A 72,089-nucleotide genomic window follows, 5' to 3' on the forward strand; every position below is an offset into this window, starting at 1 on the left:
TTGCATAATCATGTTTATACGACGATTGGACACTTTTACTATAGTGCTGCCAAAATGTCTTGATCCGTGGCAAAAATGCGAACTAAAGCTCACACTCTCGACACACCCACGCGTTGAGCCAATAAGGGTTCAGATGTAGCTAAGCGAGAGAGCCTTGCAGCAGTCTCATTTAGCCAATAGCAACACTTGGAACGGAAGACTAGGTATCAAGTCAATGTGTTATATTTGTAGTAAGAGCTTAAAACTCTTCTAACAAATTTAATACTATAACTTACATTTTAAGTTAGTACTAAGTTTTTTTTTTTTTTTTTAAATCTTCGTTTGTTGATTTATATAACCCATAAAAATGAGATCATTCAATTTAACGTCCTACGATTATGCCCTTTAGGTTAAGGGAAACCGATGATTGAGGCAAGTGGATGATGATGGAAAAACTGATGGAATGAAAATGTGGAAGGAAACGGGAGATACCCCGAGAAAACCCACGGACACGATGCTGTCCACCACAAACTTACGTGGACAAGAATCGAACCAGAGACCCCACATCCAAGAGGAATGCGCTTTACCACTGAACCACCATGCCCTCATCATATAACCCGTAACATAATTTTACTTTACAATAAAATAAACAAATAATTAACTTCTTATCCTGTAAATAGGCACAATGTTTGAAATGGAACGAATCGAATATACAGGGTGTAATAAAAAGGCACGATAAAATCTCATGGATGGATTCCTTATAAGTAGACAAGTAAAAAAGTTCACATGACTATATGTCGAGAAATGCATCTTTACAAAGTTATAGTGTGAAATACTCACATTCTGGACGCCTCTGTTTTCCTACTTACAAGCAAAGAGCCATAAGTGATACATCAGTGGAAAAAGTATGGAACGCGCTTCCAAGTTTCAGGGATGTTCCATATTCTCTAGCTAGCTGCGTCAATACGAATACGGAGTGTTTCTTCAGTATCCATTTACAGTATTGTAGCACTTTAAAATTAAGGAAACTGAACATCCCAATGTTTTGATCACGATTTTTTAGTCTTCTTTTGCTGATTCTTTTACCACTCAGAGCGCAATGAGCACACTTGAGCTCGTTGGAACCTGTATTCCATACTGTTTCCGCTAAAGTATCACTCCTGGCTCTCTGCTTACAAGTAGAGAAATAGGGGCGTCCAGAATGTGACTATTTCACACCGTAACTCTGTAACGATGCATTTCTTGACATGTGGTCATATTAACTTTTTTATTTGTCTACTCATAAGGAAACCACCCCTGAAATTTTGCCTGCCTTTTTGTTACACTCTGTATATATTGTTTCGATAAGTTACAACGTAAAAAGTTTGTTCCCATGTAATAAAGCTAAATATATACTATATTGTATACGTGATACCTCTGCTTGGTATCATGTGACTTTGTTTTTATCTACTTTTACTTCAGATTGGATACAGTTTAGAATTAGATTCACTAATTCTAAACAACAGGACCTATACAATATGACTTGTATTTCATATAACGGTAATCTTTGGTATTTTGTTTACGAAAAGAAAAATCTTTTACACATACAAACTTACATTATTTTACAAAGTGATATAACACGCATGACAGACATATACATATATATATATTTATATACTTTAGCATTATGTTAAAATAAAGTAAATATTTTATCTTTACATACAATATTTACACTACTTTACAAAGACACTCAACCTCACATTCAGAAATATGAATTAACATGCAGTCTTTGCTACACAGGTACAACTAGTTAATATCACATCTCTATTTTTTCTCTCTTTATGTTAACAACATTGGTAGAAACAGGAGTTATAAGCTTAATTAATACATAAATTAAAAAAAAAACAACATATTAGCAACACCACAGAGGATCTACCTATTTTTTTTTATTACTTTTTCCACCCTGTTGATCTGTAATTAACACAATATTTGAAAAATTATTATTATTTCTTTTTTCTTTTGAGATGTAAGCTCGTCTGTAGATCGATAGTAACAATTTGTACAATAACATTCGACGCTGGCTTTCCTCTTATACGTTCATTTTTTTCATTACTTTTAAACAAATGGTTTAACTTCGCTATATATATATTATAATAATGTACGAAAAGCAATTTTATCAAACACTCAAAAAGTATTCACTTTGCTGTTATCACAAGACAAACTCCATTACCTTTTTTTATTATTTTGTAAGTGATTTACATTTTTGTAAATTATTATTAGACGTTTGATTTTATTAAACATATATATAATGTAAATGCTATTTTACGAAGTCAAAAAGTAAAGGGACTTAGGCAATTTTTCGCACCAGGGATTGGTAACACAACTAGTATCCAGCAGTGAATTAGTGTCGTCTGCAACACTTCTCTGCAACGAGTCACTCTTATTCCCGTGTTAGTCATTGCAGTGTAGCAGACCGTTGAATATGGCAGCTCCATTGTCGATCTGCACCAAGGAGGAAATGAGGGCAGTGATTCGCTTTGTGTTTGCGGAAGGTGTTAAACCTGCAGAAATTATTCGTCGAATGCAAGCGCAGTATGGTGACAGCTGTTTATCGCGAAGCAAGATCTACGAATGGATAGTGTGTTTCCAACAGGGGAGAAGTTCTTTATGTGACGAGGAAAGACCGGGCAGGCCATCGACGTCATCGACTGAGGACAATTTGAAAGTCGCTGAATGGTGATGGAAAAGAGACGCGTCACAGTGGACGAAATCGCTAATACTTTACATATCAGTAATGGTTCAGCAATGCACAAGTCATTGATGCGGTGCAAAATTGGTTACAGGTGCAACCGGAAAACTTTTTTTTTTTTTTTTGATGAAATAAATAAAAAAAAAAAAAAAACTTGTGAAACTTTGTGGAAAATGCGTTGAAGTGTAGGGAGATTATGTAGAAAAATAATGTATGTTTCAGTTTTCCATCATTAGAATAAATGTACCTTTTCACAAGAAGTCCCTTTACTTTCTGACTTCTCGTATATCTCATTTTCTGTCTACATTACAGTTTCCATCATACAAATAAACCGAAATCAAATCACGGTTATCAATATTATAAACTGATTTTTTTTTTCTTCACAAAAGTGATACAAGTAAATATTGGAATAATAACAAAGCAATGCTTTCAAGTGACACTCTAGTCATTTCCCAGTTGTAAGTTTTAGGTAAGCTTTAACATTTTCTTGTCAGACATGATCTCTTAGAATTCAAAATTCAACAAAATCTTTCAGTTTAACGTCCCACGGTTATGTCCATAAGGCTAAAGGAGACGGATGAGTAAGGAGAGTGAATAATGATGGAAGAATTGATGGAATGAGAATGTAAGGGGATACGGGACTACCCTGACAAAAACCCACGGACATCTACCCAGAAAATCCATAACAAACTTACTTGGTCGGGGATCAAATCGAGAATCCTACGCACCACAGGTAAACGCTCTACCACTGAGCCACCGTGCCCAATCCGAATTCAAAATTCAATTGAGCGTGGAAAAGTTTCTCTCAACTGAGGTAGATGATGATAATTCATCTGATTTGAAGCGAGTGCTGACCATAAAACCGTTAAACTTCACACACTGTGATGTTATTTTAATTGTATTTGGGTCCTGTTTCTCCCAGAATTGCAGTTATATTCTGAATTCTTAAGTTTGAAACTTCAATATAGACATCCAAGACTTGAACTGTCAGTTTCAATTATGGTTGAAATAAAATAATAAATTTAACTTTTGGTTATAACAGTTAGACTAGCACAGGTTTTCTCAACGTTATTTCATACCATGACCCTCTTTTATCACATCCTCTTGCCAGTGACCCCGTAAGAAACTTCAGATTCGTAATAAGCTTTTGAATTATCGCTTTTCACCGCTTACAGTTGTATATGTGTATTAAGCCTAACACACACATATACTACTTTGCAAAGACTATGAAAAGATCCTTAAAGAAATCTTTTGACAAACGCGTTAAGCTCTAAATGCTATTATCCATCCGAGCACTTAGCAGTTGACGAAGCTATTGTTTTGTTCAAAGACAGATTTATCTTCAAGCAATACATCCCTAAGAAGCATAAGAGATTTGGTATAAAGATATCCAAGCCTGTGATTCTTTCGGATATACATACGACAAGTTGGTATACGTTGGAAAGGACAAAAAGAGACAGACTTCTACCATTAGTTGACTCATGGACTGGTTTTAGAGTTGACGAGGAAGGTGCAAGACGTTGGTCATATGCTGTTGATGGACAAGTAGAATGACGAAGTTTGCCTTACGTTTTTGATAATTTGGAGAAACAACTCAAGGGAATGGAAACAGATTAAATGTAGCATAAAAAAGTAAAAGCTAAAGATTTTACAGACACTATTCGCTTTTCTATTGTCACTATTACATTCAAACGCGATCGCAGAAAGGATTTTTGCCATTATCACTGATGTGAAGAAGCTGAAAAGAAACATGATTGGAAATGACTCTTTGAATGCCGTTGCTGCCGTGAAATCTTATTATTTGTAGAGCAAAAATATTGACTGTCCAAAGCTCACTTGCAGCTTTACAATTCTAACAATCTGTATCTTGATTCAGACGATGAATCTGACGATTAATAATAAAAGACTATCGCTTGCAGTTTTCTCATATAACTAACTCTAGTGTTTCTATAAAAAAACATAGTAAGTGACAGATCGTGTTGTGCTGTAATTCTGTTGTAGTGTTTATGTAAAACTATATACTGACAATTCCATTTATACTTACGTTAAAAAAGACAGGATAATGACATAATCTCACTGAGTGCCATAACATTATAAACTAGATTTTGCAGAAAGAATCCACGGTTTCACGATTAGTGATTGGAAGAGCAAGAAAATTTCAACATTTAGGGTGAGTTATCATTTCCAGATTTGAATGGAACATTTTTAAATATTCTTCATAAGTAATATTCTTGTGCATTAAGCCATCAATGTACTTTTTAAGGACAACGTTATTTAATGAAACTTTACTTACAATTGTAGAGAAGTGTATATTCTTACCAATATGCATCAGACACTAGTTGAGAGAAATTTCACGGATAAATCCAACGCTCTCAAACCAAGCATTGTATGTGAATACGATACTCACATGGGTTACGTTGACTTGTCAGATCACATGGCGAATTCCTACAACTATGACCGTAAGATCATGAAATGGACAGTAAAACTTTTCTTCTATCTACTCTCCCAGTGTGTCCTCAATGCCTACCTACTTTGCAAGAAATTTCATCCCAAGGATAACCATCTTGAATTTCGCGAAAAGATTTGGGCCTCGTCGAGCAGTTCAAGGAGTCATTAGCAATACTAGAAGTTCGGCGGTAAGGTACGAGGTTCGTGGAACGAAATACTTCCCTGATCGTGAAGACAAACAGAGAAGATGTGCATTGTGCGAACCTACTCAAAAAAGACGTTTCTCATACTGATGTATGGCCTGTAAAGTACCTCTTTGTGTGACTCGAGAACAACCAGCTTTTGCGCATTGAAAGGAAACGGCTTGGAGCGAAGATACGTAAAACATTTCACTGTAGCAATTCTTTTCTAATCAGTGGCTTATATTCATTCAGGAGAGAGGACGTTGTAATTACGTTGTGTGTACTCTATAGTGATACTACTACTACATTTTGTTGCCAACATAACAGAAATTTCCCATGCATATTTTGCTTGCATCATCAACTTGTAGTGCGGAGAGGGAAGCCGGAGCTCAAAATTTTTATTAGAAAAATTGTAAAAATCCTATTTTCGCCCACCCCTAATCCTTGATTACAGTGAACGTAAGCCATACTAATTATGAAACTTTCATGTACTCTTCGTAAAATGTTTCAGCTTTCTTGAGTCTACTACTATTAGAGCCTGAGATACGATCATTTGAAAATAACTGCATTCTGTCCTTTCTTTCCTAATCAGTGATGTCGACACATTATAATTTTGAGGAATTTCCTAATTACGCTGTGTGTATCCTATAGTAACACTGCTGTTATATTTTTATTGAGAACATCCCAAAGAACATTTTAATGTACATTGTATGCGCATTTTCAAGTCGCAAAATGGAAGGCGAAACCCAAACTTTCTATTAGAAAAATTGTAAAAATGATATTTTCCCCCATCCCCTAATCCTTGATTACAGTGTTCGAGCGTAAACAGAGGCCACCAGAAGAATGTACACACTCTTTGTCATTCTGTATCAGGATTCTGGCATTGACAATTGTTCTGAAATTTAAGTTTGTTGTAGTATGGTTTTTCGCCCAACAGATGTCAACACTGTCAGCACGGTTATTGAGATAAGAAAATGGCAGGTGCACGCTTGACGTTGGAGCAGCGAAAGCACGTTTTGAAGTGTTTTATCAGGTTTGGGAATGTCATCGAAGTGCAGCGTCAGTGAAGACGGGAGTTTGATACTAAACCACCAACCCGCCTCACAATCAAACGCATAACAATCGAAAAAATAAATGCTGATCACTATTTTAAAAACATTAAATCTCACGTATACTTTAAAAAAATCATGTTGAGTTTAGTAATTTGGTCTATATACGCTCTTTCTATCTCAAATACAACAAGAAATTAATAGAAGTAACAAATAAAAATTATAAGAAAATATACTTTTAACAACGAAGATCATGTAAACGAATGTATGGAATACATTACAGAAAATTCCAAACACTGTACACAGCATTAATTGAATAGATACATTATTGTTTATATATATAATCACTTATTTCACATTTAGTTGCTTTCTGATTGACAGCAATGAAGAATGAAATATATTAATCACAGAGGTATTGCACTACAGTTAACAGGTAAAACAAATAATTGATGTTCAAAATACAATACTTATTTCTTAGCTTATCATCTTATAACTCATTATCTGATACACAAATGAAGATTATTCTTCAATAATGAAATATTATCAAGCATGTAGTAACATACATAACACTTTTAGCTATTAGTAAATGCTCTAGAATACATATTTAACGCAAAATGAACATACTTTGCACTCGCTGTTATTGCGTTTCATTGAAGAAATCGTATCTTCCATATTCAAGCCCGTGCTATGGCTTTGCTCACGATAAATCTATCCATAAACCAAAAGACACTAATTAAACATTTTTTTTCCCCTCCTGTAACAAGCATTTTGAAGAGCACTAAGGTATATGTTGACACTTGAAGGCTGAAATCATGTCCACTCACTCTTAAGAAATTAAGGTAATCTCAATAGGATGATATGTTGTTTTTACGTAACAAAATTACTTCCCACATAATAAGAACGGACAACATCAAATTAATCTCACATGCAGTGTAAAGTGTTTAGCAGTAGGTGATTTTGTTACGTACCAAGAACAAATCATCTTACTGAAATTATCTTAATTTCGTTAAGAGTGAATGGACATACATTAGTGTTAAAGCAAACAATAAAGAATGTTTGGTTACTGGCTTCTGGATTACAGGTGGATTTATCGTGAGCAAAGACCCACAGCAGCCTGAAATATCCAAGATGTAATTTCTTAAATGAAACGCAATAGCAACGGGCACAAGATGAATTCTTTTTGTATACATAATGATTACTTTTTCTTCATTCATGAATTGTTTCATTTAATTTGTGGTTTAAAAGCAGCTGCTTTCATCCTCGTTGATTTTGAAACGCGAAGAATTAAAATGAATTGTGCATGGAAAACCAAAAGTACCAGATCTTACATCATAAATACAGGAACACTTTGTATAATGTGGTTGATTGGTTCCAAAAAGATGACCATGCTATGCAAAATCACGTTGTTCAAGACCTACTTATAATGGGTTTAAACTAAATCTGTTCACCTTAAAAAATTGAGATAATAAACAATACTAAAATAATTCAGAAAATCTTTCTAAATCAAAGGATTTACTTAACTTGTAATGCCTTCATAAAAATGTGATTTTGTCAAGGAAAAGTCGTTTTCGATCGAGTTATATTTCAAAAATTGAAAGGTAGGTTTTCGGTCTACTTTTCCACATTTGCCTAATCATTTTATTCGTGAACAGAAAAAAAAATAATTAAGAATTAAACTTATCTTTAACGTTAATATTTTAATTATTTTAAAATTGTATGTACAGCGTGCATCATTTTATATTTCCAGCAAATTAAATTAAACATAATAAAATTCACCTTAAAATGTGTATATTTTTTTTTTAGCTTGCACTTCCTTTTCCTGCAATATTTTTTTTCAAATGTGCAGTACAGTACATAACAAGCATTTATAAAATACTGGCCTGTACCACGCATGTATGCAGAAATTTATTTCGGGGAGTGGGAGGCCAAATTCATTATGAGGAAAAGTTATAAATAATACAATTGGTAAAATCACTCCTAAAATTAGACTTAATTTTAAAAAAAACGTCAGGATTTCGGGGAGGGTGGTTCCCCATGATCATTCTTTGCTTATGTCCCTGATACTACGAGATCAGAAAGTATGAGTAAGAGCGAGTTCTTGTATATATATATATATATATATATATATAAAAAAAAAAAGTTTTTAGTGGTGTGGGCAAGAAGTAAATATTATAGAACTCGCGCCCATCCGTCTTCTTTAGTTATCCGGCCTGCTCTTTCGTCACATTAAGCCGAATAGTCGTGAATCTACTGTGTATACATAACATCTTCAACCGTAAATGAAAAATTAAATTTTTCAGTTTTACGTCCTACGATTATGCCCTGTAGGTTAAAGGAGACAAGATTGTTATGATTGGAACTGATGGAGTGAGAATATCGTAGGAGACGAAACAACCTCTAGAATGACCTTGGACAGGATGCTGTGCACCACAAACTTTGAAATCGAACCAGGAACTTTTCTCGCACCAGAGATGAGCTGCTCTACAACCTCTGAGCCACCATGTCCCACTCTTCAATTGTAGATAAAATCTTCATATCACAAGCCAATACTTGATTAGAATTTCACACTAGTCCCATGTACCCATGCGAACGTACTGCTTACTGCTTCTATTTGGTTATTTTAAAAAAAGAATTGGCAAACCTATTACCGATTCGTAAATATGCGTAATAATGAATAACCGAATTCTTCAAAACCGCATCGTGTGATTTGTGGTGGACAAACACCGTGTGTGTGGGCTTTCTCGGGGTTCTCCCGTTTCCTCCCACTTTCTTAATTCAACCATTTCATTCATTTCTTATCATCACCGTCTCCTTTAGCCTAGCCTCATGTGGTTCGGATTCCACGTTATCAGCAGGTCCACGTCTCATATAGCCTCGCTGCTGAACTGAATGTTAAAATCAACTCATTTCCTTTAGCCTAGCTGGCATAAGCGTGGGATGTAAAACTTACAGATTTCATTTCATTTTCAAAACAGCAATATGAAAGCTATTCCTGTATCTTTGCAGAAACTATCTTGAACATATAAGAAAAGTCTGTTTTACAATTTTCATTACAATGTTTGGAACGTGATTGTACTCGAAAGCAAAAGCTTCGTAAAGACTGGTCGAAATGAGATGACAAAACGTTTCTTAATGAGATACGAAATGCAAAAGCTATTGGCTTTAGAGAAAGCCACGTCAAATACTGGGAGTTGTAAGAACGGTATCTGAAAGAACCACCTTTATTGATTTGTATATATATATATAATTTGCTTTCTTGTACAACAAAGCTGAAATAAAACTTCAAGCCTCTGGCACCATTTTGGAAAAAATGATTCGTCACAATTACAAGCTCGTTAATTTAGTTTTCATTATAAATCAAAGCTTATTGGAGATTATATCTGCAGTATATGTTACCAGGAAAGTAGGAATTTCTGGGAAATTACCCTATTCCACAGTAACTATAGTCAAAGCGTCTTATTTCATCTTTCATTTGATTTTTTCCTGGAAAATTAGTAACCAGGACACAATATATCGTACAAGCTCAACCAAACTCACTCGATTTGGATCCAACTTGGCATGGTGGTTGATCTTCACCTGCTATGCAAATTTGTGAAATATTGTGGTGTGCAGAGCTCTGGTTCCTAACTTATCGCAAAATATAATAAAAGATGTTGTTTTACGACTATGTGTAAATTTTAATTAGCCAATTTGAAATTTAAAACAGAAATGGATCAATAGTTTTAATAGAATCTCGCAGAAAATTGACTGCTGGTCCCCCGCACTAAAAGCACACGAAAACCAATTAGCTACGACGGAATTTTGTGCTAAGCATTATGCAAATACTTACACTTCCTATTTTGCCGGTAACACATATATTACTATAAGAACATCTGCTACCCAAGACACAATTAACAGCCCTGAATACCTGTGTAATACCTTGAACAATATTATACAGCAATAAAATTCAGAACGTCAAGCTATAATGCTATACTCGAAACAATTGGCTGTTAGCCACATTCCATTGTTATCTGCTCGTTTCCTATTTTCGAGAAAAGACATCATTAGATCACAATGTTAGAGAATAATAATGGTTTAACATTATTACATCATAACTTGATTTCGTCACTTTTCATAATTAGGCAAACAATTTAAATAAGGAAATGAAAAGACGAAGTTCACTACACATAATAAAATACTGTACTCTTTGTTAATTTTGCTGCTACTCTCTAACATGTAACATAACTGCTACTTACACTTTGTACATCTCAAAAAATATGTCAATGCTTTTACTTTTTGAATTCCTTAACATACACCCATTTCACGCTAGCTTGAACCGAGGAAGAGAGATAGAGGAGAATGAACGCAATGCAATTGATTTCGTTACTCACACAGGATTTTCATCCTTCTCATCTTTAGCAGAGTTTCCCACTATTTGAGAATACGGTGGAGGAGGACTGCCAGTTGGAGAATAGCCACTGGAACTCGTATGATCCAAGGACGCCTCCACATCTTCATATGGCTTCGAATAATGAGAAAAACGCAATTAACACAATAGTGAAACTTACGAATTGAAAAGAGACATTTGTTTGTTAGTAAATGCTAGTAAGTTAAAATTAGCTTTAATGGATAGCGCTAATAAGTTGAAACTAGTTTCAATAGATAATGCTAACAAGTTGCAACTAGCTTTCATAGATAATTCTAATAGGTTAAAACTATATACCAATGAAAGGAGTAAACAGCCGTTTTTTTATGATACACACTAAATCCTCTATAGGTAAGATTTCTAACACACAGTGAAAAAGTGACTGACTAGACCGGACTCCAACCCGGGACCTCCGGCATACCGTGCCAATGCGTTAACCACTACGCCACCCAGTCCGTTTCCCAGAACAGCCATTCACACTCTCACTCTCGAGGTCGGTGTTATTATCTCGGACTACGTGGGTTGCACCACAGACCCTTGCTACAATTGGACAATCCTATGTCCTTGTATCGAGCATCTTATGACTATTGTGATTTCACATATGCTAATGAAAGGAGGAAATCACAACCAAAGCATATGTATGTATCTTACATGTCAAGGATATCAGTCACATTACTACCAGGGTTGTTTTGTTTAAAACAAATGTTATATACGTTTCAAACATCTTGTTTTAAACACGTGTTTTTTTTAAGACTTGTGTTAAACATGTTTATTTTTATTTTATTTTATTTTTGTAAAAAAAAAAAAAAAAACTGCCAGAGAAAGAAAATTGCCAAACAGTGCTTCATATCCAGAATAGTATTTCCTTCCTGTGTGAATGTTTTGATTTCTTGTAGCTTCAGCAGGTCAATGTGACGATCTACAACTTATTTTGTCTTTTTCTTCCCTGTGTTCTTAACGGTTATTGTATTGTTTAAATACTTATCAGTTAACTTGCGAGGAAGTGTCGTAGTCGCAGGTTGGACTACTTGTAGAACTAATATTAAAAAATAAATAAATAGAATTATAATGGAAATAAGTTTTGTTGTATTCAGAAAACAAACAAAGAGTTCTTTGCCAAATTGTGCCTTAAAATCTTAAAATCAATGCCTTAAAATATCGCAGGCATTCGCTGATACAGTCAGTCTCCGTACAATTTGGAATCGTTTAACGTCAGTTTTACGGGAAGACCAAAAAAAAATAAAATAAATAAATAAATAAATAAATAAATAAAAATAAAAAAATAAAAAAGACATCATTTGGAGCAAATTTATTACAGTAACTCAAACTCCATCAGATAAGAAAAGGACCATACGACATCGTTGCAAAACGTGTAAGAAAGAAATGGTTGATTTAGTTCAACGAATGAAGAATCATGAAGAATGCAATGCTATGAAAAAACTGGAAACCCAAACAGCTGGTAGAAGTGTTGATCCGAAAATTGCTTCTGATGATTCTAACGTCAGTGATGTGGTTGAGATACAACTGGAAACTTCAGGTAAGAATTAATTTCGCATCAACAATATCTTTTTCATTATATTATGAAAATTTTATTTCGACCCTCTTCCCCACCTCAGTTCTAAATTTTCTTTAAAACTTTACACCTTGGTATAGCTTGTATGAAGGAACCAGGCGAGAAAACGCAAGATATGGCGTCGCCCGCGTAACTAACCATTAAAACGTAATACTTATTATAACATCAGTGCCGAACGTCAGTGTCTGGGACAATTTGATTTCAATTGGTTCGTCTATCTGTATGTATGCACCACGCTACAGGACGCAATTTTCGGTCTTTTAACATTAGCACGATATGTCCGGAATTTGCTGTACATATTTTGACGGTGATTCAATGTAAAATTTCAAAATTAGTGGTTCGGATCCCACTTTAAACAATAAGCCCTGTCTCAAAAAGCCTTGCTACTGATGCAAAACTGTAATCAATCAAACTAAACAAACTAATTTTATGCGTTTCGAACAAACTTGGGTTGCAGGCTAAATTTGGCTCCAACTTTTTTTTTATTATTATTATTATTATTATTATTTTATTAAGATATGGGACCTTCAGAGCACAAGGAATCCAAGACCATTTTCAGAGCCAAGAGTCCGCAAAAAATGAAACAAAAACCACGTAAATGGGTGTGTGCTAGTTTCATAGGACAACCGCTAGACAAGGGCGTTGATGGAACGGAGGAATAGGAGGGCTAATTTCCCACTCCTTGCGCATAAATTTAAGATATTAACTTATATTGTGTACGCTGCAGCGTGTGGATCATTAAGAAGTCAAGCTCCGTATACCATAGTCAATTGAGCATAATTACGTTAAATAACTGCAGGGTGTGTCAAAAAGAATACACTGACGGAAAACGTCATACCTTCGCAAACATGAATCCGAAGTGAAAGAAAGGAAAACTACGTCCCAATGTCTAAACTAGAATTTTATATGATTGCCGCTAGAGAGGGACGTCCGTTTATAGATTATCCGCCCCTTAACCTGAATTTCAGATTTTGGGGGCAGTAATGTAGATTTAGAAGCTTTTTGCTGTGCGTGTTCAACATAAACGAATTGAATTCTCTATGCCGAATAAATACGAATTTTGATCAGTTATAATCAATTTCCATTGGCTGTAAGGAGCTATATGCCTATATTCATCATGGAGCCCCAGGATTCCAAAGGTGGCTCTACTTTCGAGTTTCGGACCTGCTTAAAACACTGGAAATTGGGCATAAGCAACTTTCCAACTTTGATCACCTATATTTCCTCCGTATTTATTCCGTGTAAGGACCTCAAGCTTGTTCTGTTGCTTCTGAAAAGATTTCTAAAACTGCCTTACTGCCTCCAAAATCTGAAATTCATGGTGGGGGTGAGATCGGCTGCCCTCCTGCCAAACTGACGGCTGTCATATGAAACTATTCCACGTCCTTTCACGTGGTTTCAGTTACATTATTTCGGACTTTTGACTGCTAAGATATTACGTTTTGAAATAGAATTAATTCGCTGAGCAAAACTGAACTTTATTTAAAATGGACTCGGGTAAATTGTGCTCTGAACGCCCCAAGTATTACTTTTCTACAGTCTTAGAAAACAACCAATTACATAGGCTTGCAGACAATATTCTGAAGTTAGCACAACATGAAGTGTACTTGAAACATTACTTTTCGAAAATTTATTATTTTAAAATAATTCTATTAGCATCAGTGTTCTGAAATAGTAATCATATTTTGCAACTAACGCGAGCTTAGCCCCTAAGGGCATAATAAGGAAACTTTCAGTAGTAGTAACTCCGAAACGACTTGCTTCAGAGCTAAAATAAGCGATAAACGTATTTCTGGTAAAATTCTAGCCTTAAAATATGTAATATGACTCCCTTTGCATTTAAAATTTCGAATACCAATCAACAATGGCCTCCATGATGCTTGATAGTACCATCTGAGGTGTCAGACCACTTCTAAGTTCCATCATTCTACCTCAGGGTGATGCGGACATTTGTTTCACTATGTATATTGATAGATTGTGTGAAATCTCTTTAGTAGATAGATTTTAAAATCTACCTAAGAAGCTTATTACAACCAAGAAAGTGACGAATGAGAGTCACTGGCAAGAGGGTATAATAAAAGGGGGTCGTGATATGAAATAGGTTGAAAATTACTAATCTATACTGAAATATTCTGTACCCAACACAGTGGGGACCCGGACAAATCCGCCAATTACCAAATCTGCCAATTACCAAATGCGCCAAACGCGAAAATGACCAAATGCGCCAATTGTGAAAATGGACAAATCAGCCAATTACCAAATCTGCCAATTATCAAATCCGCCAATTACCAAATCTGCCAATTACCAAATCTGCCAAACGCGAAAATAACTAAATGCGCCAATGACGAGAATGGACAAATCTGCCAATTGACAAATCCGCCAATTACCAAATCTGCCAAACGTGAAAATGACCAAATGCGCCAATCGTGAAAATGGACAAATCAGCCAATTGACAAATCTGCCAATTACCAAATCTGCCAATGACCAAATCTGCCAATTGACAAATCTGCCAAACGGAAAATACCGAACTCTGTTTGTATTATCATCAAATAACTGGGTAGTCTAGTAAAAAGCATACATAAAAGAAAGTATTTATGAATGTCAAGCAAGAAACTAAAAGTAATTAATAGAAAGTAATCAAATCATCGCCCAAATATTTGAGGATTTGAACGAGGTAACCATTTAAAATAACATTAACGTTTACTCAGTATATGTAAAAAAAAAAAAAAAAAAAAAAAAAAAAAAAAAAAAGTTGGTTATTTTATGAAGACCGGAGAGACATGATGTAAAAGTTCAATAAATCGTACATGCTCTAACGCAATGAGATAATTTGTTTGTTCTTATATGTTAATTTGATGAATTTATAACTGTTAAAAATTAATGTTCTTGTTATTTGTTGGAGTGATTGCCCCCTTTCTGCACTGAGGTTATGTTTTTGGGGTGCCCGACCTCTTGGACATTACACTATAGAATACTTTTTACAGTTGGCAATACTTCTTAAAATGACGTAGATGCGAGAAATTTTTAAAACGATCGTTGTTTGTTTTCGTACCTTTGACACTTGACCAACAGTTTTTGGTAGTCGCGATTACTACAAATTCTCCTAATTTCACGACTTTTAGCAGTATTGCCAACATTAACATTCATTATCACATCTCCTAAACCATGTAAAATAACACATTGCTATTACGTGTTGTTTGCCATGACTCGATTTTGGTGTTGTTTGCCACGGTATTGTTCTCTCTAGCTTATCTTATATCAAAATCGTGAAGACTTATACAAAATCGACTTGCTAAGGGTTGCCAGATGAGCATATTATAATGATCACATCTATTATATTATAAACAGAATGCATACAATACGAATTGTCCCAAGCACGTTATTGGGTTACTACGCTATCGGCTGTTAACGCCACAGTTAAATTTATTCAAGGTGAGTTCAAGCACTCAATATAATAATTTGTTTGTTTAGAAACTCTACAAGTGCATTTTCAAAATTGATATTGCCTACAATTTGTTTGTGTTCGACTGTGTAGCCAACGTTAAATCTCGACATATTATCAGGACTAACAATAAGGGGGGTATAGGAATCCCGATAAATGGGAACCCAAACCTTCTAGAGGGGGCGCGATACGCGATATATATATATATATATATATATATATATATATATATATATATATATTTCATAACCTTTCTAGAGATCAAATTAAAATTAGATTTAAAAATCTGGATTTAACGATCTTTTAAATACCTTTGCTGAAAGTAGAAAAATTTAGTCTATTGGTAATACAAAAATTTAGTGACTTATGTATAGTTACTGGGGTATTTTCAAGTCCACCCAAAGAGCTCCCTAGTGGATGAGCGGTTAGCGTAGGGACCCAGGTTCGATTCTTGGCGGGAGCTTATTTCGTTCGGATTCCACGTTAAATTGTAGGTCCACGTCTCATATAGCCTCGATGCTGAACGGGACGCTAAGACTGAAAATCAAATCTGTCCCACAGAGATTATTAAAATACAAGGGTCGGCAATCCCTCCATAGCCTTTCTGAAACAAGATGGAATGTACACGAATTGGAGTGGATTTGAGTTAAGCATCCCATTCAGCAGAAGAGTATGAGCCTTGGGTCTACAACTTAACATAGTTTCCGATACACATGAGTTTCCACCGGTAATCGAACCCGGGTTTCCCATACCAAAGGCGCGTACGCTATCCACATAGCCACAAGGGAGCCCTGTGTACGATTTAAGACTATAAAACCTATGGCAGAAGAAACGGGTAGGTTACATTTCTCTAAGTTACAACCATTAATTCTCTCGGACGTTTGAAGATAAAATCTAGATCATATCAATGTAAGAAATTGAATCCCGCATTTGATTCTGAACCACTCCGAGAAGAAATCAGAGAAGAACAATTTAAAATATTGGCTTTTTGATGTAATCGTACACAAGATCGTATCTCAGGTAGATTTTCGGTGTACAGAAATGAGATATATTTACTTGACTTTTCAAGCAATTCTCAGAGTAAACACTTTGGATGACAGTGTCGCAATCAAGAAATTAATTACAATCTACTCTGATGACTTCAGTTGTTATTTTGTCAAAGAGAAACAAGTACATAAGTCAGTCTCTGTGCATCTACTTTCTCGGATCTTCACACTAAAACTTATAAATTGATGTTATATTTGTGTTTCCTGAACTTTACAAGGCACTCAGAATTTCCTCGCGCAAAGTGGATTTTGTGGTGGACAAACACAGTGTGTCTGAGGTTTCTCGGGGTTCTTCTTCCTTCCATTTTCTTCATTACACTATTTTTCATTCATTCTTATCATTACCATCCTTTAGCTTACACGGCATAAGGTTAGGACGTAATTGAAATTGAAAACAGAAAATTATACAACAGGAGATAATATTAAAACTCCGTTAGAAGAGAAAATGCAATTATATCAATTTATTAAGCTATTGTGATATTAATGATGTTCTATGTTCATTTGTTTTGAGTTTAATGTTCTCTTTCAACAGCGACTCTAATGAGACCTCTCTCGTCCCAAAGGCGAGAACATTTACCACTTGTTCCAGAGGATCAAAAACAGAGGTGCCTGGCAACCCTTCCTCTTACTCCAGATGCACTAGCGGATTCAGAAGGATAGTTTGGAGGGGGCGGTTCACTTCCTGGACCTCAAGGTGACCAGCCTCAAGGTGACCAGAATTTTAGTTTGTAAAAATAAGACGCATATGAATCCGAGGCTGGAGGAGCGTGTAAACTTGATTCCCAGATTCCATTTTGGGACCCGAATTTGTAAGCTTTTTAAATAAACGTATATTCTTTCTGTAGATTTAGATCAAATACGCACTTCCGTTTCGGAGGTATGGAGGTGTCATGATTCACTTCAGACATAGTCACCGCTATATATCAGATGCGCTGTCTTGCACAGTAAATAGATAACAAAAGTATACATGCATAAGAATAATACAAAACGTCAATAAATAACAAAATTCATTATGATGTTTCTATGTAAAGTACGGGACAAAAATTAATGACCAAAATCGTAATTAGTTTTAATGGTGATTGTGGTCGTTTATTTTTGTCGCATACTTTACATTTCTTGGTAGCTTAAAAATAATACAATAATTAATTATACAGTGATGTTTGATAGTATATGGCACATATTGTTCCAAATAGTCCAAAATATAGGGGAGCAAGCTTTAGATATTACTTTCATTTCTATTTACATCAGGATATAATTCAACAGATTGAAAACGGAAAAGAAAGAATATTCAAACTGAACTCAATAGATGTTTTAGTAGCTCCGTGATTCTTCCCCGTGGTGATTGCCCGAACATGAATTTCGAATTTCCCGCGAAAGAAGAATGTTGTTGTTTTCCCTTCAAAGAACAGGTTTGCTCATTCAAGGTCACAGATCAAACACAGGAGAATGAAATGGATACACTTTCAAATACATAATACTAATCATCTCTGCATTTAAACCTTGTACTGTACTACTAACAGGAACCCAGAGCGACGGTTTGAAGTCAAACTACAGCAGTAACATAGAAAGAAATGAATTGTGAATATAAATCCTATATAATATATTGCAATATTCCCTAACCATATGCATACGCGCCTACTTTGGGGGGGGGGGGAAGACACATTTGACCCCTCCAATATTTATAGGTGGGGTCCTCGCCCCTACAATATAATCCAGTCGAGGAAGAAATCACAAATTCTTTTAATTCAATATAGGAAGAACTTTTTATTCGATAGAAAACGCCATTTTCAAAACTGTGTATAATGGAGCACTGAAGCATCAACCAACACTCTGGCAGCAGGACAGCACTGATATAACAAGTGAAGATCAATGTGAGTGCAAACTTGCAGTGAATTTCCAAAAATTGAACTTGAATTTGTTTTAAAGCCTTTAGGCAAATTTGCATTAGGTCGTGAATTTGGATGCAGCTTACCAAAAACTGGGGGGGGGGGGGGGGGAGAATCATCAAGCAGTTGATAGAAAACGGCTGAATATGATGATATATTTATTCATTGTTTTGCCCACCCCCCAATATTTTCTTCAAGTCGGCGCCTATGACCATATGAATCATTACTAGGTAAATACACAATTTATTCAATAAATACTGCAAATAATGTAATAACAAAAAATATCAATATTAAACTTTCTCTTACACAAACTCAACATAAATTTTGTTAAATCTAGCACGAACTATGTATATATTTTACATGAATTAAAATATGAGTTAAAATTATTAAGAATTACAAGCCATTATAATGCATAAATAGTAAAAAAAAAAAAAAAAAAAAAAAAAAAAGAAAGAAAGAAAGAAAGAAAGAAAGAAAGATTAACAAACCCTACGATAAAATGAGCGAAAAAAGATCAAAAATTTAAAACCAAAGTGATATTTCCGTTCATTACTGCACAGAAACTATATTTCCTTTAACATACAGATTGGTGATATTTGACAATATCAAATATTAAAAAAAAAAAAAAAAACGCAAATTAAAATTTAATTTTGAAAAATTCTCATCTTTACATGAAATTACCAATATAGAATAAAGCACGTATAACATGTTGTTTTTCTTTCATCTCACAAGTAAGGGACCATATGGTTGTCGCGCAAATCAGATGCAGACATACGCCATCTGATTGAGCATGAAAAGATATGGAGAACACAGAAATTTAAGGTGCTAAGGGCCATTGGGAGCGGAGCGAGGAAGGAGGAAACATTGAATGTCGGGAAAATTGAAGAAAGTCAGGAATGACGGGAAAAGTAAATTTCTTGCAAACAGGGAAAGAAAGTCAAGCAAAAGAAAGAAACTAAACATAACAAGGGCATCAAGGACGAAGAAAGATCATAATCAGGGTTGCCATCCGGACCGCAGTGTTGCCAGCGCTGCATAACATTGATATGGAAGGTATAGCACAGTATAGCAATTCATGCACAACGAAAAATATTAGTAACAGAAAAGACAATTGAAAAGACTCTGTACACGTGCGTAAAAAGGTTTAACGTAGTCGTGAGTGAATATTACACCCGCGTGAATATACAAATGGAGGAAAATAGAGAACAGTACGCACCATTTATAGTTTAATTGCATTTGACGTAAAGATCACGAATGAATGCGTGGTCAACACACAAACATTTCTCGCAATGAGCACAGCGGATGAAAGCAAGCTGGTCACACGCGTCTCTGCAGCATTCCTCTGTGAGTCCTTTTTCAAAGCAACATGCGGAAGATGTTTCAAACTGTCCAGGATGTTCATTGGAGTAGCCACATTTGAAAAACGCAAAGCGTATCATCTTTTGGAATCGCCTAGAGGAAAACTGGTAATGAACAAATGACTGAAGGCGGAGAAAGTTCTCACTTTGCCACACATTAATATTGGAGAACACTAACGTATCTGTGATGAACTTCACCATGTTTTTGAATGGACGAAAGAAGAACACATCAGCAGGTTGTATAAGGCCTGTACATTTCGGAGGAATCAGCTTTTTGTAAAATTGAACACCATTAGGAACTGTCATGTTGTAAAGTGTGTCATCCTTGTTTGGAGTCCAGGAGTCAACCAAAAGCAAAACACGATCCTTACCCTGAAGATCGGGCCACAAAACTTCATCCAGGAAGATTTGCAAATCCCGGATCGAACACAAAAGGTTCGGATCCCTCGTTAAACTGTAGCTCCCGTCCTTTATACGTCATTATCATCCCATGGAAGACAATAGCAAACACCGATCATCATCATCATGGAACGATGCTCCCAAACACTTTCGTTTCTGTGTTATCATGTGTATCTCCTTCACTTACATGTCTATATTTGTCCTCCCTCATGTACATTATTCACTCACGACTATCGTTAAACCTTTTTACGCACGTGTACAGACTCTTTTCAATTGTCTTTTGTGTTACTAATATTTTCCTTGTCCATGAATTGCTATACTGTGCTATATCTTCCATATCAATGTTATGCAGCGCTGGCAACACTGCGGTCCGGATGGCAACCCTGATTATGATCTTTCTTCGTCCTTGATGCCCTTGTTATGTTTAGTTTCTTTCTTTTGCTTGACTTTCTTTCCCTGTTTGCAAGAAATTTACTTTTCCCGTCATTCCTGACTTTCTTCAATTTTGCCGACATTCAATGTTTCCTCCTTCCTCGCTCCGCTCCCTATGGCCCTTAGCACCTTAAATTTCTGTGTTCTCCATATCTTTTCATGCTCAATCAGATGGCGTATGTCTGCATCTGATTTGCGCGACAACCATATGGTCCCTTACTTGTCAGATATAATATGAACCCCATTTGGTTTAATTATATGCCCTCCCGCTGGTCTAGTCGCTAGCACATGCACTTTTGGTGTATGGGGTCCCCGGTTTGATTCCCGGTGGGAGAGCCTTTGGAATTTTAATCGTCCTCGATGTTTCTGCGTTCGTGTCTTTGTTGTTCTACGTTAATGGAAAAACGAGTAAAAGGAGTAAAATAAATAGAAACCTAGTGTTAAGTACTTAAGCAAGTTAATGAGACACATTTCGTGGATCAGTTAATATTTTTTTAAATGGCTAACACGCTTACCTTTGGTGTGCGTGCTCCCGGGTTTGATTCCCGGTGGGAGTACAGTTGAACGAAAAAATGTTCGGATTCCACTATAGTGATTAGATCCACGTCTTCTTTAGCCGTTCTGGCACAATCGTGGGACGTTAAACAAACAAATCAAATATCATATGTATAATATATAATTGTTTATTAAAAATATATACCGGTACACATTTTTTTTACGATTGTTGTTGTGCCCTTTTGATTCATTTAAAGATTTAGAAAAAAATTTCAAAATCTTTTTCGAGTTCCTTCATCCATCTTTCTTGATTTTATTAGCGATTCTGATAAATCCAAAGAGTTCAAGTTTAGACTCAGACTCATAACTTTCTGGGAATGCTCACGAGTTGAAAATAATTACGGGCAAAGTCCACGACGGGCGGAAACCACACAACGTGTTAATCACCTTGTAGTCTATCTCTGTGAATGTTACAGCACAAGCTCAAATCTACCTTATTCCTGACAAATTCCATGTTTCTAACCTTCAAAGATTCGTATATATTTATATCTTATTATAATAATTGTAATCCCGCCCCTTTTTCTTTCCACCTGTTTTTTCCCATTTTACTTCGTTGAAATGCGTGTCAAATTATTTTAAATGAGAAATCGAAATTCCAAATTTCAAATGTCTAATCTTAAGAGATTCGGGAAGATGGCCATCTTATTAAAATAATTTCTACTCCGTCCCCCTTCCTTTCTTCGAATTTCCAAAAAGAATCCTTTCTTAGTGATACCCTACGTCACAAATCTTATCTACTGTTCGAATTTCAAGTTTCTAGTTTAATCGGTTTGGCCTGTGCGAAGATCAGTTATTCACTCAGAACCTCGTCTTTTATGTATGAATTACAATAACAGCTTGTAGCTTGTGTTATTTCACAAGACAAGATGAAGTGCCATTAAAAGTCACAATGAATCCTTGGTCTCTTCCTAATGTTTCCGAGTTGAACCCCAAAAGTAACGGCTCTCTTTGTTGGTCTAGTAGCTAGCGAAAGTACCTTTGATCTTGGATACATGAGGTTCTGTGTTTTGATTCCCGGTGAGTAAGCATCGAACGCACTACAGTAGTTCAGACCCAACTTATACTCTAGTACTCGTTCTGTAAAGCATCGCTTTTGACAAATGACACGAATACATATCAATCAATCAACAAACGGAAAAGTCTCAGTTTCAGAAAGCTTTTCAATAAGAAGCGCTGAAGAGTCTATATTTCTCTTTATTCAAGATAAAAGTAATTGAAGTCTCGGGACCCGAATTTCATTTCCACATCTTTTTCTAGGACACAATTTTAAATTATACATTTTTAGTTCAAAGAGTATGTCGTCTTAGCCTCCTTCCTACAGCTGTTCATCCAACGAATGAATCATATTCTCGCTTCTTTGAGGCTTATGGTGACCGTCTCAAGGAACTAAGGACAGAAGTAGTCATAATTCAAATATGTCTGTATTAAGTACTATTAAGTAAAACACATTTTGGTTAGACTCTGCTAGGCTTGTCATACAGATTGGATCGGTCGGGAAAAGAGCATATTTGTATCTCCCAACAGTAAAGGCTGGAAGTAAAAAAAGACCTTTGGAGGGGGCGGTCGCCCCCTCCGCCCCCCACGTGGATCCGCCAGTGTCCAGATGTGAGTAAATTTTCACGATAATAAGATATGATAAGATCGGAATGCAAATACTTCGTGGCAAACAACACGAAAATCGAGTCGTGGCAAACAACACGCCACCCAAATTGCTGTAAACGGCATTATGATCATTACATCTTTTGAAAATAATCTACGTAATTAGATGTGATACTTATCTCAGGTCTTTTTCGAAACAAAGCCCTTTGCAAGAAGTCAAGTTTTCAATTCCTTGTAGCTTTTTTCTTCTGTTTGATAGAAATACATCATATGCTGACCATAGTATTCGACACTAATTTGCTTTCGATGTGCGATGCGCCATCCGTCTCACTTGCGTCCTTACTGTCGTACAGGCCTCCAAAAGTGTGGAGAATGTGTGTATTCACCAGATAAAGATTCAAATTCAAAAAAATTAGAATAACAGTAACCTTACACCCTTCACTACAATTGCAATATTATTTTGACTCACGACAATAGTTTATCCGATAAATATATTCTTCCTAACACAGTAACCTTCCCCTTCGTTTATATGCAATGAAAGATATGGCCATTTAACACACTTAAACACACTTGCATTTATACACTTTCGAGTGACGAACTCAGTACTAATCAGGAACTTTTACTCATCATACACAGTGTGAAACTACTTGAGCAACGTACAGATCTTTAAATGTGACATCTCATTTGAAACCTGTTACCTGATTGACTCGTAATAATCAATCATCTTACAGAAAACAAAGTTACACAAAAATTCTAAAATCCCTTCCCTTTCCTGCTCTACCTTCGCAAATACATAGAAATAATCTAACTACATGAATATAAACATTAATTCTTATGCCTTTTCAGTAATTTATCCCACTTGCAAGAGCGGACTTGGCTACCTGGCTACCCGGCGATCATTTCTTTCAACTATTTTAACGTATTAGCATTGCTCATTTTTTTTTAAAGTACTTCATTTTAAACTATATTCTTCATTTGCTGTAGGCAGGGGGTGTGCCTGGGGATACGAAAACCCCTCTCCGAAATCACGACTTTTCTTAAATTTTGTCTAATTTTAGGGGCGATATTACAAATTTTAATACAATTTGTCCTCATATTGAATTTGGACACCTTCCCTCCGGAATGAATTCCTGCTCACTCACGTCCCTGGCTGTATGTAAGTATTAAACAAGTTTAATTAACATATAAGCGAACTCTATTTGGCAGAATATAGTTTGAAGGTCCAGCTCTTCGTTCCACTCTCTGGTTACCCTTCTGTATTGTACTCCTATTGCAAGTTCCTTGTTGCATTTTTTTAATGTCAACTTTACCAAATAAACCTATTCTCCCTTTAGGTTGTGAAAGAGTTCATTTATATTTTTGTCTGACTAAGTATAGTTGTACACTTTCTGCTTGAAATTTTTTGCATACTATGGAACGTTAGGCTCAGACTGTTTGATGTCTGGGAAGTTTTCTGAATCGGAATTTGTGCAAACATGTTTTCATTACGCAATAAATGGAACATAATTATGAGAACTATCATTTTAATTTGTCTCTTCTTTACACATAAGTATTGTGTGTCGGTGAAGACTTTTTTCACTCTTCAAAAATTTTCTGCGTTCCTGATCCGAGTTAAGTTGTTTTGGAGGAGTTACAATTCTATTTCTGTAGGCAGAATAAACGATTTATATTGAGGTAAAAGAAATAAAATACATGTAAGGTGGATAATGTTAAAAGAGATTCTACTGTTTTACGTACAAAAACTAACACTTATGCACTCCAGAACTTGTAGGACTATGTTTATGCCGTTTTCTTTTCTTTTTTTTCTTTCTTTTTCTTTTCTTTTTTTCTTTTTTTTATTAGGTATAACTTTGTTCCCGTGAATTGCAGTAGGGTGTCGAAAATCCGGATCCGTGAGCCATAATGGTCGGATTCATGGGTCAAAATTTTGATGGTGGGCCAAAGTTTGCCAGTCCACCCCTGCTCTGTGATAATTAATTCTTAGTTCTGATTTCGAATCCATTACATTGTTACCTTCTTTTTCAACGCAACTTATTTCTTTCCAGTTTTTCAGTATCCTTCTGTTGAACATTTTAATTACATTTATATTTGCTAAAGCAGGGCTACCAATATATGAAAATTATTGTAAGGCGAAAGGGGAATTCCCATTTTGCCTTATGATAACAAGTCATTAAGTACCAATTTTTGGTTGACGTTTCCTGTGATAAGAATCATAAGGCAAAACGGGAGTGAAGACACGATTGGGATCATTTCCCCATCAACTACTTGTATCGCCAGGATTTCTTTTGTGTGTGTGTGTCTTTACGTATCTAGTTGTATGATATTTTGTATGTTTATTAAAAATAAGTAACCTTAAATTCAAAATTTTCAGTCATTAAGAAATTAAGTAAGTAGATACTATAATTTTAAATGTATGTAGTAGCCAAACTATATTTTGGATTTCAAGTACAAACATTAAACTATTCTTCACCTCTATCGATCAATATTAAGAAATTCGCAAAGAAGGTCCATTCAGAGCTTCCGTTACATTTCACAAAATATTTTTTACTGTAAAAGAATCAAAATTAAAATCTTCCTTATGTGGTCACATACCGAGTAAAATTACAAAAGTTTACAATTATTACTGGAAATTGATGCTGTTACCCATTTCGAACATTTCTTTTTAAGCACATAGTTTCAAACACATTAAAATTTCATTTCTTCTAGATAGTATGAAACGTATACATTGTGAATTTTAATAACTGTTCTCAAGGTGGATTTGGGTACAGCCAGAGGCAGTCTTGTAAGTACAACAAAAAGTCCAAAATAAGCCTCTTGAAAACAGCTTTTATTTGTAAAAGAATAGAGAATGATCACTTTTGGCTGTTGCCATAATCTGTGCAACCAGCTTGATAAAAATTCAGCGTAGCATAACAACAGCTGTTTCTCTTATTTGCCAAAAAAAAAAAAAAAATAAAAAAAAATAAAAATAAATAAATAAATAAATAAATAAAAACGAAAGCTCGATAAGGTGAGTGTAGGGGTGCCGAAGTCTATAGCTACGGCTCTGTTTTTCATCCCCCTTCTAAACATTTGTCTAGTTTACTGACACTCACTGGCGTCTCTGGCATGTAAAATTTGGGGGGGACATCGAAGAAAGTGATTAAAATGGTGCTACCTGGCCCAACATATTTAATATTTTGTACTTCAAAATATTGGGGTGGACGCCCCCGCCAGAGACGCCTATGCTGACACTTATCGATTCGACTGGTATATTCCTCATTGTTGTAAAAAAAAATATAGAAAATTTTTCGAACATTTAACCTTCCCCTTTACCGGACGCAAATTCTTATTAATTAATACACTGAAAAAAGTCCGTTATCCGGACAGCGATACATTGTACAAATATACGGAATCATTATGTTTACTACAGGAATCTGCAAGGAGCACACGTTATCCATATGCTACAGACTTTCCTCACTTAGATGTTACATAATGCCGTTTCAGGATGTATGACATCTAACAGTCTTCCATATATCACATACGTATACGTATTTAATATGTTACATACGCCAGCTGTATGTTACATGCGTATATCTGTATGTGACATCCTGATCACTTATATATAGTTCTTTTCGTTCGTACAGAAAGTGCGTTTATTCGAAACATTTATACGGAAAGTATGTTTTAGTTATATTTTTTAGTTGTACCTTAAGTCCAAAAACTACAGGATTTACACATGTAACCTACGTTTTTACGTACGCCACATACATTTTTTCTGAGTGTATAACTTCAAATACGCCCTATGTCCGCCTCTCATGTTAGTGTATAAGATATAAGAAATTTACAGCATTCAATGTAAGGTCTACTGAAAACATTTTGAAACAGCAAGCAGACACTTTTGATCGATGTAAACCAACTTTCAAATTGAAAAATGATTGATTCAAATAACTGGACCAAACCACATTTCAAATTAGATATAACAAATTTGGTGTTTTTTTTTTTAATAATTAGTTAACTGTAAACAAATTAATTTAAGTTGTTGGCCAATGCATTGATTGTTAGTGAATATTCTATGTTTGAACGCATCGTTGGATGACTAACAATTAATGAAAATATAATGAAACTAATTGTAGATGTGAAGTGAAGTGATTCAAATAAAAGCGTATAGATATAATACTACTAAAATTATCCCTCAACAATATCTTAAAATTCAGTTAAATTGGGAATAATATTAACAAGTGTGCTGTCCATCGGCGATTAGGTGCGTGGAGGTAATTGCTGCTCTCACTTTTTTAGCTTTACACTATAAGCTAATTACATGCCCCCTTATATTAGTACTGTTTTGTCCCCCTTTTTAGTGTTCATACCCAATTGGTGTACTTTTGTATTACAAGTGAATGGATCTGTGTTTTTGCGCAACTACAATAGATCACGGAAAGTAAGATAAATTTAACGCTTTATTAAAACTGTTATAGTTATTTACTATACTAAATATTGAATTTTTCTAAAAACAGATGTTTGCACGTATATGTTATATGGGAACAACTTATAATAAAATGTAGGGTTGTTACAAATGATTGGAGCTGTTTCATGAATTTGGCGTAGCTATGATATTTGGCATTTTATCACGAAGCTTTACCATAATATAGACCTTACTTTATTTAATTTCGAACTTATAGTAGTCGAACTGCTTATTAAAATGAATTGAGAACTACCCAATCTTGGTTCAGATTTTTCTTTCAAATGATTAAACTGTTAACTCATTAAAGACACTTTGAACCAAATCCATTCGTTCATTTAAATTTTTTTTTACTACATTTGTTTCACAACTTATGAACCAATCAGTTTGAAGCAATCTAAGTCGAAAGAGCTTCCATACTGGTTCAGAAAATAAACAGGTTTGTTTTATTTTAACTTTTCATTTCTCTCAGTGTAAAGATCCCGTCGAATTGTATCTCTTTAATACTCCTAGTTCTTATATTCATTACATAAGGCATATTTCACTGTAAGAAAGCGTGGTTATAAAGAATTAAGGAGAAAGTAAAAAGAAAAATGTAAACAAACTTGTATGTTATACGAAACTGAAAACAATTAAATATCAATTAATTTCGATGCTCTAGTAGTTAAAATACCACTAAAATAACACACTATTAAGTAGGAAGTTACGTCTGTATCAATTCTCCTGACAGTGATGGACATGCTACTTACAAACATAGTAAAACGATATAACTTGAGTTGATTTTGAGTTTAACGTCCCTTTCAACAGCGAGGTTATATGAGATGAGACCTACTGATTAACGTGGAATCCGAACCACATGACTCCCACCGGGAAGCGAACCTGGGTCTTCCACGCCAAAGACACGTACACTAACTGTTTAGCGACAAAGGAGCTCAGTAAAGCTATTGAGTTGTCCATGAAAGAAATTATTTAAGTGTCAGGTATTCATTGTTATTTAATATTTTGTGGTAATATACCTTAAGTTAACGTTTATCTGGGAAAGATTGTTAGTAACCACACCACAAAGGTTGAAAAATGCTGTAATAAAATACTACAAGTTAACATGAACTATTATGAGTGTATTCCTATTTCCTGCAAATGGATGTCATTATGTTAACTTTTAGAACTTTTTTTGATGTTAGATATGTTCTGTTTTGAACCTACATAAGCCATTAAAGTAAGTGTTGGTACAGTCCCCATCATGACGAGATATAATAAAATGTTGAAAAATATTCAACATAGCTGACTGATACTCTGGATTGAACTAGAACTTTTATGACTGGAAAGCAAACACACTAAAACGAGCGGTGCAATGATTCTTCTATTTAGACTTAGTATGTGAGCATTAATAGAGAAATAGGATTATTAGGTCTATTAAATTTAAATATGTGTACAATCTCAGGTTTGAATTAATACACAAAGAAAGAAACATTAGGCTATGTATTGTGGTTTATCGCATTTTCTTTTTCACGAGTAAAGTCACGTGGAAAAAAAAATAGTGAGTTTCTGAACCCATTTTGCTACAACTTCTTGTAAGATTGAAAAGGTACTTAAAATAACAAGCAGCAGGTGGTCGAAATAGCAAAAAACTTTTCACCGAATTTCGATACTCAAACGCAATTTTTTGCTCAGTTTTATCAGGCAGATATCGAGATAGTATCTTGTTGAAGGTCAGGATTACTACTTTTTATCTTAAATATACCTACTAGGTACCTCTAGCCTCTGTACTGGTGATGATTGCTTCTAAAAGTATTTTATGGGTAGCGTGGGACCAGGGGTGTAGCCAACGGGGGGGGGGGGGGCATCGGTGCCAGGCCCCCCCAAATGGTTTCCTGGCTCCCCCAAATGACCAGCTTTTAAAACATCATAGTAAAATTATCTCGCTTTATTCATTTAAAAGTAACAAAGTTTATTGACAATTAATAATTTACGGTAAAATAGTATGGAGAAATATTGTTTTTCCATACCGATCGAAAAATAGTATAGTATCTCTACCTTATACCGATCGAAAAATAGGATACTTTTTTTGTGACAGCAACATTACACAATTTACTACGATTTATATTTGACAGTTTGAAGACAAACGTTTTAACAAGGTACTACAAATACAGCCATAAAACAAAGGTACTAAACTGATTTGTAAGTACAGTATATTTTTATATGTTTTAACAAGTGTTTTAAAAGACATAGAGGATAGAAAATTTGGTTAGAAACAATGCTTTGATTCAATTTGGATTTCATTTGCTCTCTCTTTTATTTCTACTCACTGTAATAAAATAATATTTTTTTTAAGTCACGAATAATAAATAAATATTTTTGTCAGGAAACCGTAAAGAAATTAAGTGAAATTTCAAAGAAAATCAATCTTGTGTAGATAGGTTCTGTCACATGCCACCTAACATGATCGATATGTCACCTAACCTGGAAGATCAAAAATAGTCCCCATCAACATCGACGACCTTCTGAAAACGTTCTGGAAGGCCATGGAATCCATCGCGGTAGAACTTGATGGGCCGTGAAACGAAGAAGGTATCAGGTGCATTTTGGACTTTTACTAGGGATTTGAACTGGCGTCTTCTAAGGTGATTGTCCAAAGAATGGGAATGGTAATAATCGGACGGTGCAATACCCGGGAAATATAGTGGTTGCAATATGTTTCCCATTCAAGGCGGAGAATGGTGTCCTGAGTCATCCTAGCCACATGGGACTTACCGTTGTCCCGTAAACGAGGACCCATTTGCAATTCAGAAGTGATGGCTCCAGAGTTTTGAGTTTTTCTTGAGCACAGCTCAACTGCTGATACTACACAGTTGCATTGATACTCTGACCAGCTGGTAGCAGTTCCCGATGCACGATGCACCAAACACACAGAAGGACCTTCTTCTGGTACAGTGCTGGTTTCGGTTGTTTTGAAATCGGTTCATGGGGTGCTAACCAATGATGGCGGCGCCGTAGAGCTTCGTATAGGACCCTCTTTTTATCACATGTCAACGCCCTCTTCAGAAATGGCTCCGAAATAGTAAATAAACACAGGCGACTGCCACATTGCCTTCTGGCCCGGAGTCAAAACATGTGAGACCCAACGACCCAACTTGTAGTGCTTCCCAAGTTGATGGATGTGCTGCCGAATGGTTTCTCCACACACTGAATTGTAGTCCCAGTTCCTCTTTGTACATGTGTTGGTCTTCTGGCATGTGGTGTTTTCGGGTGTTTCGTCATCGTCCTTAAACTTGTTAAACCATCGTTACACTGTCCGCGTCGTCACGACACCCTCAACAAAGGCCTGGGCATATCTTCTGTCTCGCTACAGCGGCGTTTGACCTCCATTTGAACTCGTTCAACATACATGCTCTTATGACGCTCTATGGATGTCCCATGTTCCCTGTGTCTTTATACAAGTTCACTGTGTATCTGAATTGCCACAACCAGGTAGTATGTTGGATATACCCACGCCAACAACTGACGTTCGCCTTATCTCCACTCGCATTCAACTCATGGCGTGAGGTCCAATTGAACACAGACCTCAACGAAAAGTGACAGAACTTTCTTGGTTACCTTTATAGTTATGCACAAAAGTATAGCGTTTGGTCCCGCGCAGTATTTCTTGATTGAGCATAATAAAAACTATCTTGAATATAATTTATGGATAATAATAATAATAATAATAATAATAATAATAATAATAATAATAATAATAATAATAATAATAAGCTAAAATAGTGTTTTTAGTTTTCCTTCTGGAAAACCAAAATTTTCCTTCCTTTCTTTCAGGCCTCAAAAACACTAGCAGCAACACATTCTTTTTGGCTTTGTACATTGTAGCTGGCCCCCCCTCAAAAACGACGGGCCCCTCCTACACAAACCTGCTTGCTACACCCCTGCGTGGGACAAAACAAACTATCAGAAAGCTGCACTTGGACATTATTTGGTGGAGTGTTCTTCACAAGAGTGAAATGTAATTTATCTTTGCTTCTGGGAACATTTTTATTCATATTCGACCGGAGATAAGAAAGTGCCCGAAAGTATATCTGGAAGTAACATTGCTGTTGATTGCCCTAACCTTCCTTCTTTCCCTTCTTTTGCTTTCTCTCTCTTTTATAAAGAGCGTGACATTTTCAGTTTGGCGAGAATTGGTCACACCCTATTAAAAGTCATGTTATACTTCTCTTTTTAATATCAGAACATGAGCAATTCTAAAGGTATGACTTCATCTTTATAACCATCTCGACCTCTGTGTGTGTGTGTGGGGGGGGGACTAATATGCAAATTCTAAATTTAATGTTAAATTCGTAGTCGAAAGACATCATGTTCGATTGGATTGGGTTTCAATTTAGCGACCTCTTAAACAGCGAGGCTATATGAGAAGTGAGATCCAAACTGCTTGAGCTTCTGCCGAGAATCGAACAGGATGTCACGTGCCAGAGAAGCGTACGCTGACCATATAGCCACGGAGGAGCTCTCATCATTTGCGAATTCTGATTAGGAAGTATTGGATTTAAATAGCTTTTTCTCTATGTACTTAAAATTAATTATGAATTTTAATTAGGAAATAATATCTTGTTTTATGCAATACAAATTATTAATTTAGCCGAAATCATGTATTGTATAGAAAGACTGAAACTAGATTGGAATGATGATTTCTGGTGAGTCTAGCAGCAAACCTCAGCAACGATCCGCGAGGACAACACAAGAGCAGGTTTTCTCTTCTGAAAACAATAAAACCAGAACGAGGAGAAGGCCTGGAAAAGGCAAGAGACCACCTGCTGCTCGAAAACTCTTTCATCTGAGCCGTTTTTACGCGCCGTATTTACGCTCGAAGTTAAAAGCAGACAGACTTTTCCAGCGTATAAAAATTCGTTACGTAAACTTTTCCAGGTCCCATACACTAACGTATTGACAGCTGCTAACAAGACTAGCGTATGAAATTTTATGGTTACAACCGAAAAATACGTCAATGTATGGCCGACTTAAATGTGCAATTCGCATTTCCTGAGCAGCTGTCAGTCTCTTAACTCGCCCCCAACTGAGACAATATTCTCTGTAATTATATTTTGATTCTAATTGTACTGAATGAAACATGACAGAGACACGGACACAGAAAGATCGAGGACAGTTAAGATCACAGAGAATCTCCACTGCGGATGAAACCTCGGACCCATACACCAAAAACCCACCCACCAGCCACTATACCAGCTTAATTTCCTTTAATTAGTTGCAACCACGACACCCGACACCCGACTGTGTAGTCATCTTTTTTGGTTGCAATTCAACTTAAGCATACACGTTAGTGACAAACAGAAATGTAACGGACAGTGCAAATCACAAAGTATCTCTTACCAGGAATCAAGGCCGGGACCCCTTATACAAAATGCTCACGTACTAGCGACTAGATTAACGCGAAGGCTGAAAGGGAGGGTTTATAGATATTGTAGATAAATGTGCAAAAAGGACTTTCAGAAGATTACAATATTAGTTTAGGACCATTTTAACTCTTATACACTCCGAAGATTACAATATTTGCTTTAGACCATTTTAACTCTTATACCCTTTGATGTCTGCCCCCATTCAAGATAAGTACATAGAATAAGAATTCATTCATCTATACGAAAGCTTGCTCAAAAGAAGAAGGGAAACTTGGTGTTCATGATTGCATCACTTGCTCGCATCAGACATATGTTATAAAGGCTGTAAAAAAACGCATAGTACTCATGTTAATATCACCTTCCAGCACAAATACAAACTGCTATTTGAGCAGGTATGTAGTCTTAAAGTAGCTAGGTGGTGGTCGTAAGAAATGTTGTCATAATCATATGTCTGTCAGAATCGCATGCTAGGGCTACGTTTGATGAACCAAGGATAGGTTATAAAACGAGGGTAGAAGGTGTACAGTGACTAGAATACACCTGATTCGTGTTACGAAAACGTGTTATCCTCCTCGAAGATGAATTGCAAATAGTTGTTCAAATATTTATAAAGATGACAATTGAGGATGAAAGCACCCATAGCGGAACAACAGATGAGTGAGATATGTAGCTTAACGCCCTATAGTAAAATTTTGGTATTCATCCTATATGCGAAATTCATACACACTCAATAATCGTCATTGTGTTAAAGGGTAAAACGACAATATTATCGAAATATCAGCGTCCTCCATGTGCCTAGCCAATGACGAAGATCCTGTAAGCGATGAACAGATGGAGAAAAAATCGTAGGAAAAGAACATAAACCTGCGATTCAATAGTAGATTGGTTACTGTTCGTGCGTTCACATGGTGCCACACATGTTCCAATGAAGTTGGTAGTGATCGTCCTATCAATTATGGTTATCCGCACGTTACGACTACCCACGAGAATGGTCTATAAATAAATACGTAAAATAGTGGTAAAATTCAGAGCAATATTTTAGTTTACTTTTAATAATTCAAGTAATAAATTACTTTCTGTAGAAAGGAAATAAATATATCTGGAAGAATTATCTGTTTTTGCTTCAGAGATGAAAAGAGTTGAAAATTAAGTATATGTATACAGTTACTGTAAGCAATAATGAAAGTGATGTTTAATTTTGTATAGGTGAAAATTCTTTGCATCTCCTTAACATGCACAACGATATGTTCAAAGAATACTTCTAACGTTAAATAAACCACTTGTAGACCTTGTAAACAAATTTTATATTTAACTCAATTGTCATGATAAGGCACAGCACTTTTAAGTAAAAACACTCTATAAAATGTAAAGTTTCAATACTATAACAGTATCTTCACCAGTCTTAACACATTTATCTAGAATGTTGTTTCTACTCTTTCTACATCTCGGGGTGTAGCTCAAGGTTGTGGTTGCAATGAGGTACCTAAAAGAACACCAAAAGCGATTCTACTAATGTAATGTCGTATAATGCATTACCCTTCTTCGTAAGATGCCTCTATTGATACATAATGAGTTGTAAAAACTTTATCAAGAGGGTGGTATGTATAAGCTTTAACGTATGACATTTTAACGAACATTTCTAAGACATTATAATATTTATATATGCCATTAAATTATATCATTGTGACTCTATATTACGTTTGCAATTGTAAAAAAGACACAGTACATTTTTTCTAAAAGAAAGTGACTGAATGAGAAAGGGAAGAAGAATACATGTTGATTTCGAAGTTATGACTACTTACTTTATAAATTTATAGTTTACAACTATTCTCAGGTTATCGAAATGAATAATGAAAAATATATAACTAATTAGTAAATCAAAGAAATATAAGTCGAAATGTTAAGTTTTGTATAAATAAATTTATAAGTACAGAAAAGGGAACATGTCATACACATCGTTATTTTAGAGAACCTAACCTATTCATTGAAAACCACAAAGTAAAAATTGTATGTAAGAGAATAACACTTACACAAATAATAAGAGAATATATATACTTTATATATGCTGTATTATATGTAGGCAATTTGTGATACTTTTATTGAAGTTATAGCATTTGTTCCAAAGGATCAATCTAAATATGCCCATGAATATATTATAATGAAAGAAATACAAGAAATTATGAAGATAAATATGTGAGTAATGTGTTGGCTTATCGTATACTATTTATTCTTAAAAAGAATCTAAATGTATGTCGAGGAAATATTATCTTGTAAAGGACAAACTGCGTTTCTTTACTAATATGACCGCAAAGGGGGTAACCGTGGCTAATATTGTGGAAAAACGGGTCTTTGGGGAGCCAGTTTATTTCTTTTCTTTGTTTATTTTGTTTATTCCGTTATGAGTATTTCAAGTTTGAAGTTACCGACGAAGAGCCTGTAGTGCATTATCATGTAAGTAGCCCACTATGAGAGGGACACTTTACACAAAAGCTCTTTCAATTTTCAAATTTAAAAGTAGTAGAAGAAATAATAAAGAAAAAGGACTTGAACCATATAAATATTGTTACTTGACTATTTCAACAAAAACGAAGTTGCAACTGTGCTGACGACCTTTACGGGGATGGAGATTTCACAAGTTTGGTTGGACCTCGCATAGAATTTGTGTGAAAGACCATGAAATCTACGAGCAGCCCTGTCTATGGCTGACCTAATTCATTAAGCGAATGTCTGCTTCTTTTTTACATTTTCGAAATAAACCAATATATGTATTTCTTATTATAAGTAGAGAAATGCAGTAGGTAAAAGTTAATAATAAAATGTCTTCAACAAGAAGCTATAATCTTTAACAGAAAATGGATAAGGAAAGTAAGAAGAAACTCAATTATTTTAGCAATAATAACATCGTTAATAAGTAGGCAGTAGTTAGTATAATCATGACTTGTTTGCAAACACGTATCTTGAGATCTTTTTTGAGTACTCTATTTAGAACGTTTAGAATATTTAGTTTTTTTTTCATATAATTTATTAAGAGTCAGGTTTGCGGGGTTCTTAGATTGTAGGAACTTTGCCCATATTACAAGTAACTTTTGTCCTCTTGACCTGATTTACAGTCGTGAATTTTAAAACCGAAAACAAAAAAAAATTTCTTTTACAACTACAAATTTTGGTATTTATTTTTTTCACGATCTTGTACTTGGTGAGAAATTCTAGTTTGTAATTGTGAAAGTTGTGAATATTTGAAAGAATGTGATGAAATATTTTTCATAGCCTTGTAAAATATAAAGTAAATATTTTGGTAAGTAAACACTTTTGTAATTTTCTTTAAAAAGATCCTAAAGTGACGGCTTATATTTTGATATCCCTATTCAAATTACCCGTCCCGAAAACAGGTTCGTATTCATTTTAACCAATTTGAAAATACTTATTACCAAGACTTTTTAATTAACTTGATTGTTGTTACCTACGATTACAACTAGCATGTTCAAAAAAGTGTATGTGTCACTTTACGAAAAGACAAGGAAACTGCTGGTTCGCTACTGCCAGGACAATGAATGAAAGCTGTCACTGATTATTGGCAACGAAAGATACAGTTGTTAGTGCAGCATATTTTTTTATAAACTAAACTCGTATTCGAGCATCTCATTTTATTTGGTTCGATGTGATTTATTGATGTATACATATATAATGTGTTTGACAATGTTATTTTTAAAGGAAGAAAATCAATCAACAGTGTGGACTATATCTCATTAACTGAGTAATGTAGTCTTATAAATGGTGTAATAAAGATCTTAACCCTGGATTACAAACCATTCGTAAATTTTACGAAACACCATGTCCAAAATTGTTGAATTTGCTGAACCGCGAATGCATGACCACCCTCCTCCCGAATACCTTCCTAGCTCTTACAGGAGAGGATAATTTTGGTTTTACAGCCGTGTCAGTCGGTTTTATCACGCATATTTTGAAGGTCTACGTAATTTTTACGAAAGGTTTGTAACCACGTTAATTTTTTTCACAAATTTTGACAGATCTATTTCCCTGTTTTTAACATTAAATGAGTGTTTTTTGGACTATAAACAGTGCAAAGAGTTATGTCATAGTATTATAACTATTTCTTGTCTTCGTTGGTGGAGAAACTATGGGTGACACTGAGGAAGAACGTGAAAATAGTCAAATAAGAGGGTTTTGGATTAGATACCTTCTGGTGAAGACACTAGTGATATTGCTAATGAGGCACATCTTCATCACTAACCCTATGGCAAACCCGCAACAAGGAATAAGAAAAACTTGCTTTTACTGACCAACAGTGAAAAGGAGAGTGACAAGGACTGACAACACACCTGTGTAAGCACTGGAGGAAGGCAATTTGTGCTGAAGATAGAGCTGTGTGTTGCGTGGTGCGTGACGAGGAAAAATGAAAAAGTCTGGAATGACACTTTCAAGTTTGCACCCAATTACTTTTTTCGAACTTTATATGCGAAATGCTACGCTTTTTAGTTGTGTTGTACCTTTTACTTTAGTTATCTATTATTGTAATATCTATAAAACAAACGTACATAAATGTAACTCTTTCCTCATGACGTCATACTTGCAATTCAAGTATACAGCTAAGAAGTTATATAATTAATTATTTACATCTACTTGTTCAATAAAGTTTCCAAAGGCATCCCATATTATTGTCGATATAATTCCATAAACAAGCCCATTTTCAGATTTTAAAAGATAATATAGACAGAAATAATAAAAAGACTAAAATTGAGTCGTAAAATTTACGAATGGTTTGTAACCACGTAGACACAAAATAAGGTTTTTAATCCAGGGACAGCGGCGACGACTTCTGTATTATTTTGGGGAGGCATTGAAATATGTGTATATCCTTGTCACAAATTCGAATAAAGATATCTACATTCAGGAAGGCCAATCTCCAAGATCAGTGTGCATGGTTAATGACGATATAATTCAATTTCACTTTTATATCAGTAAGTAGCTGTAACAGAGCATCAATGTTCATATGTACGAATACGATATTTTACTACATGTTCTAGAAAAGTTTACATGGGTTTTTACACGCATGTATAACATTTTGTTTACCTCAATATTATCAATGGAATGATATATGTCTCGTCATTTGAAGACTGTTAGAACTACGCGTTTCATTCTTGGAAATATGTGTGTCAGTGTTAAGAGAAATCAAGTAACAAAGGTACAATCCGATTGTTAACAGTTAATATTTTTCACTTATTTTATTTTTTGGTTATCGAATAATTACAACAAACATTAATCTTTTCGGGTTCGATTCCTAGTAAGAGGGCATTAAAATTCAAACGCGTTACGTCACGTCTCATATAACCTCTGTACAGCAATGGGATACTAAACTCCAACAACCAATATCAGTAAACATTCATTTTGAAACATAATTGCGAATTAATTAAAGTAAGACACATCAAAATTAAAATACTCTTTTCCGCTTTCTTTCATCAATAATTCTTCTTTTTCGTAATATCGTGGGATGATGAATGAAGAATACATCTAAAATAAAATGATAGTTCGGTGACTTATCTGTTGGCAGATTTGTCCATTGGCAGATTTGGTAATTGGCGGATTTGGTAATTGGCAGATTTGGTAATTGGCGGATTTGTCAATTGGCAGATTTGTCCATTGGCAGATCTGTCCATTCTCACGATTGGCGCATTTGGTCATTTTCGCGTTTGGCGCATTTGGTAATTGGCAGATTTGTCAATTGGCAGATTTGTCAATTGGCTGATTTGTCCATTTTCACAATTGGCGCATTTGGTCATTTTCGCGTTTGGCGCATTTGGTAATTGGCAGATTTGTCCATTTTCACAATTGGCGCATTTGGTCATTTTCGCGTTTGGCACATTTGGTAATTGGCAGATTTGGTAATTGGCAGATTTGTCAATTGGCAGATTTGTCCATTGGCGGATTTGTCCGTTGGCAGATTTGTCCATTTTCACGATTGGCGCATTTGGTCATTGGCAGATTTGTCCTAGGCCCACACAGTGTAGTCTTAACTAGGATAAAATAAATGAAAAGGTCGGTTTGCAAGTAAAGAGCAAAAAGTATTAACAAATAAGTTACTACACGATTTTGAAATATATGTTTAAAATCATGTTTTAAGACACGTTTAAAAACATTTTAAACATCTTTTTCATGTTTTAAACACATGTTTTGTTCTTATTTAAAAAAAAAAAAAAAAAAAAACTACTTTTTCCAACCCTGACTACTACTCCGGAGCCTTAAGATTTTTTTTTTTTCTTCTACCTTTCTTGCTTGCTTCATTAATTTTTATTTTTAAATCGAAGAATAAGTACCAACTGTCAGTATGCAATTCATTATTTGTTAACTGCCTTAGTCTTACATTCCAGTCATATCATACTAAATAATACAGTCAATCGTCTCAACATCACTTCTTATTACTTTCAAAGCAAAAGTACATGGGTGTTTCATAAAGAATGACTTGATTTCATAAGTCCACATAATAGGATAAATTGCAAAATACTCACAAAACTTTCAAGTTTTAGCTATGCTATTACAAATGCTCTATGTGTCCACCAACAGCAGGATTACTCTCAAAAGTTTGCCGAATTGTTTTTACCATTTCATCGGAAGTGTGAGGCCGACCTGGACTCTTACCTTTGCACAAGCATCCCGTCTCTTCAAATTGGCGATACCAACGACGAATGTTTTTGGGGGCAGGCGGATCAACGCCTTAACATCGACGAAATGCATGCTGGACCGAAACTACTGACTCAGTCTTTGGAAACTGCAGCACATAAAACGCCTTCTACTGAGCGGACGCCATCTTATTTCTGACTGACTGCAAACTGAGAAGACGCAATGACTGACATCTAACGGTGATTTTCTTAAACTCTGGGCCACACCCATTCAAACAACACTTCCATAATTATTATCGTCCAAAATCAGGCCATTCTTTTGGAAACACGGTGTATATTGCACTCATGAAAAATAATTTTATTTCTATACTTAAAATATGCTCTTCGTTTTAAAATGTGTTAAGAATATTGTATAAAGAGAACTGTTTGATTCCGTGACGACATCTGAGAGTGCTACAGCATAAACGGATAAAAGATTTGGGCTGTAATAAATTATAATATCTCGTCACTCACCGCCAACCGCTGCAGTTCTTCCGGCTGCCCTCTCTCTGTAGGAAGTGGAATGTAGTTGGTGATTTGATGAACAATGATTTGCGGCCGATACATGTAACAATACCTAAAGAAGCCTCCGCATGATGATAACATGATAATTAAAAACACAATTCCTGCCCTGAAAAACAAAAATGTTACTGATGAAAATACAGTATCTTATACGTATTCATGCAGAGGGTGAACATATATTGTCTGTGAATCATAGTTTATATTATATACATAAATCAAAATAATAGTTCATATTTAGAATATTACAGCGAAATGGTTCATCGAACAGGAAACTTTATACACACCACTGCATGTGCCAGTACCACCTGAACAGCGCTTCAAGTCCTTACGAGATCCTTCACCTTTCAATACAGAACGCAAATAAAAATTAAAGGGTAAATAACAATCTCTCAATCCTGAGTAAAGAGAAATTCTTAAAAACATCAGGGCATTCCCTACGAAAGGCACAACCAATAACTTTCACATATCGTTCTGCTGCCGTAATACCCAAAATCAGAAGTACCCATACTTTACACGCTTTCTGTATTTCGGAACACGTTTTCTATATTTCGGGAATCAATCTAAAATTGTTAATTTCAAGAATCAATCAGCTACCCTCGGCCCAAATTTGGTCACAGATTATTAGTTTTTAGAGTAGAGATTTAGGATTCAGATGTCTGGGCTTTCGGCATCTACAGCCATGTTAGTCTGTCACGTATGAGGGATGATGTCCTTCGGCGAGCCCCCTATCCGAGGAAAGGGAAGGAAGAAAGCGGCCTGGGACCTATATGTTAGGTACCACACTTGCATTTGCCCGGTGTGAATGAGGAAACCCCAGGAGTACCACATTCAGGATGGCTGGGCTGAAAAAGCTTCTAACACTTTTTCGACCGAGTGCCCCCACCGGGAATCGAACTCAGGACCGCTCGCACCGAGAGTCACTAGTTTTTAGTGTAAAATGACTATCATCATTATGTTATGGGAATTACTAGTCTTCAAAATGCTGTGTAAGCCCTTGTCAAAGGTTGTATTTATTTTGTATTTATATAGATATACATATATATTCATTATATGAATCGTTCTATGGTTCGTACTGAAAATTGAAAAGATGAGTATAAAGTTTCCTTTTTAAGAAAATCATAGTTACCTGTAGGATTGCTGAGAACACCCACACTAAAAAGACACATTTAACCTTCAAGCCACAACGGCACATAATCGGATGATTTTTGAGTCTCTCCGTTACTCCTTTCATTTTCTTTGCTCTTCTCTATTGTATTGTATTGTATTGTATTGAAGTTTCCCTCCCTTTCAGCAACGAAACTATACGAAACGTGAAATCCGAACCAGATGATTTCCAGCGAGGAATCGGAACCAGGGTCTCCCGCGCCGAAGATGTGTAAGCTAACCATATTGCCACAAAGGAGCTCTAACTCGCACTTCTGTATATTGCGATGACGTCACACTTATGGTTTGAAAGCTAAGTATCCATATTTAGTGCGTGTGTGTAGTTCTAAAATAAATATATAAGTAAATAAATAAAATAATCACTGTATATACCGCAGGATGTCTTAGAATCAATGACGTCTTAGATTCGCGTGCATTGCTACTGTTACGAACGGAGATATTGCAACTCAGTAACAAACAAAAATATTACAACTACCTAACCCAAGTTGAATTACGACATTGACATTGTTGTTCACGATATGCTGCATTTCCAATGCATTCGAAGGAATCGAGAATGACATTGTCTGAAAAAAATGGCAAAGAAAATACAACTCTAAAGAAGCTGTGAACATGCTTTCAACTGATTCCTCCAACTCAGAAGAAAACGGGGTCATTTTAGAATAGATGGCGTCTTACATTTGAGTAAATACAGTATAACTTACATGATTCTCGCACTTAGGTAGAAAAAATTTCAACAGTTTTTCAAAACAAATATTTCTGCTAACCAAACTGGAAATTGAATTCCAATTGGTCAACTCACTTGAAGTTTTAATGCTGAAAAGTATGTAAGGTAAATATCAGGATTGGCTGATTTAAACCAGCTGGTTTTTTCAAAAATAAATAAATAAAAACTGGTTTAAACCAAAAAAACGAAAAATGTTCGTAAAAGTGTAAGTGTTTGTAAAATCTTGATGAATACACATTTATGGGTTATCGCGTGTCACTCCCGCATATTATTCGTATTATATTCAGACCTAAATTCCCCATTCATTACTCAAAGAGATTATACTACAAAAGCAACTTTTTTTATATAAGTTTATGAATGTTTCTTTTGTGATCTTTTTTAGTTTGTTATTACTGTTATGCAATTGCAATCAAAGAAAAAATCCAAATATTGTTTTGCTTTAATAATGTTTACTATTGATAAAATACATCGAAATACCGTACTTTGGGGGGGGGGGGTCATACAAACCCCACGAGGGGCATTTACTGAAATCAGAAGTATCTTTGGTATCTATGTATAAATGGGTCAGAGCCAAAGTGAACTCAAATAATTCTTATCTTTATTCACTTTTCTTACTGATATGCAAATTAAGTCGTCGTTGTATTTTTTTTTAACTTGGACTAATAAAAGTCGTAGTGAACTACCTTGGACTTAATTAGTTCTTCTGTACTCTGCAATATTTTGAAATTGTCCATATGTAATTCTGTATAATGGTTTCACTTGTGCAACTGTTTATCTTTTCGTCCTTCTCAAATGACTCTTGACAATTAGACAACTATATTAAAAGTATGTAAAGATCAGTACAACGTATCAGGAGTCTTTCGTGAGGGAGTCGGCAGACGTAACACATTTGTGGCCAATTAGTCCCGGTTTCAAGTTCAAATGAAGGACAATTTGTTTCGGATGTAAGTCGAGAAATTGTTTGGACTCTGCTTTAAGCTTAATGTGACCCCTTCCAGCATAACCCGGTTGTTGCATAATAACACCAAATTGAAATAAACTTATTTCTGTCCATATGTGATACAAATGCATAGAGCAAATTATTTAAACAAACAAAAAACCTGGTTTAAACCTTTTTTTTTTTTTTTTTTTTTTTTGTATTTTCAATAAAAACCATCGTTTTTGCCAACCCTGGTAAAAATTCTCGTATTTGCTGGTAACTGGAACTCAAATCACAAGGATTGCAAATTGCTTATTTCTCAACTAATGAATGTAAATTTGTACAATACCCACGCAATTCTTAGGCTTATACGTGAAGTTTTATAGAACGGTTATAACCGTCTTGTTTGTGAGTCTATCGACAGATATGACAGTAAATAAATAAATAATAAATAAAAATAAAAAAATAACAGATGATAAGAAACAGTTTTCTGATATTGTATTCGGTCAATTATAAATTTTTAATTTTTATTATACTTTGATTTAAAATTTAATATTGCTTGTCAAGAAGATGAACAAACAAGGAAAAGACTGCTACACTAATTTAATTACTAGAAAAACCATTGTAAAATGTTAAGAATTATTATGTAATTTCGTCTGTGAATACGTTTTATCTACTGAGGAAAGCTTAATTTACAAATGAACTTCCTCATTATGTAAATTTTGCATTCACAGATTATCGTCAGAACGAAATTCCGATTTGTACATGAACCCGGAATTCTGGGTCAGTCTTTCAAGCGCCTAGCTCTACGTCATAACCACGAGCACTTTATGTAACAACCAAAGCAAAAGTAATAGTACAAAATCTTATGACTTTTGGAATGGTATAGTGTGTGGCCAGATTTTACATCGTACGTCGTCTCTATGTCTCTATAACTCTACTGGAGTTATATTTTAACCTTAAAATCCAAACATTTTAGTCAATATCTTTTAAAGTTTAGAAGAGTGACCATTACTATCACACAGTAGCACTCTCTGTGGACTTCTACTGGATCAAATACCTCGATATTATCGGTAACGAAAGTTACACCAGAGTGGTTTTGTGAAAATTCAAATATTTGAGTGCAAATTTGTTGCAGATAATATCCATACTATTTGTATAATATTTTTATTATTAGGAGACATGTTTTTGGTTTGGAACTATTATACTACAACGATGGATATTACATGATGTGATGACTTTACTGTGGACGCTACACTGCTGAGGAAAGGATTTAGGATTTAGATTTCAGGGCTTTCAGCATCTAAGGCCATTTAGCCCGTCATGTATGAAGGATGACGTTCCTTGGCGAGCACACTATCCGGGGAAAGGGAAGGAAGGAAGCGGCCTGGGACCTATGTTAGGTACCATCACGGCATTTGCCTGGTGTGAATGAGGAAAACCCAGGGAAACCTCATTCAAGATGGCTAGCCTGAAAAAGCGTCTTACACTTTTTCAACCAAATGCCCCCATCGGGAATCGAACCCAGGACTGCTCACCGCCGAGGAAAATGCGAATTTCCATTCGAAATTTCGGCAATTACTAAATGACAGATGTATATCAAGATTACTCCAAGTGAACATTTGTGCTTCAGCATCAGTTTAGTTTTTTTAAGATATTCAAGGTAGTTTATACCTTATACCAAAATTCTGATACAGAATTATAAAGACGAGACCAGATGTTTCTCCCCCAAGCCCGGATGTTTTCAATTTTTCTTTAACAAGGAAAGAAAAACGAAAGGAACAAAATATGATTTAGAAGTAGTTCAAATACAAAAAATAGTATAGGATATTGCAGATCAAAAAACAATCTTTGAACTTCACATTGGAGCCTTCAAGACTGGAGTTCTCTACTTCTTAATTTACGTAGTTCTCTGCTTCCCTGACTAAGCAGCGCTGCCACAATTGAATGATTGAGTGAGGAGAGACGGAGAATTAATGGAGACGTCAAACATTCTGGAGATCGCTGTAACGAATAAAACCCAGAACCTCGTGCAGATTAGCTTATAACTGTGTAATGAAAAAGAAAAATTACAATTTACACACTAACAACATGTTTAACCTAGAAATTACAAATATAAAATACCTACCAAAAATAGGAAAGACTATAAACATTGCTGCAACATTGGTTATCTCCACAACAATATTGGTCAGAGTCACAAAGATTCCACTCGCAGTAATATCCTTGAGCCTGAAAATAATAATAAAAATAAAGGAAATATCTGTCCAGGTAAAATAAATTAGGTATAATTTATGATTATGATTACACTATATTTTGTTCAGAGACTGCAGAAAATAAGTTGTGCCCATACTAAATTTTGTCCTTATTAGTGCACAAAAACAAGTTTTAAGAAAAACGAAAACTAGTTTTCGAAAATTTTCAAAAACAAACTCTTTCTTTTCACCACAGGTAAGGTTTCCTATCAAAAACCAGTTTTCCCATCCTTAGTCCTTATACCCCAGTCATCGGTTAAGTTTAGGTTCCATTAATACTTTCAGTCTGAGGTTTTCTACATGATTCAATTGAAGCCATTCTACAGACTTAATTTATTATACTGAATATTACGTAATTATACGGCCATAATATCACGCAATTGGTTCAATCACATCCACTCTGAATTTACAGTCCATAAAGGGCTAAGGTAGGACAGATGGCTTTCAGTTGGGTGTTTAGTAGACGGAACATCGGCTTCCATGTCAAAAACAATACCGAAACTGATTTCATTTGTGTAGCTGTGTACAGGACACAGCCTATATAATCTCGCCATGAAGAATGAAAATAGATGTTTGGGATTGGTAACGGGTCAGCTTAACATTCGGAAATACCAACAAAACTACAAGTATCAGAAATGACCAAAACAAAATCAAAGATATTCTTGAACATCTTGTTTCTTTGTTGAAGCTTAGCATTGGATTTGCTTTTTAGCACTGATGCCACACGAAACTTGTACCTATAAATTAAGGTGGAGTTCGAACCACCGTAATGTGTTCAAATACTCTCCAACCGGCAATTAAACCCGGAACCCAGTACAGCAAAGATGCGCGCGCTAGCCAGTAGACGAGCAGGAGAAGAGAAAAAAGTTCCTTTACTCTCAATATACCTAGTTATTTTATATTACTGTCAGAGGTTTACCTTGGATGCAGGCCAGAAGTCTGGTAGGCTGCCCTGACCAGGGCGCACTTGAGGGAGTCCACATTAGAGTGCCTTTTCTTGCAGGCCATTGATTGAAGCACCCACCACAGTTTGCAATCGAGCGGGTTCATATCCAGGCTGCTAGAGGGCCAATCCGATATGGAGATTAAATTTGTGATGTTGACCCATATCACTACTCCTGTGTTGACCGTGCCTGGTGCACGGGAATACAATCCTCTTGGAAGGTCCACTCTCGGTTGGGAATACAATGGTATTCAGTGGTTTGACAATGAGCGCCAACACTTGGTTTGGTACGTGATAGCAGATGTCTTTCTCCTTGTCCACCAAAAAGGAGGCGTGTTGTGCCGTTAAAGTTGGTTTAAAGGAACAAGTTTTGCCGATAGATGTCACTATAGTCCTCGTATCTCTCTCATGTATTTTTCACCTTTCACGAAAATTCACGATTTCTCTTACAAATTTCAAACTACAGACTTCAAATTTTTACAGAAGGAACTTCAATAATCTATCGAAGGCAACAATCCGTGACGATTTTTAATTAGAATTTTCTTCATTGTTGAAATGGCTTAATTGTTGAAACTGAATATCCACATCTTTAACAATATACTGTTTCAACAATGAAGAAAATTCTAAATAAAAAGTCGGCACGGATTGTTGCCTTCGATAGGTTAAGAACTTCCTTTTTAAAAAATTGGAAGTCTGTAGTTTGGAATTTGTAAGAGAAATCGTGAATTTTCGTGAAAGGTAAAAAATACATGAAAGATACGAGGACTGTAGTGATATCTATCGGCAAAACTTGTCCTTTTAACCAACCTTAAAGCACAGACACCATTACACCATGAACCCGGTGTGATGACTCGGACTTTTGCACCCCGCAAAGACGTTCTTACAGCTTCCACTGATAAGAATGCGTACACGATCATTTTGAACATTAAAGGTCTGCTCAACTATGAACAGCTTCTCGTCGGAAAAGATAATTGTTCTGTGACCATTTTCTGCGTAACGCTTGAGGAGACGTTTGGCTCTCTGCTGGCGTAAGACATCAATCAGGAAATGATCTGTACGTTGTTCGTAAGTTCTATGTCCCAGATCCTGATTGAGCTCTCTCGAAATAGACGTCTCTCAGGATATTACTGATTGAGTCTCGACGGGATTTCACCCAATCCTTGTAGCTATAGTTTTAACTGGCTGTGGTGTCCTCACTGTGCGCGCTCTTCCACTATAATGCCGGTTATTGACGGTTTACGTTTCACTGTAACGCTGGATAGTGCGTAAACAAATCGTTCACTGATTAGTAGGGGTTTCACGGTGGCGAAAATCCATGATGGTGGCATGCCCATCTTGTGAAATGCTACGGCTGTAACACGATTCTCATAGTCGTCCCTTGTCATCATTACACTTTCCCGCTGCCACGCATCTCATTGTGAACAGCTCGATGAGAAACTTCGTCCACAATACCTAGATGGCAGCACTCACTCACACCTAGCATGGTCAAATGGCGGTTTGACAATAGTTATGAAATAACCAGGTACAGGGTAAAGATTCTTGAAACTCGTTATAACCTACAACAGTAATAAATACTGCAATCCTTAGTTTGTTCCGCTTTTTACGTTACCGCAGAAAAAAAATCTACATTTTGAAACTTAGCCTCAAGTTGCACTTCTCTCAGGTATAAATTTTCCCCTAAACGTCAATATTCGAAAGTCATAAAATTGATGCCATCGTATCCCTGTTTTTAAACATTTTGAACTTTTGTCCACACTAATCTGTACAGAAGTATTTGCAAAAAATGCTTTACATTAGGATTATAAATAATTGTGAATCGAAGTACTTCAGTACAATATATGTAGCTAAATTGAACAAGGATGAAAAATCCAATCAATTCTTTTGTCACATAAAACACAGGAACAATGGCTCCGAATACAAAAGAAGGTGTGAAGTAGTTTGGTACTACAATGAATACATAATTTGACTAATTACAATTTAGAAACTGAGAAAGTTATTTAACTTTGCTTTAAAATAATAATAATTTCTTAAATATTTGAAAGAGAGAACAAGCACCATAAACAACCACATGTTACTTCAAAATGGACTGTAACTGTAATCTGAGGGAGAGCTGAGTAGCCCCGGAGATCCTGGGTTTGGTCTCCAGTCCAGTCAAACACTTTCGATTTCAGTTCATTCGATTGATTCGTTATATAGTATAATCATTGTATATGACTACGAACAATTAATAGTAATGAATAAAATGAAATATCTCATTTACATCCCACGATCAAGCACTGTAGACAAGAGGAGACGAATGATTAACGAAAGAAATTGATGGAATGTGAATGTGGGAGCAAACGGAAGAGCCCCAAGGAAGCCGACGGACATAATGTTGCCTGTCATAAACTCACTGACCTGGGATAGAACTAGGGACCCCGTGCACCAGTAATAGAGAGTTAATGACATCGCAAATAATTTTGTATCCAATCACAAAAGGCATTGATAAATGCAGCAAACAATCAATTTTATATCGAGCTATTTTTTTCTATAGATGAGAATACAAATGCTGCATATATTAAAGGGGTCTTGGGACAAGAGATAACTAACTTTGCTTTATTTCTTTTGTTATTGGGAGTCCTGCTGTACTTGGGAGCCAACTGTTTACATCGTAACAGTTGCCCGGAGTTCGTCGCTTGGAGGATCACCGCTCCCTGACGTCACGACACAACAGGGTTTGCCCAAGTGGGCCCATCCCGGGGTTGGACCCACCTGAAAAAAAAAAAACACTTTAACACCCACCTGGGTCTTTGAGTTTTTTGTTAGTATATTATTGGTACAACTAAGGTGATCACACTGAAACTGATTTTTAAGTTTTTGGACTTTCTTTGGGTGAATTAGATGCTTTCATGTTAAGGTATACAACAGCATTCAACATACGACCTTTATAAAGTTCTGAATGCACTGAATGAATAACAAAAACTTATTTTAGCTTGGGACAATTGTACAACAAATTAACGTATGGATTATGCTTATAGTCCATTTGAAGTAAAATATGCAACTTTATATTTTAGTTTCCGTGAATAGTGTGCTCACTGACTCGGTGACGCCGAGGGACGTTATCTCTCAAATGTTTGACGGGTTTAAGGCCATAGGTGTCGGTACTGCCAGTAAATATGTAAATACATTACTAAAACCATTAATATTATTTCTTATCTTTGATGATAACACAAGTATTATTCAGTAAAATTTGGTTTTCCAATAACAGTTTAGTTCGATCATTTGTTGCTACTCTTCAAATAAGCATTTCGTAGAATCAATACTAGCAATAGCGTAAAAATTCTTGTCAAATTTAAGAAGCTTAATGCTCGAAATTCCGAAGACTATGTAACGCTTACTAGTTCAAGTGCTGAGTTCAAACTTCCGTACTAGTGGAAGTTTCGATGTATAGTAACGGGAAATTCCCGTAACTGAATGCACAAAGTATCGGAAGTGAACTTCAAAAATAAACCCTTTATTTTAAGCTGGAAAATATTTATGTCATATAAGACGTTTTGAAACATTTGTTTTATAAAACTTGAATTATATGTTTGTTTTAAATTAATACTAGCTGACCCTGCGCTCTCTACACAGCGCATCATTCACATATGACCATGAATCTCCTAGTTATTCCTTACAGCATTTGTATATGTCCCTTTATAGACACAGGTTAAGGATATCTTGATAAAAATTGGCAAGGTGTAACATAAAGGGGAGATTTTTTTCAATATCTCGCACCGTTTGCAAGATAGAGCCAGCTTCCGGTTAGAGTTTCTAATTCATGTATGATCAGTGTTTTCCTTCTTCTTGCATGCAGTATGTAACAAGCAAATGCATTACATACACAATTAATTATAATGTCAGTGATATATGGTGTTCATTGGACAGAACACTTCAAACAATAAAGATTCATTTTAGCCTGAAGAAATGGTTACCCTTCGTTTTTCATTATCATTTGACCATGAAGCAAACGCCTGAGAGACAGTGGCGGCCTCTGAGGCAGTGACGCCGTGACATGTCACTGCCTTGAGAGGTAGAATATTCAGAATATTAAAAAGAAAGCGAGTTAAATATCATAACTGCTTCTGAATTTCTTCCTTTTTTCTGCCCGCTGCTGTATCTATTTAGTCGCAAGACCTAGCGCGAAAGACCTGTCGGTGGCAACTCTGCTTCGGTGACTGTCACCAGGCCCTTGCTTCTGAATGCTGCTTGGCATAGTGGTATCACCATATACGCGCCCTATCAGCTGTGTACGGGAAAGGCTTTCCATTGCTTCCAGCTCGTGACAACGAAAGCTTGTCACGCAGAATCCGAAAGCAGCCGATATTTCACGATCTCATATACACTGCTTCGGGGTTGCCGCGGGTTTCTCACACCAGGTGGAATTTTCAGTCTCGTGGAGTAAATACAGTTTACGAGTATCGGAAAGATCTAATTGATGTTATGTTAGCAACAGAAAACTGTGAAGATATAACAGTACAAACCACCTTAACTGAAGCTTCCGCGTACAAGCTATTATTAAATGAAGAAAATTTCGTATTTTGGTTGCCTTTTTTCCACAGCCAACTACAGAAGAAATGTACTGATCCTGTCAAGGTTCGAGAACATCTGCATAATTTTGAACTTGGTATGCAGTCAGCCAGAGAACAAATTGACAACATTATTCAGGAAGTAGAAACCGAATTAGAAACTGCAAGAGACGGACCATGTGCAAAAATATGGCGAAGTGAGGCGTTCTATAACGACAAAAAAAGACAAGCATTAGAAGTTTGTGATGCAATCCTAGTGGAGATCAAATCTAGATTTCACTTCACTGAGCACCTTGTAGCTACGAGATTATTTGCTGTAGAAGAATTTGACAATTACAAAAAGGAGTTCCCCGATAATTATCTCAGTGAGATGGTTAAAAAATATCCCTTCTTGGAGGAAAAGAAATTAAAAAGCGAACTTCAAGTGTGCTATTCGAGACCCGAACTGAGAACGGTGTCTGGCGCGGTGTCATTCTTAATGTTCATTATAGACGATGAATTGTGCGACACGTTTCAAGAAACAGTTAAACTCTTAAAGTTATTGATAACTATGCCAATGTCAACAGCAGAAGCAGAGAGATGTTTCTCGATGTTGAACAGAATAAAAACTTTCCTAAGAAATACCATGAAAGAGGGAAGATTAACTGCGTTAGGCATGTTGTTATGTGAAAAGACATTCGTTAATGAGATAGATAATTTTAACAAAAAAATTAGCGACGTCTTTTCCAGCAAAAAAAATCGTCGCATGGAGTTTCAGTATCGTGCATCTTAACTAGTCAACCAAACGTGTTCAGTTGAAAGTTCGAAGAGAATAAACAGTGCAAGTGAAGTGTTTCTTTTTAAACAGTGTACTCGTGTTTTATTCAATATCAGTGTGTATGTGTCCTTTTTATCAACAAGATAAATAACAAACTTAGTTAAATAAGAGCATCTCAAGATTTATTCCCCAAATTTGATTTCTGAATTCACTTCAATATATAACTGACTGGCATGAAGAAGAATAGAACTTCAGTGAAAGGAGCAAGAGAACCAGTACCTACCTGATTACTGATAATGTAAGCACAATCGATTATAATTAAATTGAAATTCTATATATGTTATAATAATAATAATAATAATAATAATAATAATAATAATAATAATAATAATCTAGTTCTGTCACTACCTAATAAATTATCACCAGCCGCCACTGCTGAGAGATATACAACCCCTGTGTACAACTATGTTGTGTTGCAATGTATAAATCATTGGATATGATGCTTTACTTTTTTTAAAAAAAAAAATCAACACTTTTAGAGTACCCTTAAAAATGTAATAAAGAAACAACGGCCACGGTTTTTAAAATATTTAATTAGAACTGGACAATCTACACAAAATTTGGAATCGATCAGCGAAAACGGCATGTTTCTCGCACTTGTGGTTTCGAGATCTCATTGTAGAAAGGATTCGCGACAAACACACAAAAATATCATTTTAATATATAGACCATATTTGGCACATGTTACTAAGGCTCCTAGGATGACTCAATGTACACTCATGTCCAAAATTATTGTTGCATGTCTTTAAATATGTTGTTGTAGGAATATAATTTAATAATGAATTCGCCCGGTATTTCTTACAATGTCAGTATGTGTATAATCGGCAAAGCCATGTATGTGGCAAATTTCATGTCAAAAGAGCAGTAAATAAGAACAATAAAACGAAAATAAAACTTTCTTGTTCATTTAGCAACATTTTGTTTTACTCATTCTAATTTTCGTATTTATAATTCTTTTCCTATGAAATTTACCACAAATACACATTTCTCGATTATACATATAGTACGGTATCAGTATTAAAAGTACCCTGCAAAATCATTATCAAATTATATTCTTACAAGAAGAAAGTTATAGATATGCGACAATCATTTCGGACATGGGTGTAAATTTGTTCGTTTATCTGCCTGTACCACACAGACTACAGGGTTCAAGTTTCGGTTATTTAAGTTTAAATTTTCAGGATACAAGCACAAGACACTAAATTTATTGTATAGATTTTGGCGGCCTAAAAATGTAAAATTTCAAAATAGCGGCCAACGGCCATAAAAAAAAAAAAAAAAAAAAAAAAAAAAAAAAAAAAAAAAACAGTGAATAGAAAATTGTTGCAAGTTGTGACAATGACAGTCTTGAAATATAAATCACATTTTAATACTTTTACCTCAAAGACAGAATATTTCGAAAAAAAAATAAATAAAATAAAATAAAATAAACCCGAAAATATCCATATGGGCCCCAGATGGGTTGGGCTTTTTCAGAAAAATCCGGGTTTTTTCAAACCCTATGACAGGAAGACAACGACTTCTCTTATCCTTGTTAGCCAGGATTTATTATCAACTTATTGTTATTGGGAAATCGAAGGAATTCGATGATTTGTAATTTATTGATATTTAACTTTGGCCAGCAGCTCTTTTTTCCTTCCAATATTTACCTTAGTTTCCTTAATTGCAACTTTTAATTAGTTATTCAGGTTTAGTAATTTAGCTATCTTGCATTTTATTTCAAGTTTTGTTTAATTTTCGCCTGTTCTTTATTCGTGTGTTTCACAAGTCATGATAGCCTAGTCATGCATTTGGTAAGCCAACTCTTCAATTCTAGAGGATGCCCTGAGATCAAGCTTAGAAAAACTACAAGGCTTGAAATTCGTTCTAGCATATTTGTTATGGGAAGTTTCCACTGTCGGATACGAAAACGCTTAGTATCTCTCCCAACACTTTAATCTGCCTATTTTATGTCGAGAACAGAACCCAAACAACCCCTGCGAGGCTTCTAACCCGTTCCTCCTCCTCCTACTTCTTCTTCTTAGATTGAGGCAGATACTTAATATCAGCCTCATGTCCTCTTGCAGTTTAGGACCTAGTGACCATCAGGACAAAGAGGGCAAGCTGATCTTTTGACTTTTTGCCACAAGTGAAAATCTTTCGACGCTTCTATCTGACGTCGACGTCACACACGAGTCATTGAACAAAACCACTGAACGCAGGCTTCTCGGAAGACTGGCGATGTGATCTGAGACAGGACTGTTTCGAGTCTGTATTAGTGCATAACGAATTCAGGACTTTCACGCAGAATGATAAGAACATCAATGGATTAGATCGAAATAGACTATAAGTTGCATTTCTTAAACCTTAACACCCATTAGCTGCTATTAATTCTTCTTATTGACTTTAGAATTTTAATCTGTTTAGACCTACGTACATACTCTACTTTATTGGTAAATTTTATATTTAGCCTTTATTATTCTCACAATATCGCCCCCATGACAATGCAGTCTAGTTTGTTACGCAAAGAATGAAAAAGTGTACGTCTTGACCGATAATCGAACCCGGGTTTCTGTTCTGATGCGTTAAATCCTACGCTACCCAGTACGTTCCCTGAACAGCCATATACCCTTGTCATTCCTGAAGTCGGTGCTCCGTCATTCAAACCACATGGCGAGATATGCCGGAAACGTGAGTCCTGCATTTTTCACTCTTTATGTATCTAGAAGGGATATCATTTAACACTCTTGCATGTGAGTATACATCAGTCATATAAATAGTAACTACACAATATCTCGGTAAAATTCTGCTACAAGGTAAATTTACTACGAAAATACCTGATGTCGAGTTCGCATAGCATATACTTCACAATTTCGAACAAACACCTTTGGAACGCGTTTGGAACGGTGCATCTGACCACTCTGGTTCCTTCACAGGTGTGTTCCACGCATTGGAAGCTATGGATTGCAATCATAATCATGTTCGGGCAAATTCATGGGGAGATTAAATTGGGGCTAAACTTGGTTGCACTCTTTACAATTTTATTGTAGATTTAAAATACGGGGTCACTTTTCCTAAAGTTTACAAGTGAGACCACTAATTCACGAAGGAATTGTGTTCAGGAAGTTATTTCAAGAGTTCCTACTGATCTGGAGAAATGTATTTCCCTGACTCCTCCCTGACCTTTGGCAAGAAATTCCCTGACTTTCGTGACAGGTGTCGGATCACGTTGACATATAAATAAGGAATAAATAACGGTGAATATTTATATATGAGAACATTCATTCTATAGAGACAAATAATAATCGATAGCTCATACATATATTCCACTTATTACCCATAAAAATCTGAGCAACGTTCCATATTGCGATCATTAATGGTTGACTAAGCTGAAATTTGTGCAATTAATGTTAGAAAAAATATATTTTATAAAATTTTCCTAATATCCAGCCTTTTTTCCTGGGTTTTCCCTGACTTCCCTCACCAGTAGGAACCCTGTATTTACATAGGTGCCAAACATATGTCATCTAGGCATTTATTCCGAAGTTGGTCATCCGCTTGGTTTACTGCATAAAAAAAATGTAATTCATAAAAGACACAATCCTAATGAAAGGCTAGCTCCAAACGCTCATCTAGCATAGTAGAGATGCGCTTTTAGGTTCACTCGAACAGAAGGTTCTGCCAAATACAAAATTTATAGGTCAAATACGATACGAAACATTTTTCATAAGGAATGAGTGTGTGGATACAAGTAATTACTGTCAGTGCACAGCATATTGAAATGAAGTGTAAGTGATAGTGAAAGTACTGTATATGTAAGTGTGTTCTTCCACTACCGTCGTTTATGTATATATTGCCGTCGCTGAAGCGCCTGATCCCTATGGACGCACCCTCTCGCCCTCCCCTGCTGCGCTCCTGCTCCGACTTGGATACCATTCGTGCCTTTTAATGGTCACCTAGCACAAGTTGGGCCGCAGTTTTACTATACGGATAAATTTGGAAGTCTTTAATTTGCCCATTTTACGTCGTAAACAGAACCCAACAAACCCCTGCGGGGCTTTTAACCCGTTCCTACTACTACTACTTATACTATGGATCCGTACAAAAAAAAAAAAAAAAACTGCATGGCATATTGTCAACGTGTACAGAGTTTGTGACACAAGCCACAAAAAGACATTATAGTACTATTTCCACGGAGAAACCTAATACTGAGTATTGTATCCATCTGACCCCACTTTCCAAATTTGCACATATCTTAATGCGTAAGTTTATGCTAGAGTATTCTCAACCTACATCAAAAAGCAGCTTTAAATTTAGCATTTTTGGAAATTTGAAAACAATAAAAACCTCTCATAGAATGATTCACCGATGTCCCAATATATTTACATGTTATTATAACATTTTAGTAGCAATGTATCCTATGTATAAAATACACATATTAATATACTTACAATTCCAACAAATTCTGTCGCTAAAAAGACGAAGGTCATAAACACAATTGTTTCCCTTCTCCCCATTGTCACCTTCTTACTTATACAACCTCCCCCTTATTTGACATTGACATACGGCAATATGATTCCCTGACTTCCGCTAAATTGAGTCAAGTTCGTTCCGATTTCATTCAAAGAAAATAACTGTGATTTCAGAGCAGTTCCAGATCGTGATAGCACACATGGCTGGTGACAAAGGAACGAGGAAAAGAAAATCCTGGGCCCTATAATGTAACGATTTGCGTCAACGTACTTGGCACAGTAATTAAATTTCATAATTGGTTTTTGCTTGTTTTGCGTTGCGATGCATAAATTTTGCGAGTACTAATATGGAATTAGGCCCCATGACTCCACGTAAAAAATAAATAAAATAGAACATGGGCATTCATATAGAAGGATGAGAGGCTGTAATTATCCTACTTGGATTTTTGAAAGGAGACTGGATCTTCAAAAAGAAGTCACACTCAGCCACATATTCAAGATTTTAATATATTTATCTTTACTACTAACAAAATAATGTGTATTTGTTTATCTGTCGTCAGCTTTTCACATACAAAGGAATGATTTTGAGTCACCAAATGTAATACACCGTGTAATGTGGGTTCCTGTCACCACGGCATGGCGCGTCCTCAGGTTGCGGATCGAGGAGAAGGCCTCTAGATATAGAGGTTAGCTGCGAATATACTGAATAAGCAGTCGCGGACAGCCGACTAGGAGTGGTCCTCCAGCTTGGGGGTTTGGGTAGGGCTAACAACCTCATCCTGTGAAAAAAAAAAAAAATACTTGTTCAGAAATATTCACAAAAGCCTCGGACAAGGACTGATAACTTGGCACGACCGCAGCAAAAGAAAATGGACATGAGATTTGGAACATGGAATATTAGGAGTTTTTATAGGGCAGGCGCGTTAAAATCCGTAACGAGGGAGTTAGAGAAATACAGGATGGACGTAGTAGGAGTTCAGGAAGTTAGGTGGGAAGGAAATGATCTGAGAATTCCGGAAATTTTACGTTCTTTTATGGGGAAGGAAATAAAAATCACCAGTTAGGAACGGGGTTTTTCGTTCATAAACGTATATTACCAGCAATTAAACGGGTTGAATTTGTTACTGACAGACTTTCTTTTATTACTCTTAAGGGACGGTGGTGTGATATTATTGTTTTAAATGTACATGCCCCAACGGAAGATAAGGATGACGATATACGAAGAAGTGGAACGGATATTTGACCAACTCCCGCAATACCATATGAAAATTCTATTAGGGGATTTCAATGCGAAGGTAAGATGAGAGGATATTTTCAAACCGATTATAGGGAACGAAAGTCTGCATAAGGAAAGTAATGACAACGGTGTTAGACTCGTGAACTTTGCAACATCCAAAAACCTAATCGTGAAGAGTACAAAATTCCCACATCGCGACGTTCATAAATACACTTGGACATCACCAGACGGAAAAACACATAATCAAATTGATCACGTTTTAGTAGATAGAAGAAGGCAATCTAGCATAATTGATGTCCGGTCGTTTAGAGGGGCTGATTGTGACACTGACCACTACCTGGTAGCAGCGATAATACGAGAGAGGTTATTGTTGAATAAAGGTAATATTCATTGTCCGAAAACGGAGAGATTCAATTTAAAGAAATTAGAAGAGAGCCAGGTAAGAGAGGAATACCAGATTGAAGTTTCGAATAGATTTTCGGCTTTAGAAGATTCGGAGTGCACTAGTGTTGAGGATACCTGGATTGAAATTAGAGATAGCATTAAAATTTCAGCAAAAGAAAAATTGGAACACGCGGAAATACGTAGGAACAAACCATGGTTCGACCAGGAATGCATAAAACTAGGGGAGAAGAGAAAACAGGCAAAATTACGCTGGCTACAAAATCCGAATGAAATGACTACACAAAATTTCGCAGATATCAGACGGGAAACTTCCAAAACGTGTAGAACAAAGAAACGGGATTTTCTGAAAGCTAAAATTAAGGAACTTGAAGATAATAGTAAAAATAAAAACATCCGGGACATGTATAAGGGAATCAACGAATTTAAGAAAGGCTATCAACCTCGTGCTTATATATTAAAGAAATCTGACGGTACAGTTCTCACTGACACGAATAGCATCTTAAATAGATGGAAAGATTTCTTTGACGATTTGCTTAACACGCAACCAAAAACTAGTGTGCGTGGAGAAAAGGTGATACACACCGCAGAACCGTATATTCCAGAACCCAACCGAACAGAAGTAGAAACCGCTATAAAGAAATTAAAGAAACACAAATCTCCGGGTGTAGATGAAATTCCGGCTGAGTTAATTTTAGCTGGAGGCGAAAAATTGTGGAACAAGATACACAAACTCATTCTCCTTATCTGGAACAAGGAAGAATTGCCACAGGAGTGGAAAGAATCAATCATTGTTCCAATTCACAAGAAAGGCGACAAAACTGACTGTAATAACTATCGAGGCATTTCTCTTCTGTCAACATCCTATAAAATCCTTTCAAATATTCTGTTAGCAAGACTGACCCCATACGCAGATGAAATTATTGGAGATTATCAGTGCGGATTTAGACGAAATCGATCAACTATCGATCAAATATTTACCATTCGCCAAATACTCGAAAAAAAGTGGGAATACAATACCCCGGTACATCAACTATTTATTGATTTTAGAAAGGCGTACGACTCGGTTAGGAGAGAAACATTATACAACGTTCTTGCAGAACTTGGAATGCCGAGAAAGCTAATTAGATTAATTAAGATATGTTGAAATGAATCCCAAAGTAAAGTTCGGGTAGGAAAATTTTTGTCCACGAGCTTTCACGTCGAAAATGGCCTGAAACAAGGAGATGCGTTGTCGCCATTATTATTTAACTTCGTTTTGGAATACGCTATAAGGAAAATCAAAGATAGCAACCAGGGCTTACAGTTGAACGGTATTCACCAGGTTATGGCATATCCTGATGATGTAAATTTAATAGGAGATGATAGGAGAACAATAGAAAGAAATGCAGAGATCTTATTAAACGCTTGCAGGGACATGGGTTTAGAAGTAAATGCAGAGAAAACTAAATACATGGAAATGCGTCGGGACCGGAATACAGCAAATTATGGATGCGTTAAAATACTAAATAATACTTTTGATAAAGTGGATACTTTCAAATATCTAGGATCAATATTAACAGAGGAAAATCATATTCACGGAGAAATTAAATGTCGACTAAAAGCAGGGAATTCGTGTTACTATTCGGCTCAAAATCTCTTGTCGTCGCGAATTCTGTCGAGGAATTTGAAACTTAAAATATACAAAACGATAATCATGCCTGTAGTTCTGTATGGCTGCGAAACATGGTCACTTACTCTGAGGGAAGAACATAGACTGAAAGTATTTGAAAACAAGATCCTGAGACGAATATTCGGACCCAAGAGGAACGGGAATGGGGAATGGCGGAAACTTCATAACGAGGAACTACATAATTTATATGGTTTATCCAACATTGTTAGGGTCGTCAAGTCTAGGAGGCTTAGATGGGCAGGTCATGTAGCTAGAATGGAAGAAAGTAGAGACGCTTTCAAAGTCTTGACTGGAAGACCAATCGGAAAACGACCATTAGGAAGACCTAGGCGCAGATGGGAGGACAATATTAAGATGCATCTCGCAGAGATTGGAATACAGAGTAGAAACTGGATGCAGTTGGCTAAGAATAGAAGTCAGTGGAGAGCTTTTGTGAACGCGGCATTGAACCTCCGGGTTCCATAGGCCATAGAGTTAGTTAGTTAAATGTAATACAAGCATACACCTTCAGCAGATCTAATCGCCTACGAAGCCCTTCTTGTGAATTTCGGCACAGAGGGGAAAATATGGGGATCAAAAGTATGAACAAAGGGAGACGATAAATGTTCGGGACAGGATATTAATGGCAAATCCATAAATTATGATATCGCTGAGATGAATAGTAACACTCTCGATGTAGTTCAAATCCAACTTTAGACACCATCGTCATGAAGGGTTGAGAGGGTATGAAAAATAACATTTCCAAAATGACCAATATTAGTGTGAAATTTATACTTTTCGGGGTCGCTGAGATGATTAGTGATACCTCCGAAAGCGTTCGATTTTAGCCTTCATAGGTGATTAGGTGAGGCGGTGAAAAATAACGTGGAAAGAAGAAGGTGAATCAGCTTCAAATTGCCAAATGGTAATGAATCAACTTCAGGTTTGATAAATAAATATGAACTAATTAATACAAAGAAAACATTTGTCTTAAGTTTTCATAATGTTAAAAGTAACCAAACCAGTACAACAATAAGAATAGATAATAAAACAGTTAAATATGTAGAAACTGCTACCTTCTTCGGAGTTAAAATATGTAATAAGTTCAACTGGGAACCACATATAAAATTTGTAAGATTGAAGTTAAGCTAACAGTGTTATGCAATTGAATCGTTGAGTTCGAAAACCGGTCATATCCATCGAAGCTAATTTGAGAGGAGTGACAAACAAAACTAAATTAATCAATATGCATCTTACATATAGGACTGTTTTCATTTTCGGGCCGTAGAACTGACATTTTTCTACTTTCCAAAAATGGAAATAACCCTATATGTCAGATACGTATTGATTAATTTAGTTTTGTTTGTCATTCCTCTCAAATTAGCTTCGATGGAGATGACCGGTTTTCAAACTCAACGATTCAATTAGATGTGTGAGAGATAAGATTAGTATAAAAGCAGTTAACTGTATTACTCAAATTACTCTCTACATAGCGCATCATCCACATATGAGCATGAATCTCCTTGTCATTCCTCACAACATCTGTACATGTCCCTTTACAGACACAAGTGAAAGATGTATTGATAAAAAATTGGCAAGGGGTACCATAAAGGGAAGTTTTCCCCATTATTTTTTCAATATCTCGCAACATTTGCAAGATTTAGCCTACTTCCGGCTGGAGTTTCTAATTCATTTATGATCAGTGCTTTCTTTCTTAATGCATGCAGTATGTAATAAGTAAATACATTACATACACAATTAATTATAATGTAAGTGATATATATGGTGTTCATTGGGCAAAACACTCTAAACAATAAAGATTCATCTTAGTCTGAAGAAATGGTTATCCTTAGTTTCTCTTTAGCATTTGTCCATGAAACAAACACCTGAGAGATATGCAACCCTTGTGTGCAACTGTGCTGTGTTGGAATGTATAACTCATAGGATATGATGCTTTACTTTTTAAAATTTCAATACTTCCAATGTAGCCCTAAAATGTAATAAAGAAATAATGACCACGTTTTTTTAAATATTCAATTAGAACTGTACAATTATACAAAATTTGGAATCGACCAGCGAAAATTGTATGTTTCTAGCACTTGTGGTTTTCGAAATCTCATTGTCGAAAGGATTGGAGGTAAACACATAAACCTAGAATTTTAATATATAGACTAGCTGAGCCTGTGCTCTCTACATAGCGCATCATTCACATATGAGCATGAATTTCATTGTCATTCCTCACAACATCTGTACATATCCCTTTACAGACACAAGTGAAAGACGTCTTAATAAAAAGCAGCAAGAGGTACATAAAGGGGAAATTTTTTGATTATTTTGCAATATCTCGCAGTTTGCAAGATTGAGACTACTTCCGGTTGTAGTTTCTAATTCATGTATGATCAGTGTTTCCTTTCTTCTTGCATGCAGTATGTAATAAGCAAATACATTACATACACAATTAATTATAATATCAGTGATATACAGTGTTCATTCTTCAAAACACACTAAACAATAAAGATTCATCTTAGACTGGAGAAATGGTTATCCTTCGTTTCTCCTTATCATTTGGTGATGAATCAAACGCCTTAGAGGTATACAACCTCTGTATATAACAATGTTGTGTTGGGATGTATAACGTAGAGGGTACGTTGTTTTGCTTTTTTAAAGTTTCAACACTATCAGTATACCCATAAAAAATGTAATAAAGAAATAACGGCCACGTTTTATTAAATATTCAATTAGAACTGGACAATCTACACAAAATTTGAAATTGACTAGTGAAAACGGCATGTTTCTAGCACTTGTGGTTTTCGAGATCTCATTGTCGAAAGGATTTTAGACAAACATAAACTTTTCTTTCGAGACAAACATATAAACCTAGCATTTTAATATATAGACTAGCTGAATTTGCACTCTCTACACAGCGCATCATTCACATATGACCATGAATCTCCTTGTCATTCCTCACAATAACTGTACATGTTCCTTTACAGATAAAACTTAAGGACGTCGTGATAAAAATCGGCAAAGGATACTATAAAAGGGAGATTTTTCGATTATTTTTTCAATATCTCGCACCGTTTGCAAGATTTGAGCCTACTTCCAGTTGAAGTTTCTAACTGATGTATGATTAGTGTTTTCTTTCTTCTTGCATGCAGTATGTAATAAGCAAATACATTACATACACAATTAATTATAATGTCAATTATACGAGGTGTTCATTCGGTAAAACATTCCAAAAATAAAGATTCATCTTAGACTGGAAAAATGGTTGTCCTTCCTTTCTCATTATTACTTGTCCATGTAACAAACGCCTGAGACATATACAACCCATATATACAACTATTTAGTGTTGGAATGTATAATGCGTAGGATATAGTGCTTTAGTTTTCTTTTAATTTCAACACTTGCAGTGTACCGTAAAAATTTAATAAAGAAATAATGATCATATTTTCTTAAATATTCAATTAGAACTGGACAATCTATGCAAAATTTGCAATCGATCAGTGAAAACATCATCTTTCTAGAGCCTGTAGTTTCCGAGATCTCATTGTCGAAAGGATTGACCACAAACATATAAACGTCCTCAAACAATTAGTTTAAAAGAACTCCAAAGATGACAGAACAATTCATTTGTATTAATTTTGGAGAAGGCTTATTAAAAAAACAAAGGATTTGAACAATAATTTTAAAATATAAAATTTATTTTTTAAAAAAAGATATATATTTTAAATAATTTATTTAAGTACACATACTTTAAAATATTTTTGTGTTTATTAAAGTGAAATCACAAATAACCGTAAATCAAATGTTTGAAATCCAACTTAAGAACTTGGAGTTTTGCGCTTTTATTCCTGTACTAGCATTTTACGAGGGTCACTACGAAAGTTTTGAGATGTGAAATAACTTACATGCTTAAAATCAATTTAACACTTACATTTTCTCAAAGCATTCACCATTACACTGTACACACTTTTGCATCCTCGTAAACCACTTTTGGAAGCAGTGTTGCCAGTCTTTTTCTTCAAGTGTTGAAAGTTCATTTTCGTAAGCCACTACAGCTTCTTCAGGGCTGCAAAATCTCTTCCCACGCATGCGATCTTTGATCCTGGGGAACAGAAAAAAATCACACGGGGCCAGGTCAGGGCTATACGGCGGATGAGTCATAAGTTTGCCCTCCGTAGATTGTAAAAACTGAATTGTAATGTTGGCCGTGTGTGCGGACGCGTTGTCATGATGAAGCAGGATTCCACGCAATCCAGTTCTTGGACGCCGTAGCTTCTGGAACACGTTTGTTAGGCAAACAGTGGTGTACCACTGAGCAGTAACAGTCCTTTGTTCTTCAAGTGGAACAGTTGCAACATGGCCAGATTTGGAGAAGAAAGTTGCGACCATCTTCTTCCCCACACTTCGCGGTCGCTTCACTTTCGTGGGTGGATTTTCGTCTTGAAAGATCCAAACTGCAGACTGGCGTTTATTTTCAGGGTCAAATTGATAGATCCAAGTCTCATCACCAGTAACAATGTCAGAGACGCGTCGAAAATTGCTTCCATCAAATCTTGCAAGCATTTATTCACACCATTCCACACGCATGCGCTTTTGCTGTTCAGTCAAAGTGTGAGGCACCCAACGAGATGAAACCTTCCTGAGCCGAAGATGATCATGAAGAAATTTTGTTACTGCTGGCGATTCAATGTTCACTGTAGATTCAATGTCCTTGAAAGTTGTTCGAGGATTTTCTCGAATCATTTGTTCCACAGCGGCAATGTTTTCATCTGACACAACTGTTGCCGGACGTCCAGCTCTCTCTTCATTTTTGAGCGATGTCCGGCCTCTTCTGAATTCACCAAACCACCGAAAAATTGTAGCATGGGAAGAAGCAAGGTCCCCAAATGCCCCCTGCAAACGGTCAAGGCTTTGTGTCTCGTTAAAACCACTTTTGAAATCGTAAAGGATCATTGCCCGAAAATGTTCCATTTCGAGCTTCATTCTAGGCAGCCGAATACTGCTCACATCAACAAACAAGTGAAGGCGATACGGCCACGCCGATAAGAGAGGCGAGTTGAAACTTGCTTCGCTTCTTCACTCTGGATACCACTACCGAACGCAATTGTTGGAATTCAAATACTGTGCCACAACAATGCATATCTAAAAACTTTCCTAGTGACCTTCGTAATAGACTAATAGGTGATGAAACAAACGCCTGAGAGATATGCAACCCACATATACAACTATGTAGTGTTGTGATGTATGATGCTTTACTCGTAGGATATGATGCTTTACTTTTTTTTAAAAAAAATCAACACTTCCGATGTACCCCTAAAAATGTAATAAAGAAATAACGGTCACGTTTTTTTAAATATTCAATTAGAACTGGACAATCTATCCAAAATTGGGAATCGACCAGTGAAAACGGCACGATTCTAGCACTTGTGGTTTTCGAGATCTCATTGCCGAAAAGATTGGAGACAAACATAAACGTTTCTTTGGAGACAAATATGTAAACCTAGCATTGTAATATAGATGGTTTGATGTTCTGGGGAAATACACCTAAAATTCGTGTGAGCTTTATTCTACAGAAGAGAGTGGTAAGGATCCTAGCAGAGGTAGAATGGAACTTTTTTTGCAGTAATATCTTTAAAGAATTTGAAATAATCACTCTTCCTTCAATATATTTGAATGAAGCATTAAGATACACTATATGATAAAATATAGTAGTGGATTTCCTGTCAACACAAAAATGCATAGATACAACACAAGAAATAAAGAAGACATTCACTCGAACACACACACACAGAACAACGTCCATAATAAATCAGTTAACCCAAAGGCACTCTATTATACAATCTACTTCCATCATGTATAAAAAGTCAGGCTTTAGAATCAAACTTTTTAATCACTTGATAAAACAATGCTTTTACTCGGTTCAAGAATATGTTCAAAATAATTCGTATGCATAAAATTAAATGTACAATAAGGTAAATTAGTGAATCTAGAATAATCCTTATAGTATAACACATGTAAATATGATTATGTAGCCTATATATTTAAAACTGGCATGTTCAATTTTGCTGTATTAAAATGAACGGATGCAAAAAAAAAAAAAAAAAAAAAAAAAAAATCATGATTATGTCCAAAATAACCGATATTAATGTCATGTTAGGGGTTTTGGGTTTTCTGAGATAAATAGTAATTAGCGGGGAAAATTTTCATCTTCCTGCCAACCAAAAGTGCTGAACACACACTTACACACACACACACACACACACACACACACACACACGAAGTTCAATTTGATGGGATTATAGATAATCTGAACAAGGTGAATGTTCAAGAGGATCAAATGGGAAGACTGACAAAAAAAAAAAAAAAAAAAAGGCACTTGAAGGTTTGCGCTTGTAACTGAATGATAACCTAATAAAAAATAATCTTTATTATCATAGATATTCTGCCATTATTTGGCAGATCACTTGCTGCAACTGAGAAGCTTCCATGTCTCACGGTCTTTCGTTAACCTCTTCTTCTTCACGTGCAATTGCTCCGTTTTGATACAGTTCATTAATTGTAGTCTTCTTCACCGTGTCCCTCTCTTTCCTGCCACTATAACATCTACCACGTCCCTCATAATATACTTCCTTCTTAGGCAATGTCCCAACCAGTTTCTCTTCCTATTCTTAATAATATTTACAATTGTTCTTTTTTCCCAACCATTTCTAATGCTCTCTCATTCGTTTTTCGCTAGAACCAGCTAATTCCTTCCATTCTTCTCCACGCCCACATTTCGAAAGCTTCCAGTCGTTTTTCATAATTTTTGCGTAATGTCCATGTATCTCATCCATCCAGTACAATACTCCACACGAAGCCTTTGTCTCAACTCATCGAATAATGTAAATACATATTTCTAACGCCACTTGAGGAGGGCAGAGGGGACATTTGTCTTTCCTTCTATAGTCCTTTACTCTCGTCTGAGACTGTAAAGGCAATCGAAGATGAAGGCGAATCAGCATCGTTCGATATATTTCTCGACTTTCGGTTACAAATAAGTAATTCAGATTACATCACTTAAAATTATATCTACTGTATATATAATTATATAGTGAATATACCAGTAGGCCGAAGTTTCCCTTAGTACGAGTCATTATATTGTCCTTTGCCTATCTCCTGTCTGGCGTGATGTTCTGATGGTTTTGTCTTTGATCTGGTAGGGGAAATGTGATACCCTGTTGGGAACACTGTTGGCTCACCGTACAGACGACAGCAGAGGAAGTTTGTTTTGATGTTCAGGAAAGTATCGAAGTGCAATGAAAATTATTTTCTACAAACGAATAATGTTAACCAACTAAGCAAAGAGTAAGTCACAAGCTATTATAATTGTAACAGATTACTGTTGTATCAAAATTTAGTAATTATCAATATCGTTGAAAAGTTGTCGATAACTTGTAACCTCAACTGCAGTATAATATATTTTAAACTCAAAAATATATTCTGGGAACATTTGGAAAGTAGGATTTTCATTGAACTAATAATTTAGTAAAATAAAAAATCAAGAAAAGGAATACAGTCTCGCGTATAATGTTGCATATTTATTTTTCAGAACAATTTTAACAAATTGTCACCTATAAACTGTGTGTCAGGTTTTGTTACCCGTAGACTGTGTCAGTTTTATTATGTTGCATGTATAATTGAATAACGTTCATTACATTGGCGTAACATAATAAAAAGAATACGTCGCACCTTTATAATAGGTTATCATAAAATTGAAAAATGATTCGTGTTTTGGCTATCTAAAATAAATCCTTGTACCTCTCTGGTGCAGTTGACTATATGCTTGCAAACTGATGGCAAGATTCTAGATTACTGGTCCCCGTTCCCACTGAGCAGTAAGAAAGAAAACAACGTGCCCTGCAGGGCTCTAACCCGCCTTCACTCGCTGACGCTCGCTCGGCAATACTGTGTAAATTAAATGTATAAACTTATAAACTTTAGTACAGAAAGGAACTCACCCAGCTTCTAACCTACATGGGGGACCAGTAATCTAGAACGTTCCCCAAACGGATATACCATAAAAATGATCATTCGTTTAAGAAACGTACCAACCTGTGCTAGATGTTCATTACAAGCAAGAGTTGTCAGGAAAGAGCGAAGCTGATGGACTTGCAAGGGGAGTACGTTCGTAGGAAGCAGGCGCAAAGCGATGGTGGATATACGAGTAACGAATGTGTGCAAATTGATATGCCATTAAACGATTACTCGTACGAAAATCATGCCCCATACTGAGCTAGGTATTTTCTGTAAAGAATCATTGTATATATCCCTTGTTCATTGTAGGCCCACATGAGGGAGGATACGTAGGGAGCAAGCGCGAAGGATTGTGTGAATACGCATGAACGAAGATTTTCTTAGAAACTACAGCCACCACTCATTAGAGCTTACCTAGCATTTATCCTTCCTAGTTTCACTTTGCGCCAATATCGGAAAAATTCATGTAAAAGTTCACTTCGCGTCAGAAATTAATGTCATAACTTCGTCACATATATTACACGTGACATTTCTTTCAATGGGCCAAAGTACCGTCAGAATTTCGGGAAATTTACACCGAGTGTATTGTGCTACTCTGTTTTGACGTTCGACGTGAAACTTGCATGCAGTTCGATCATTAGTTGGAGTTCAAGGCAGGAGTTAAGCGAACGTAATATGTTTAAATTTTGACTCACCGGAAATCGGAATCTGGGACCCCCTGTTAGCATGATCAGATACAAAAACGAAAGATTGCGATTTTTAAAGGAAAAAGGAAGGTATGTGATAGTCAGAATTTACTCATAACAAACCTTTTATGGTTCACATAGTAGTGTAGAATAAATAATTAGAGTGTCCAGAGCAGAAGGGAATCAAGTCGAATTACCAAACTATATGCTTATGTACTTGGAAAAGTCAACATTGTCTTGACATTATAAGAGATATTTACAGTATCTGAACATATGTCTTTTATGCTCTGAAAGAAGCTTCATATAGAGATCTTGACCAAAAGTAGCCTTGATTCTCTTGTGGATCGGATCCGCCAATTCTAATTGGAATTGGCGCAGTTTCATTGTTAAAAAATAATTGCAATACAAAGAAAGTCAATGTTTAGATAAGGGATGTGGGGGACAGCCTTTTTAGACGAAGTTCTCCGTGCCTGTATTTGGGAAGGAGTATATGAAGGATTATTTGGCAGAATACTTATTCAGATGTTCGGTGCGAGACGACAATGTGCGCAATTTTTTGAAGTTTGTGTCCGATTTATACAAACTATGAAGGTAGGTGCTAATTGAAAATACCTAATACTAATAGATATTAGCGACATTCACCGGACATTGTTAATGTGAAAAATTTGTGCGGAATATTTTTATGAAAACTTGTATAATTTCGAGCCAGTTTGTAGAAATCTTGCTCATTTTTAACAGGCAGCTTGTGAAGTTATTGTCATAATCATAATCGAACATTAAACGTAGCTGAATACACACTTCTTGAATTTGCTGTAGTGTGTTTCAAAACATATAAATGGTTACATTATATAGTTGATTTGATGTTGAGTTTAACGTCCCGTTCAGTAGCGAGTCTATATGAGACATGGACCTACTGATTAACGTGGAATCCGAACCACATGAGCTCCCGTCGGAAATCGAACCCGGGTCTCCCACGCCAGAGGCGCGTACGCTAACCGCTTAGCCACGAAGGAGCTCCATTATACAGTGGAATACTTAGCTAACTTATTACGAAGTAGCCCTATTAACTGTTTTTGAATGTTTCTTCTGTTATCTAGATAGATAGAAATATTTTTTCAGTTGTTTGTGTTGCCAGGTCTCCTTGTGGTCTGATGAATTTTTGTGTAGTATCTGAGTCTTGATAGTTTTTATTCTGAGGCATGTGTTTGGCTTGCAGAACATAGATAATTTTGGTTTTGTTGCTTTAACCTAATGAGATTTTTATATGACATTCATCACGATTCTTCTTTAAATAGTACAAATTGTTATTATTCCAAAAATATTATATGTTGCTTAGACGAAAATGTTACATCCCAGCTTCAAGTGAGCTTTGTGGTGAACAAACACCGTGTTCGTGGGTTTTCTCGGGGTTCTCCAGTTCTCTCCCACTTTCGTCATTATCATCCACCTCATCGTTACAGTTTCCCTTAGCGTCGGTGCATAATCTTGGAACATTAAACTAATAGGAAAGTTATTGCTCGTTAAGGAAGTTCTCCCGTGTGTTGGATGTCATTTGTGGAGAAATGTACTAAACTTTTATGAACGCCAAGCTTGAACAAACGAAATGGACGTGATCTTTGTATCAGAAGAACTCACTAATACATTATTTGCTTCAAGAATTGTGAAGAACATATGTATCAGCCCCATCATAGTAAAGTAACAAAGTTTAAATAATAGACTCCGTCTTATACAGCGCCGGTAATGAGAAGGGATGGTAAATCTAGCCAATTGAAACACTTTTACGTTTGAAAACGAAGATAAAAGAAATAATAGCGCATGCCTTTGGTACACAGGTTCCCGAGTTCGATTCCCTGTGGGAGAGCATTAAGCATATTATGGTAGTTAGGATTCTACCTTAACTATAGGCCCATACCTCATAAAGCCTCGGTTCTGTAAGGAGACACTAAACTTCAATAAAACAAGTAGGCTTTTCAAATTTAGCAATTCGGGACGGGGCAAATAACCATGATGTTGACGTCCTCATTAAACCTCTTAATCAATCAATCAATCAATCAAATTTACAATGAGTTCGCAATGATGTACACTCATATCCAAAATTATTGTCTCATGTCTATAATGTGTTGTAGGAATATAATTTGATAACGAATTCGCCCGGTATTTCTTATAACGTTAGTATGTGTATAATCGGCAAAGACATGTGTGGCAAATTTCATGTTTAAAGAGCAGTAAATAAAAACAATAAAACGAAAATAAAACTTTCTTGTCCATTTAGCAACATTTTGTTTTACTCATTCTAATTTCCGTATTTATAATTGTTTTCCCATGAAATTTACCACAAATATACATTTCCCGATTATACACATAGTATCAATATTAAAAGTACCCTAGAAAATCATTACCAAATTATATTCTTACAAGAAGACAGTTATAGGTATGCGAGAATCATTTTAGGCATGAGTGTACATCAGTGGAACCTGGGCAATCTCGAGGGCCCAGGAAAGAAAATGGAAGTGGCGGAGATAAGAATATTAGGAGAGAAGTGTGATGTGGAGAGAAAGAATAGAATAAGTAACGATTATATAAGAAGCACTGTTAAGGTGAAACCCTTCAGTAAAACGTTTCAAGAATGAAAGCTTAGATGGTTGGGACACGTAGAATGAAGAAACAACCACCATGTGGAAAAGTGAATTGAAAAGCTGGAAATACCAGAAAGAAAAATGAAATGAAATCTGTAAGTTTTACGACCCACGCTTATGCTGGCTAGGCTAAAGGAAGCGGCGATGACGAGAAATGAATGGAATGATGGAATGAAAAATGTGGGAGGAAACGGGAGAACCCCGAGAAAACCCACGCACACGGTGTTTGTACACCACAAAGCTCACTTGGCTCGAGCTGGGAACGAACCAAGGACCCCGTGCACCAGAGGTGAACGCTCTACCACTGAGCCACTGCGGCCTCAAATACCAGAAAGAAGGAAGAGAGGAAGACCTAAGATGAGATGGAAGGATATAAGATACAAAGATACAAGATAATTTGAGGGAGAGAAAAAATGGAAAATAAAGGACGCGAGGAGAGAATGGAGAAGATTTAAAGATAGATACGCAAAACTTATATAAACAATGGGAAAGGCAGAGACAAAGAAAAAGAAGAAGAAGACAGTTCGTTCTAAAATGTACACCAAATCTACCTGCACAATTTTGTACATAAAATCTAACACTAGCAAGAAGTTTTATCAAAAGAGCAAATGACTAATATATATAGTCAACTAATATATATATATATATATATATATATATATATATATATATATCTTTTTCTTCTTCTTTTTTCTTGAGAAATTGAACGTGTCACGCATTTGGGAAGGTTTAATGGCTGCTGGGTGTTTCATTCCTATACTTACAAGGTTTGTTTTGATATCAGAGGCACTTAGGATTTTTTTTCTCGTCAATTAATAAAGTAGGTATACCTGTTTCTGTAGAATGAAATGAGCTGTTGCTGTATAATTTTGAGACTCTTCAGTAAAATTGTGAGTGTATGTAATATGATATTAGCTTCAGAGGCTAAACCATTTTCTGTTTAATTTCAGAGAATCGGCGTCCGTACAGGTGCAGAAGTCTTGAGGAAAAAAAGAAAGGATGAAAACCAATCTTAGTATTCTTATATTCCTTCTTTTTACTTGTAAATATTTCGAGTTGGTGAGTTCTTGAATTTCACTTTTCCAATTTCTTTAAACCTATAGGTGTATTGTATTTTATTAAAAATAATAGAAATAGATTAACAGCCTTTTTTTTTACAGTATTATATAGACTGTAGCGCATATTATGTCATTTCTGGCGCATACCGATATTTTGTTTCTAACGCGTACATATTGTACCCACCATCTTCGAACGAAGATCGTGTTTTCCCATTTACAAGGAACCAATTGCTCAGTTTCTGACTGCTTGTACTACATTACGGGCAGATCTGTGATCGAGAGAGCGGAAAGCATTCCTGTGCCGGAAGGAGTTGATATTGTTGCACAACGCCAACAAATTCAGATTATTATTATTATTATTATTATTATTATTATTATTATTATTATTATTATTATTATTATTATTTTTAAGAAGTGGTAATTTCTGACCAAGTGGAACATATCTACTGTAACTATGCTATTT

The 72,089-nt window shown here is 35.7% G+C and overlaps 2 protein-coding genes across 2 annotated transcripts in view; one reads left to right on the forward strand and one right to left on the reverse strand.

Annotated features, from left to right (window-relative positions):
• Positions 1–10,479: 10,479 nt before the first annotated feature.
• On the reverse strand, positions 10,480–56,145 carry LOC145672111 (uncharacterized). Its single transcript, XM_081741381.1, has 4 exons — positions 55,917–56,145; positions 45,056–45,156; positions 40,073–40,229; positions 10,480–10,887 (listed from the first exon to the last, which is right to left on the reverse strand). Exons 1-4 carry the CDS (start codon positions 55,980–55,982, stop codon positions 10,753–10,755), a joined length of 459 nt encoding a protein of 152 aa, XP_081597507.1. The 5' UTR covers positions 55,983–56,145; the 3' UTR covers positions 10,480–10,752.
• A 10,120-nt stretch (positions 56,146–66,265) lies between these two features.
• Positions 66,266–72,089, forward strand: part of LOC145672112 (uncharacterized) — a 26,145-nt gene continuing 20,321 nt past the window's right edge. Inside the window, exons 1-2 of the mRNA XM_081741382.1 lie at positions 66,266–66,577; positions 71,519–71,627. Coding sequence (XP_081597508.1) covers positions 71,568–71,627 — 60 coding nt within the window. The 5' untranslated portion in view covers positions 66,266–66,577; positions 71,519–71,567. The remainder of the gene's footprint in view (positions 66,578–71,518; positions 71,628–72,089) is intronic.

The sequence above is a fragment of the Thermobia domestica genome, chromosome 15 (genome assembly GCF_964235325.1).
Source record: "Thermobia domestica chromosome 15, izTheDome1.hap1.1, whole genome shotgun sequence".
Taxonomy (NCBI): Eukaryota; Metazoa; Arthropoda; class Insecta; order Zygentoma; family Lepismatidae; genus Thermobia; species Thermobia domestica.

Excerpts from the sequence above, each read along its gene's own strand:
- LOC145672111 (XM_081741381.1), bottom strand. The coding sequence starts at position 55,982 with ATGGGGAGAAGGGAAACAATTGTGTTTATGACCTTCGTCTTTTTAGCG. Across the intron at positions 45,157-55,916 it reads CGACAGAATTTGTTGGAATT|GCTCAAGGATATTACTGCGA; the intron begins GTAAGTATATTA and ends TATTATTTTCAG. Across the intron at positions 40,230-45,055 it reads TATAGTCTTTCCTATTTTTG|GGCAGGAATTGTGTTTTTAA; the intron begins GTAGGTATTTTA and ends TTTGTTTTTCAG.